Source organism: Notamacropus eugenii, chromosome 4 (assembly GCF_028372415.1).
Source record: "Notamacropus eugenii isolate mMacEug1 chromosome 4, mMacEug1.pri_v2, whole genome shotgun sequence".
NCBI lineage: Eukaryota > Metazoa > Chordata > Mammalia > Diprotodontia > Macropodidae > Notamacropus > Notamacropus eugenii.
Window position 1 is genome coordinate 70,610,472 of NC_092875.1, and position 72,089 is coordinate 70,682,560.

A 72,089-nucleotide genomic window follows, 5' to 3' on the forward strand; every position below is an offset into this window, starting at 1 on the left:
TGCTTAGAGAGGCTATACTTAGAAGATCCTAGGGAATGGACAAAAAAACTGAGTCAATTATTAGTTTCAGAAAAGTTATATAACACAACCACCACACAAAAATTATCAATAATATTTCTATTTAGTAGTAAAGGAATTTCAGAAGGAAGTCCAGTCCCAAGCATCATACAAACATGTGTGTGTGTTCGACCTTCGTTGCTGGAGAAGAAAACCATGCCATCAGAGAAATAATGACATGACTTGCACTTGACTTTTGGGGGGTTTTTTGAGTAAGGGAGGACTGTGCAGGTCACCAGTCTCACTTCTCCTCCAGAACCATCTGAATCCAGTGACCAGATATTTATCAGGATGACTGGAAATGACCCAGGATGAGGCAATTGGGGTTAAGTGACTTGCCCAAGGTCACAAAGCTAGTGAATGTCAAGTGTCTGAGGTGAAATCTGAACTCACGTCCTCCTGACTCCTGCACTGGTGCTCTGTCCACAGCACCACTTATCTGCCCCCTTCAGAAAGTTATTGTGAGAATCAAATGAGATCTCAAATGAGACTGAGGCAGCTAAATGTTACAGTGGACAGAGAGCTGGACCTGGCTCCAGGGAGACCTTAGTTCAGATCCGGTCCCAGACACTTCTGAGCTATGTGACCCTGGGCAAGTCATCTAACCTCTGTTTGCCTCAGTTTCCTCATCTGCAAAGTGGAGATAATAATAGTACCCACCTTTTGGTGTTGTTATGAGGATCAAGTGAGATAATATCTATAAAGTACACAGAACAGTGCTTGGCACATACTAAGCACTATATTAATATTACTCAATTGTTATTATCATCATACATATAAAGTGCTATATAAACAATGGCTCCACTTATCCCTCTTTCTTCAATGATTTTCATTCTTTAAGCCCTTGCAAATTAGCTTTTATTGTCTCTTCTAAAATTGTTCTCTCAAATGTCATTAATAACCTCCTAATTGCCTACATATCTGTCTGCTGGACTTCTTCAATGGGATATTATGACAGCACCTCAAACTCAATATATCCATAACCAAAATCCCCACCTCACCCCCAAACCTCTTTCCTCCTGCTGAATGATCTTACTTATGTTGGTGGCACCACCATTCCCCCAGTCCCTGTGACTCTGAGACTTTCTTTATGTCCTTCCCTCCACCTGGAATTCCTTCCCCCAATTTAAGTCCTCTGTATTCTGCAAGGATTACATCAAATTCCCACACAAACACAAAGTCTTATAACTTCAGCTACCTCCCTACTACCAAGCCAATAGAATCTGTTTCTCTTCTGAAACTTCAGAATATTCTATGTTCATGTGATACATATATACATATATGTATATATAAGATATAGATATGTATACCCACATATACATAATGTTTTGGTTTGTATTTATTTGGGCACTTATTTGACTTATCCCTGAATAAGACTATTAGGTTCTTGAGTTACAGGGACAATATGTTATATATCATCTGTCTCTACCAGTGCATTATAAGAAGCAGAAACTTAATAAATATTTATTGAATGAATGAAAGTATCTTGAGTTGGGCATTAGGAAATATTTTAAATATGGTATAAATTTTCATTCTTGTTTTTTCGCATAATAGGCCCTAAACTTTATTTTTTTGAACTCATCAGATCAAAAGCAAATATAATATAGTATACATTTAATATATGGCACCCAGAACAGAGTAGTCAGTACAAAAGAAACAACACATTTTGGTCAGAGATGAAAACATATGATGAAGGAATTCATAAGGATGGTAAAGTAGGACCAATGGTGGAAAAAAAGTAAAACGGAAATTCTAAGGTCAAAACTGGTTTCAAAATTCTGTTACAGGATACAAGCATATATATACACATTTGCATATATAAAAATTTATATATAGTAAAACATATACACGTTCTTAGAAAAAATACTGGAGTGGTTTTCCATTTCCTTCTCCATTTGATTTTACAAATGAAGCAATGAGGCAAACAGGGTTCAGTGGCTTGCCCTAGATCACACAGATAGTAAGTGTTTGAGAATAGATTTGAGCTCATGAAAATCAGCATTTCTGATCTGAGGCATGGCACACAATTCACTGTGCCAAGTAGCTACTGAATATATGTATATATACATAAATTTATATATATTTACATAAATATATAAATATGATATATACATATATATGATATATATAAATATAAATACATGCATAAAATACATATATAAATTAATGAAAACACACTGAATATCTGCATGAATTCAATAATAAAAGGAAGATCAACTTGGAAAGCTGCTAGAATATTCAGTGCTCATGGCTTAGCCATTCCAATACAATAGAGATAACAATATTCACAAAACAAATTTAATGTTTTTTACTATGCCAATCAAACTACTGGAGAGCAAAATTAAGAAATCAAAATGAATTCATAAAAAAATTCATTTAGAGTAACAAAAAATCTAGAATGTCAAAGGAAATCATGAAAAAAGTGTGAATGAAGAACAATGTTGCTTTTAAAGCAGCAGTCATCAAAACAACTTGGAACTGGTTAGCTAAAATAGAAAGCAACTTTTGAAGACTAGGCATGAAAGAGTAAGAAACAATTGAACTCAATGAACATCTTTGATAAATCCCAAAACATAAACTCCCAATCTTATAACAACTGTTGACAAAACTACAAAGTAATTTGGAAGGAATTGGGTTTACAGCAACATTTTACAAAACATATTCCACAATAAATTCAAAATGCAACTATGAATTCATTATTAAGTGTCATGCCACTAAAAAAAAAATAGACAAGAAAAGACTCAGTAGAGAATGAATTCCTAATGAAAAGAATGGGAAGATGCAGTTACAAGGGACAAAACAGATAATTTAGATTATTGAAATTGAAAAGATTTTTCCCGAACAAAATTAATGCACCAAAGCCATAAAGGAAAGCCATTGACTGAGAAGAAAGCTTTATATTACATATCTCTAATGAAGGTTTGCAATTCAAGGGTTTGGACAATTACAAGACTGATACAAAACCAAAAACTATTACCCAATTTCTAAAAGTAGTGAAAGGATATTAAAACTTTTTCGAAGGTGGAAACTATTAGTAGATAATTTTTCAAACCTATTTCAAACCACTATTAGTAAGAGAAACACATACTAAATCAAAATTAAATTCCACCTTGGACTCAAAATTGAGAAAGATAACAAAAGATAAGCGTACTCAACACTGAAGGACTGAAGGAAAGGTGGGCAATTCACTGCTGGTGCAAATGAGAATTGGTACAACCATTCTAAAATGCAATTGGGAATTGTGTGTAAATAGAATAACTAAAATATCCAGACCCTTTTGACCACAAAATTACATTGGTGAAGAGAGAAATCAAAGAGATCAAAGATAAAAAGAAAACCACGATACCCACGAAAAATGTTTATAACACTACATTTAATAGTAAAAAGCTAGAAATGAAATAGAGAAAACAATCATCACAAGTGGAAAATTGAGAAAGTATAAAGCATGAATCAGTTTCCAAAGAAGATGAATGTGAAGGAACTTTCATTGCTCCTTTGTTAAGGCTGGAATTCATTAAGGAGAACTTTACATACACTATACGCTTTATTAAAATGGTCGTCAGTTATGATGTATATTTTCTCTTCTTAGGCATATTGATAAGTTGGAGAATGCCCAGAGCTGAGCAACAAGGGCATGAAGGTCCTTCAATTTGAAGAGAGGTTCAAACAACTAAGCCTCTTTCGCCTGGAAAACAAAAAAAACAGAGGGGTGGGGACATGATAGCTATTTTCAAGTACTGTAAGGACTATCATTTGAAAGAGGGATCAAACTTAGGTTCTTTAGCCCCAGAAATCTAAATAAGAAAAGACAAAGGTTGCAAACCAACAAATTTAGAACTACTATCAAGAAAATCTTGTTATCAGCTCAGGTTTTCCCAGACCAGAATGAACTAACATGGTCAATAGCCAGTTCCATGTCACTGAGGGGTCTTCAAGCAGAGGCTGGAGAATCACTTGTTTAATTTGCTAGACCAGGAATTCCTTTAAATATATTAAATTTCATTTGAAAAAAAACAAGAAAGGCAAGAATATGAAGGGAAATAATGACAAAAACTGTAAAGGAAGGGAGTTTAGCAGGACCAGATCTTCAAGTGTATCATAAAGCAATAATAATCAAAACTACCTGGTACTTCCTAAGAAATAGAAAGGAAAATCAAGGGAATAGAGTAGATACAAAATTTACAGCAGCAAATAAAAATAATAACCTTGTATGTGACAAGTGTAAACACAAGATTTGGGGATAAGAATTCACTATTGGTTAAAATTTTTTAGGAAACTAGAAAGAAGCATAACAGAAACAGGGCATGGACTAATATCTCACACCATTTACCAAAATAAGGTCAAAATACATGACATAAATATAAAGAGAGTTTTGCAAGAAAATTAGAATATGGTACCTATTACTTATCAGATTTATGGATGGGTGAACAATTTATGAGTAAATAAGAGATAAAGAGCAAAGTTAAAAATAAAATGGATAATTTTGATAAGATTTAATTTAAAAGTTTTGTACGAACAAAATAAATAATAGCCAAGATTAGAAGGAAAACAGAAAATTGGGGAAGGGAGGGAATTTTATAGAGAGTTGATCACATAAAGGTCTCACATCTAAAATGTATAAAGAATTTTGTCAAATCTCTAAGAATATGAACCATTCCCCAACTGATAGATGCTCAAAGGGTATGATCAGGCAGTTTTCCAATGAAGACAAAACAATTCACAGTCATAAGAAATATACTCTAAATCAGGGTTGTTTGGAGAAATACAGATTAAAACAACCATGAGATATCATTTTACACCAACCAGATTGGCTAAGATGACAGAAGGAGGAAATCATAAATGATAGAAGAATGTGGGAAAATTGTGACACTAATTTTTTGTTGATGGAATTGTAAAATGATGCAACTATTTTGCAGAGCAATCTGAAATTGTGACCAAAGAGTTATTAAACTACCCTCGAACAGTACCATTACTTGGTCTATTTCCAAAGACGATTAGGTATAAAGAAAAAGAATCTAAATGTTTTAAAACGTTTACAGCAGCTTTCTTAGTGGTGGCAAAGAACTGGACATTGCAGAAATGGTCATCAAATAGGGAATGACTGAACAAGTTGTGGGATATGATTGTGATCGAATACTCTTGTGCTATAAGATATAATGAGCTGAAAGAAAATCATGAAAAGACTTGCACAAAATAATGAAGGCAAATTAGCAGAACTGAGAGAACATCATATACAGAAACAGTAATACTGTTTTAAGAGCAACTATGAGCAAATGAGCTATTTTCTCTACTATCTATAAATTATCTATAAAGGACAGATGAAGAAAGACAATATCTGCATCCACAGAAAGAACTGATAAATATAAGTATGTATAAAATAATTTTATATTTATCTACCGATTGCTGTCCAATGGTGGATATCTCTAGGATGCTAGTGGAGGGAAGGAAAAAGTTCCATTATAATTTTGTTGTATATCTAAACGGAATAACAAATTACACATAGTAGATTTATAGTTTCATGTAGAATCATCACCTTTCTTGTACTTCATTGTGTTGTTTTCTTCCATAAATTTTTAAAAATTTAATTAGCTCTTAAATTAGCATCAGAAGTCAATTCCAACTGAGGGAGTCTGTGATTAAGCATAAGACCCAGTTACCAACTACACACGTCTTAAACTTCTTTGTTTTGCCCTCTATAGAAACCTTATCTGGCTCTCCTAGTAACTAGGGAAAAGTATTCCTTCCATCTGCTCTGACCTGCCTTTAGGTTGAGGGAGGAAGAATTGTCATTAATTAACACAATGAATAATTATTTGCACCTGAGACAAAAGTTTGTTCTTCCTCAGAGACATCAATATCGTAAGATGCAGACAGAAACCTCTCTTCAACTTGATCATATAATCATGGTCCAGGAGGGAGATGAGCTCAGGGCATCCCATAGATATAACTAGAATAAGACCACCCTCCCTACCTTAACTCCACACATAAGCACTAGATCCTGCAGGCCTTGCCGCATCAACCCAGGCCACAGAGATGAATAAGGTAAGGGACTCTTCTTTTCTCAGTTGTAAAGACAGGGAAGGAAAGGGAATGTGTTTCCAGAAAAGGGAGCAAGAATCAAAGCAGACCATTCATCATATGATATCTTTCATCATATGAGGCCTTCAATTAATTATATGATTGAGGGGGAAGAGCAGCAACCCTGAAGAAGAGCAATGTTCATAGAAGACAACTGAGTTCATACATCAGCAGGTGGGCATTCAGAGTAATATGCTAACTAACCAAAGTGGAATGACTCCAGAATATTGGTAGAAAGAGATCAGTGAAATTGAACACTAAAGTAGTAAAGTAGTAAAGCATCTTGATGCTTCCTTAAGTTCCAGCCTAGTGATAAGGTTGTGTGTGGAATGGCTCAAACCAGACAGTAGCTATAGCCTAAGTCATGACAGGGGGTGGATATGGTAGGGGGAATGGGGTCAGAGGAATCTGAGGCCAGAAGCAGAACACAGAAGGAGGCAGGTAGCATAGACTAGGGCTGATGAAGAGAACAGGTAAAGAGAAAGGGACCAGGGAAGGAGTACTTATTAAACACCTTCTATATGCCAGCCATGGGCTATGTACTTCATCAATGTGATCTCATCTGATTCTCACAACTCTGTGACAAAAGTGCTGAGTGAAAGTGGCTGGAGGGGGCTGACCAGATGAGGGTTGGAGAAAAATAGAGGCAAGGGTGTGATTCATCTCTAAACAAGGTGACATTATGGACAAAATCACAGAAGCAGGACATAGAGTGCTAACTTCATGGAGGAGCAAGGCTGCCAGTTTGGCTAGAACACAGGATGTGTTAGGATGAGCAAGAAGCCTGGAGGGGTAGGCTGCAGCTGATGATGATGGACTTTCCATGTCATAGTAAGGAATATGGATTTTATGGAAGCAATAGAGAGCTAGAGAAGTTTGTTTCTCAGACAAATGATGCAATATCTGCCCCTTATTTAAGTGTATCTTAAGAACATTTTGGAGAGATTAGAAGTTTATTGTCCGCATAGAAGGTGACAATAGTCCAGGCTCTGGGTGATGAGGGCTTGAATTATGTCATAACTATGTGACTAGAAACAAGAGATTTTATGGATATAGAACCAACAAGACTTCAGTGAACTTTACAAGCATTAGCTATAACTCTTCCTTCTGCAAAGCACTGAGAATACAAGAAAAAGAAAGAGATGCTTCCTCAATAACCTTGCATTCTGAGACGTAGGAATATTCCTTTGACATAGATGGTAGAGCAGGAGGAGTCTGAGGTCCCTTCCAGCTCTCATGTTGTGTGATTCTGCTCCATGAAACCTAAGTTACATAAGGAGTTGTGGCTGGAAAAAAGAATTGCCTAGTTCCTCTTTTCTCTTTCCTGCTCCCTATTCAGACCACAATGGGGTATGCAGTGTTCAGTTCATTTTAGGAAGGACATTGAAAAAAGAAGCTCACCCAAGAGGGGATGAACAGAAGCATGAGTGAACACAGCTGGTCAAGTTAGTGACCATGCCAAGGGCACATTGTCACACAAAATGTGGATTTTAGGCCAGGAATAGAGAATATGATAAACATAATAAAAACAATTAATATTTGTGGAAATTCAAGATTTTCAAAGAGCCTGACCAACTCTTATCTCATTCCATTCTCATTAACAACTTGGGGTGTGAATACTGTTTAGCCTCTTGATTTAAAAGGTCAGAAAACTGAGACAAATTAAAGTGAAGTGTCTTGCCAAGAATCACAGAAGTGACAAAAGTAGGTTTTAAACTCAGATCATCCTTATAAGAAGTCCAGTATTCTATGCCAACCAGCTGTTGGATACGACAATTAATAGCTATATAAGTAAGTGAATAATTGTAATGTGGAAAAAGTATTATACTTTGCTAAGGTAACCACATTCAGGGAAACTAGAGGCAATGAGGACAAGATATAGATGGGCATATGGCCATCTATTATTTTTATAAAAAGATATCCTAATAGTTAAAGCTCTCTCAAAGTGGAATGGGAGGTCATGGATTCTCCAGCACTAGAAATCTTCAAATATAGGTTTGATGATACTGTAGAAGGGTTTTATGCACAGAAATGGTGTGAGACAACTGCCATCAGAGGTAGTATCCACCTTTGAGTTTCTAGGATTTGGGGAATGCGATGCCATAAAAGTGGATGTGGAAGACAATCCAGTACGGCACAAGTAGAGGAAGCAAAAGATAGATGCCAAAGGGACCGTATTCTCAGAACAGCCCCAAGATATAGTGTGATCATGTTTTATACTAGTTAATTCCGGTGAAATCAAAGGAAGATATCAGGCACTGAATCTGGGATTACCAAACAGGAAAAAGCTCAAACTTTGCTCTGATTCCCGTATAAGGAGTCTCCTATTATTAAAATACAAGATTCAGGAAGGAGAATATTTGCATTTTTATCCCTATCAGGATAAGGCCTTGGAACACAGTAAGTAAATTGTCATTGATTCCTTATTAATCTGTGAATTATAGAATCTCAGAATTAGAAGGGACTTCCGCAAACATCCTTAGTAACAATCTACAGCATACCAGACAAGTACTCATTTGTTGTTTAAAATTTTTGCTTGAAGATCTCTGGGGAGGAGAACTCCTTACTTTGAAAGAGTACATCTGATTTCAGGCTAGGTCTAATTTTTAGAAAGCTTTTTCCACTTTCCATTGAGGTTAAATCAATATCTCTATACCTTCCAACTATCCTGATGCTAACACTTGGAGCAAAACAACTCTTCCACCTGACAGCCATTCAAATACTTAAAGACAGCAAACATTCCCCACCCAGAAAGTCTTCTTTTCTACAAGTAACACAACTACAGTTCTTTGACGTGATATGCCTATGGCATGACATAGAGCCTGCTCACCATTCTTTATTCACACCTTTGAAGCCTCTCTACATTATTAAAAGTGTTTCTAAACCATAGGGAATAAAAACAAGAGGTACATATGAATAGAGAGAAGATGTGTTTGTTCTGAGGTGCAGGCATAATTGATCCAGATTTATGATTTGATTGGTGGAGGAAACTCAATGAGAAAACTCCTTTTATCAGTGTAAATCATCAACTGCTCTCAAACTTCTCAAGGCCAAGAAATGAGAATATAAGACCAAAAAAAACATACACCTCCCTTTCTCAAGAAACTTGCTTTCTGAGTTTTAGGAATATTCATTTCACCTACTCTGTGAAAATAAAAATCAGAATGGCTCATAAACAGTCATCTACCAAATAGGCCTCTATTCACAACAAGCAATAGGTCAGACTAATTACTCACATGTTCATTCAGGGCTTACTCTCAGTGACCCCATGGAACAGAGATCACAGGTTCTATCCTCCACTGTCTCTGGAAATATGTCCAAGTTCATGTTCATTGTTTTCATGACACTGTGTATCCATCTTCTTTCCCATCCCCTTTTCCTTTGACATTTCTCAACATGACACTCTTTTCCAATGAATCCCACCTTCTCATTACGTGGTCAAAGAAGTTAAGCTTCAGGTGCAGTATTTAGCCTTAAACTGAATGCCCTGAATTAATTGCTTTAAGTATCAACTGATTTGATCTCCTTGCTGTACAAGGGACTCTCAAAAGTCTTCTCCAGCACTACTACTCAAAAGTGATGATTCTACAATGCTCATCTTTCCTGACAGTCCAACACTTACAACAATCCATTACTAATGGAAGGAAATATATAGCTTTAACTATAAAGTGTTTGTGGGCAAGGTATATCTCTACTTTCTAGTATGCTATCCAGAATTACCATATCTTTGCTTTAAAGATGCAAGTGTCTTATAATTTCATGGGTACAGCCATCATCTGTGGTGATCTTTAAAACCAAGAATATAAAATCTGACACTACTTCCATTTCCTCTCCTTCTGTTTGCCAGGAAGTGATGGGACCAGTTGCCAAGATCTTAGGTTTTTTGATGTTAAACTTCAAGCCAGCTTTTACACTTTCATCTTTCGCCTTCATCAGGAGGTTTCTTAATTCCTCTTCATTTTCTGCCTTCAGAGTAATTTCATCTGCATATCTGAAATCTTTAATTTTTCTCCTGGAAACTTTGATTCAAGCTTTTGATTCATCCAGCCTGTCATTTTGCATGATGTACTCTGCATATCAGTTAAATAAATAAGGTGACAACATACAGTCGTATTTTGTGCCTTTCCAATCTTATGCCAATCAATTGTTTCATGTTCCATTCTAACTGTTGTTTCTTGACCCACATGCAGGTTTCTCAAGAGAGAAGTAAGATGGCAAGGTATTCCTATCTCTTTGAGGACATACCACATTTTCTTGTGATTCACAGTCAAAAGGTTTAGTGTAGCTAATGAAGCAGACCTGGATGCTTATCTAGAACTCCCTTACTTTCTCCATAATTCAGTATATGTTGGCAAGAATATGGTAGGAAAAATAGGGTGTCTGGCCTCAAGGAATTCATTTCTCAATGGATTAGACAACATGCAAAAAAACTACAGAGAAATCAGATTCTATGGAAAAGTAATCTCAGAAGGACGGCACTGGGAAAAGGGGGAGCCAGAAAAGGTTTCCTACAGAAAGAGGAATTTTATCTGAGTGAAGAAGATACTCAGTGTAGGTGAACAGGAATAAGATTCCAAGAATGGATACAATTACTTTAAAAGTGTGGAGTAAGGAGGTGGGGAGGAACGTGTGAGGAAAAAGCAATGAAGCAGCTTGTCTGTAGACCTTAAGGAAACATTGTAAGAAGAGTGGAAAAGAAAGAAAGGGCAACCCTGTAAAAGGCTTTAAAAGCCAAAATGAACAAGATTTTATACTTAATCATGGAAGAAACAGGGAACCACTGGAGATTACTTAGAAGAAAGTTAACATGCCCAATATTCAGTTCAGTGCTTAGGAAAGATCCATTTTATGACCAAGTACAGAATGGATTCAAATGAGGAGAGACTTGAGGGATATACACATACACACACATACAATAGAAAAGTAGAGATGCTAAGACTTAGCACCAGATGGATTATGTGAAATGATTAAAAGAAACATATCAAAGATGACACCTAAGTTGCAAGGCTGGGTGATTTGGAAGATGGTAGTACCCTCAATAGGAATAAAGAAGTTCAGAAGAGGGAAGAGTTTGAGAGGGAAAATAGTGAGTTCTGTTTAGATATGATGAGTTTAAGATGTCTGTGAATCATCCAGTTTCAGATTTCCAAATGTAAGTTGATGATGTGAGAATGGAGCGAAGGAGAGAGGTTGGGCTTTGCTAACTACTGGCCTACACCAACGTAGTAGGTGAGAAGAACAGTGAGCAAGATGATATAGTTGAAGAAGAGAAGAAAGTCCAGAAAAGCACTTTGGGAAAGCCCTACAATTGGGAATTACCTGAACGAAGAGAGAAAAATCTATAGGAGAAGAAAAGAAAAAACCATACAAGAGAAAATATAAAGGAAGAAAGAGTGATCGCTAGGGTCAAAAGCTAGAGAGCTAAAGAAGACTAGAGTCTGAGAGAAGTCCATAAAATATGGAAATTAAGGGATCATTGGTGACTTTGGAGAGGTCACTTGAATCCACTTGAAACTACTCCACATATTATGACTCTCATATATTCGTATCATATCACATCCTCATATGGTCTTAGAATGTATTGGTCACATACTATATGCGATAATGTGATCATGTCTGATCCTGGCCAAGTCATTTAACCTCAGTAACCCAAAGTACTCTCTAATACTGAACAAATACTAGTCTGCACCAATAACAAAGGTGCCTCAAGAGAATTTTCCTCAGTCAAAGAAAGTATCACTTTGTACCCAAATATATACATACATGCCTGTATCTGTTCACACATATACACACATGCACATGTGTATATATATTTCTATATTATGAAATACATTATTTCATAATATTAACATATTATGAAATATATGCACACATGTATCAAGAGAGAAGGAAAAAAGGGAGTAGATTTTAGGGAGAGAGAGAGAGAGAGAGAAGAGAGAGAGAGAGAGAGAGAGAGAGAGAGAGAGAGAGAGAGAGATTAAAAGAAGCTTTAATTATAACATCCAGACCACTTCAGGTTGTTTTATAGCCATTATCTAATCATTGTTAACCTTTTGGTCTGTGACCTGTAGTTTACTCACTCCTGGCCTACATCAGTGAAGTCACATTCAGACCCAAATATATGTATGCATGTAAGTGTGTGTATATAAATTTGTGTGTGTATATATATAATCATATATACACATTATGTATAATCATATATACATATAAAATACATGGGAGAGAGTATTTTATTAGCTCCAAGGTGCTTCACTTAAAAATATGCTTATAAAGTAACTGTTATTCCCATAGTACAAATAGAAATACTCAGCCTCAGACATATTAAGCAAGTTATCCAAGATTTTAATTTAGGTCTCATGACATCAAGTTTAGATATTTTCTCATTAAATCGCATTGCTCTCTTCAATGTTCATTGCCCCTGAGTTACAAACGAACTTGTAAGGCCTCAACTAGTGTGCTTCCTTTTTTTCCTTTGAGAGGGAAACTTACTTTACAAAGCTCATTACTTTTATTAGGACTTAAGTCTGGGGAAGCCCCAGGAAAAATCATGAGGGTCTAATATCTAGACAATGCCTTTCTGTTTCATCAAGAAGAATTACCAGGTCTATTGTATATGCAGTGCTCTGCTACACCATGTGAGACTATGAGGCAGAATCTGTTTTCATGGGACTCCCAGCACAGTTGAAGTCTCAGGATACCACAGTCATTAGGTACTTAGATGGCAGAATGGAGAGAGTGTTAATAACCAGATGAATTAGCTGAAGTAGAATTTTACACCCTGTTTTACTAGCTTCTCACAAAATGAAGTCTATATTCCAGCAACTCTTCAATTGATCCTTTCTATATATTCTAAAACCAAGCCTTCATTGACTGGTCAAGTAAAGAGACCACAGGAATGGGAGTCTGAAAGATCTGAATTCAAAATGTGCCTTGTGAGCCATGTGATGATGTGCAAGTCACTTAATCTCTCTGCATGTCAGTTTCCTCCTGCATAAAAGGGGCATAAGAATAGTCCATATCCTAGGGTTTTTCTCAGGATGAAATGAGTGAGAACATTTTTATTTACCTTCCCTTGAAGTGAAATATGTAAACTTTTAGAGGCTCCTTATTGCTAAATGAAATACACTCTCATCAGTGCTATTCAAGGTACATTTTAATTTTTGATTCATATACCTTCCTATCTCTTAATTTTAACTATTTATTTGTTTTAAACTTTTTAAAAATTTTGAATTCCAAACTTTGTCTTTCCCCCAACCTGTATTAAGATAAGTAATACATTATTATACATGTGAAATCATGCAAAACATATTCCCATATTGGCCATGTTGCAAAAAAAACAGCAAGAAAAAATAACATGAAAAATTATACTTCAATTTTTACTCAGAATTCATCAGTTCTCTCTCTCTCTCTGGAGAACGGATAGTATTTTTCATCATGAGCCCTTTGAAACTGGCACGAATCATTGTCTTTACCAGAGTAGCTAAGTCTTTCTCACTTGATCATCATAGCAATAATGTTTTTATTCATACAATGATCTCTTCCTTTGACTAACTTCACCTTGACCAGTTCATATAGGTCTTCTTAGATTTTGCAAAAACCATCCCATTCATCATTTCCTAGCACAATAGCGTTCTGTCAAAATCATATGCCACAACTTGTTTCAGCTATTCTTTAATTGATGGGAAAACCTTCAATTTCCAATTCTTTGCCACCACAAAAAGAGCTTCTATAGATATTTTTTGTACACATACATTTTTGGGGGGGTTTTTTAGTCTCTTTAGGATACAGAACTGGTAGCAATATTACTAGACTAATGACAAAGCCCAGGGCTATAGCCCTTGGTGGACGGCTCCAAAATATTCTTCAGAATAGTTACACCAGCTCATAATTCCACGCAGAGTTCATTAGTGTACCTATTTTCCCACATTGCCTCCCCTCCCCCAGGATTTATCTTTTTTGATCAGTATGAGGTAGTACCTCAGAGTTTTTTAATTTGCTTGTCTCTCATCAATACCAACTTAGAGAATTTTTTCATTTCACTAAAGATATCTTTGATTCATTTTTCTGGATAATGTGAGCTCATATCCTCTAATTGTATATCAACTCAGGAATGGCTCCCACTTTTATAATTCTCACTCAATTTCTTATAGATTTCTGATAGAATAAGATGTCTATCAGAGAAACTTGCTGAAGGAAAAATATGATATTAGTTACAGTACCTTTTGATAAAAAATAAACTTTCCCTAACTATCTTTTGTAATTCGATCTATTTTTACTTTTGCTTGGTCTGAGATCAAAATTGCTACCTCTGCTTCTTTTAGTCAGTTGAAACATAATAGTTTCTCTTCCAACCCTTTATTTTATCACTGGTATGTCTTTCCATTTCAGATGTGTTTCTTATAAACAATATAGTGTTAGATTCTGGTTTCTAATTCATTCTACTATCCACTTTCATTTTTTTTTTAATTTTTTTAAATTTATCTTCAGTGTTGCACAATCACTACCATACAACCTAGATTTTTTTCTTTCCCTCCCTCTCCTTCTCTCCCCAAGACAGCATACAATTTTATATAGGTTCTACACATTCATTCCTATTAAATACATTTTCACCTTAGTCATGTTGTATAGAAGAATTAAAATAAATGGGGGAAATTATATAACAAACCCAAATGTAATACAAAAGAAAATGATCTGCTACAATCTGCGATTGAATACTATTGTTCTTTCTCTGGATGTGGAAGGCATTTTGCCTTAAAAGAACATTGGGAATTTTTTAAGTCCTTGAATTGCAATGAAGTTCTAAGTCCACGAGAAAAAATCCTCGCACACTGTGGTTGTTTCAGTGTACAAAGTTCTCCTGGTTCTACTCGTTTTGCCCAGCATCAGATCATATAAGTCTTTCCAGGCCTCTCTGAAGTCTTCCTGTTCATCATTTCTTATAACACAATAGTATTCCACTACATTCATATACCACAATTTATTCAGCCATTCTCTAATTAATGGACATCCCCTTGATTTCCAGTTTTGGGCCACCACAAAAATTGCTGCTATAAATATTTTTGTACATGTGGCACCCTTTCTCATTTTTATGATCTCTTGGGGATACAGTCCTAGAAGCAATATTGCTGGGTCAAAGGATATGCACATTTTTCTGGCCCTTTGGGCGTAGTTCCAAATTGCTCTCCAGAATGCTTGGATCAGCTCACAGCTCCACCAACAATGAATTAGTGTTCCAACTCTCACACATCTTCTGCAACATTTATCATCTTCCTGAACTATCATGTTAGCCAATCTGATATGTGTAATGTGGTACCTCAGAGTTGTTTTGATTTGCATCTCTCTAATCAAGAGTGATTTAGAGCATTTTTTCATATGACTATAGATAGCTTTAATTTCTTCCTCTGAAAAATGCCTGTTTATATGCTTTGGCCAGTTATCAATTGGGGAATGATTTGTATTCTTGTACATTTGACTCAATTCTCTATATATTTTAGAAATGAGGCCTTTATCACAGACACTAGTTGCAAAAATTCTTTCCCAGTTTTCTGCTTCCCTCCTAATCTTGGTTGCATTGGATATGGTTGTGCAAAAACTTTTCAGTCTAATGTAATCAAAATTATCCATCTTGCACTTCATAATGCTTTCTATCTCTTCTTTAGTCAAAAATTTTTCCCTTCTCCATAAATCTGATAAACACACTATTCCTTGCTCCACTAATTTGTTTATAGTATCAGTCTTCATACCTAGATCATGTACCCATTTGGACTTTATTCTTGTGTATGGTGTCAGGCATTGGTCTATGCCTAGTTTCCACCACATTTTTATCTAGTTTTCCCAGCAATTTTTGTCGAACAATGAGTTCTTATCCCAGAGCTAGGACCTTTGGATTTTTCAAACAGTAGACTGGTATATTCATTACTTACCATGTCTTGAGTACCTAGCATATTCCACTTGTCTATGCTTCTGTTTCTTAGCCAATACCAAGTGATTTTGATAATTGCTGCTTTATAGTACAATTTGAGATCTGGTAGAGCTAGGCCACCTTCCCTAGCATTTCTTTTCATTACTTCCCTTGCTATTCTGGACCTTTTGTTATTCCAGATGAATTTTGATATTATTTTTTCCAGCTCTAAAAAATAATTATCTGATGGTTTGGTATGGCACTAAAAAAAATTAATTAATTTAGATAGAATTGTCATTTTTATTATATGGGCTAAGCCTACCCACAAGCAACTTTTCCACTTACTTAGATCTGACTTTATTTGTGCAAAAAGTGTCTTGTAATTGTGCTCAAACAGTCACTGGATTTGTTTTGGCAGGTAGACTCCCAAATATTTTATACTGTCTACCCTAGTTTTAAATGGGATTTCTCTATCTCTTATTATTGGGTTTTGTTAGTAATATATAGAAATGCCGAAGATTTGTGTGGGTTTATTTTGTAACCTGCAACTTTGCCAAAGTTGTTTATTATTTCAGGCAGTTTTTTTTTTTCCTTGACTCTCTGGGGTTCTCTAAGTATATCATCATGTCATCTGCAAAAAGTGATAACAGTTTCTTCTTTGCCTATTCTAATTCCTTCAGTTTCTTTATCTTCTCTAATTGCTACAGCTAACATTTCTAGTACCATATTGAGGAATAGTGGTGATAATGGACATCCTTGTTTCACCCCTGATCTTATTGAAAATGCATCTAGCTTATCTCCTTTGCACATAATTCTTGCTAAGGTTTTAGGTAGACACTGATTATTATTTTATGGAAAGTTCCCTTTATTCCTTTGTTCTCCAGTGTTTTTAATTGGAATGTGTTCTATTTTATCAAAAGCTTTTTCTGCATCTATTGAGATAATCATGTAGTTTCTGTTAGGTTTGTTGTTGATATGATCAATAATGCTAATAGTTTTCCTAATACTGAAGCACAATATATTCTACTCCAAACATTTACCCTTATCCTGTGTGTATCCCCCCATTTCAAATGTTTTTCTTGTAAACAACATATTATTGGATTATGGCTTTTAATCCATTCTGCTATGCATCTCCCTTTTATGGGAGAGTTCATTCCATTCACATTCACAGTTATAATTACAATCTGTGTCTTTCCCTCCATCCTCTTTCCCATCATTTGTGCTTTTAGTTCTCCTATCTCCCTTCCCCTCCTCAATAGAGTTTTCACTTTTGATCCCCACCTCGTGCAGTCTTCCCTTCCTTCTTTCTGCCCCCCTCCCTTTTACTCCCCTTTACCCTTACTACTTCTTCCCTCCTTTTTAGCTTCCCCTACCCTTTCTTCCCCCTTCCCCTCCTATTGCCTATATAGCTAATTCGATTTACATTCTTATTTAAGTTTATTGTTCCCTTCTTGAACCAAATCAGATGAGAGTACCTCTCAAACAATTCTCATCTCCCTCCCCTCTTTCCCTCTACTATAATATAATTTTGTATTTCTTCCTGTGATGTAATTTATCATTTTCTGCTTCCTCCTTTTCACATCTCCTGTTACAATCCCTTCACATGCTTAAATCACATTTTTATCATCACATAATTTACTTTATAGATGTTCCCTCTATCTATGGATATCCCTTTTATATTTCATAATAGATATACAATTCTCAAGATTAACAAGTATCATCTTCCCTTATAGGGAGGTAAAGAGTTTGCCCAAATTGAGTAACAAGTTTTCTTTTCCCCTGTTTACGTTTTTATGCCTCTCTTGAGATCTCAATTTGAAGATCGAATTTCCTTGAATTCTGATCTTTTTATCAAGAAGGTCTGGAAATCCTGTATTTCACTGAATGTCCATCTCCTTGCCTGAAACGTTATGCTGAACTTTGCTGGGTAACTCATCCTTGGTTGTAGTCCCAGCTCCTTTGCCTTGTGGAATATCATATTCCATTTTCTTTGATCTTTTAATGTAGAAGCTGCAAGGTCCTGTGTGATCCTGACTGTAGTTCTTCAATATTTGAATGGTTTCTTTCTAGCTGCCTGTAGTATTTCCTCCTTCACTTGATAGTTCTAGAATTTGGCAACAATATTTCTTAGTGTTTTTAGTTTGGAATTCCTTTCAGGAGGTGAATGGTGGATTCTTTCAATGACTATTTTGCCTTCTGGATGTAGTACTTCTGGGCAGTTTTTCTTGATGATTTCTTGGAAGATATTATCCAGACTCTTTTTTTCATTGTGGTTTTCTGGTAGGCCAATAATTCTTAAATTTTCTCTCCTGGATCTGTTTTCCAGGTCAGTTGCTTTTCCAATTAGATATTTTACATTTTCTTCTATCTTTTCATTTTTTAGATTTTGTTTGACTGATTCTTGATGTCTCATAGAGTCATTAGCTTCTACTTGCCTAGTTCTAATTTTTAACAAGTTATTTTCTTCAGTTAACTTCTGCATCTCCTTTTCCATCTGTCCAATTATTCTTTTTAAGGAATTACTTTCTCTATTTAGTTTTGGTACTTCCTTTGCCATTTGTCCAGTTTTCCCAGTTAGGTTTTGTGCTTCGTTTTCCATATGTTTAATTTTCCCAGTTAGGTTTTGTGCTTCCTTTTCCATTTGTTCAATTTTCCTTTTTAAAGAGCTGTTCCCTTCAGTGAATTCTTTTTTCATACTTTTAAAATCATTGACCAGTTTTTCTTCTATTTCCTTCTCCAGCTCTTCCAAGAGTGCTCTTTGTGCATGTGAGCGGTTCATAGTTCCTTCTGAAGTTTCAGATAGGAGTACAGTCTCAATTCTGACTTCTCTGGTATTCGTGTTTTGATCCTTGTCCCCACAGAAAGATTCTATGGTCTTTTCCTTCCTCCTTTGATTCTTATTCATGATGGTGAGGCTTTGTGTGTTGTGGCCTCTGGTTCTTTCAGCTAGAAGCTAAAGAACCTGGTGCTGAGCTGGCTGGGTTAATTCTGTTTGTGTTTCCCCAGGTTTCCCCTGAAGTTAGTTTGTTAAGTGTGGGGGAGGGGTGGTTTGATCACTGGAGATCTCCTCAGCTAAGCTAGAGAAAAGACAAGCTCAGTGCTTGGTAATCCCAGCTGCAGTAGTGTCTTCCCATTTACCCTGGAGTGCTTAGGCACACCTGGTCCTGGTGGGAGGCTCCACCCCCCTGGGCTCAGGATCTCCTCTAAGTTGGTTTGCTGAGGTAGGGTTGTCTGGTACAGCTCTGGTCCTCTGCCACAGTAAAAGGTATCCTCCTTAGCAATTTTCCTAGCCTCACGTGCTACAAGACTGATTGACCCTTCTACTGATCCCACTGATTCAGGATTTTTCTGGGGAAATATTTTATGCTTCTTTCAAGGTCAGTAGAAGGAGGGAGAGAGAGCATTTACTGATCACGCCACCATTTTGGCACCCAGAAGTTCAAGTAGATGACTTACAGACATTTAATCTATGGGCTGAAAGTCTCAGGTTCAGCTGCTGCTGATACCTAGGCCTCCTTCTGTGACTCCCACACTGAGCTACTATCCTGCCATGTTGCCACTTCCTTAGGCCACCCCAGGGCTTTCTGGCTTGGCCCTGACCTGGCTAGGATTCGGACTACCTTGCAATCTCCTGGTTGATAGCTCCCAAAAATGTTGCTGTTGCTGTCAGGGATGACTCCAAAGCCAATTGCTGATATTCCCGGGGCCCCCATCACAGTATGGCAATCTTCCCCTACTATATCTTGGACTGAAAAAAAATGTCTTATGTTTATTTTTTGTTCATTCTGATGCTCCAAAATTTGGCTTGAGATGTTATTTTAAAGTCATGTAGAGGATGATTCTGGGCTGGGTTCCTATCTCTCCTCTTTCATCTTGGCTCTGCATGCTTATCTCTTTCTATTTCATTCCATATTCTTCACATTACAACCAAAACTGACTACTCTCCATAGCAAGATCATCAATCTGAATCTGGAAGAGGTCTCTGAGGTCTCCCAACACAATTATACAGATGAGGAAACAAGGTTACACAGAAATTTAAAAAGGAGAATCATGGCTACTAAATCTATAATCCATGCTCTTCTCACTATGCCAGTCTCCCTTTATTCTTCCATCATCATCCTACCTTTTCACATCACTATGCCTTTGCTAAAGCTGTCACCTATACTTGGAAGACATTATCATCCCCTCTCCATACTATTTCTATCAAATATCCTACGGCACACTAGAGATCTTCTAACATACCTCAGAGATCTGCCTCTAGCTTGCATTTGTGTGGGTTTTTCTTTGTGTATGTACATGCATGCACATATTTTTCTTATTTGAGACATAAGGTCTTCAATTAACAACAGTAATAATAATATGAAAATCCTTCCTCTACTAATTCTTAAAGCATTTTTTAAAAAAAAGAAATTTTGAACATAAATTATCAACTGAATTGTCTAACTAAACTTCAGATAAGAAAATTTTTCTCTCCCAATTTATCAGAGTATGGAGTCTTATAAATACCAATTACTTACTATATCTCCACTTTTTTGCCCACTCTCTATAATAAAATATTCACACAGCATATAATCAAAATTATTTTTCTCAGGAGACCAAATTCAACATTAAAATACAAATAAAAAGCAAACAAAACTTTTAAAAAGTAAGATACCTAAGGTCAGCAATGTCAGTTTGCTAGGAAGCAATACAGAAGGGAAAAAAACATATAAGGTGAAAAAAAATCACCTGTTATCAATAGTGCCTTGAGAGGTTCAAAATCATTCATTTTCTTTCTAAGAAGATCAATACTGAGGTGGAATCATGAGGATAAAAATGCTCCATCTGCAGTCAAAACCATATATTTTGTTCTTTGGTAATTGTCCTGATCTCTAACTGGCTTAAGAATTAATCAGTTATTCACAGTTAAGAAGAGGATATAATTTGTTTCTCTTCTCATTTTTATTTTAGGATCTAGATTATTTTCCCTTTTTCTAAATCTTCTTGGACAATAGACAATTATTTCCTAGATAATTTCTGTTTTCAATTTTACTAAACACTGAGTTAATGCACCAAATTATTTCTGATTCTGTTATATAATCTGTTCTTTGGGTTCAACTTTCCATTTTTAATTAAATTTTATTTTATTTTCAGTCTGACTTCTCTTATTCTTTCCTCTACCTTTCCTACCCAATGAGAAGGAAGGAAAAACAAAATCCATTACAAATATACATAGTAATGCAAAACAAATTCCCACATTTGGCATGTTCAAAAAGAGAGGGAAGAAGGAAGGAAGGAGGAAAAAAGAAAGGAAGGAAGGGAGGGAGGAAGAGAAGACAGGAGGGAGGGAGGGAGGGAAAGCTACATATCTTTATTTTAAATTCTGAGTCCATTTGCTCTCTATCAGGAGGTGGATGACAAGTTTCCTCATGAGTCCTTTGGAATTCAAGCTTGATGATTCTGTCAATCAGAACTACTAAGTCTTTCAAAGTTCATAAATTGATTATTTTTTCCAATATTTGCTGTTACATTACAATTTATTCTCCTGGATCAGCTAATTTCACTTTGCATCCATTCATACAAGTCTTCCCAGATATTCATAAAAATATCCCCTTTATCATTTATCAAAGCACAATAATATTTCATCCCATTGATTCACCATTACTTTTTTAGCTTTAACCCATAAGATGGACAGCCCATCAGTTTCCAATTTTTGTCATCACAAAAAACCTGCTATATTTTTGTACACATGGGTCATTTATCTCTCTTATTGATCACTTTGGGGTATAAACCAAGTAACAGTCTTGCTGGATCAAAGATTATGCACAGTTTAACACTTTTGCAGAATAGTTCCAAACTGTTTTCCAGAATGGTTGGACTAGTTCGCAATTTTGCCAAGAGTACATTAGTACCTGTTTGCCCACAGCTCCACCATTATGTGTCATGTTTTTTGAAATGACTTTGGATTACTTGAATTTTTTCCCCCAAAATGAGTTTATTGGAGTAAGAAGGTGGTCCAGTGGATAGAGCTCTGGATTCAGGAGAACCTGAATTCACATCCACCCTCAGACACTTACTAGTTGTGTAACCCTGGGCAAGTCACTTAACCCAAAGTGTTTCCCATAAATAAATGAAAAAATAAAGCCAATTCACAGCTTTTAGCAATTTATGAATTGTGCACTAGTCAATTTTTCTTTCAAATTTGACACAGTTCACCATATGTGTTAAAAATTAGACTTCTATCAATGAAAATTGCAGCAGTGATTTTCCCTTTTTTAATTTTTCTTCTAATTTAAATGAATTGCTTTGTTTGGGCACAAACTTTGGTCTGTAATTTTTTATGTAATCTTACATAAACTTATTTCATATATGCATAATTATCCATTTTATTGACTGGGAAACTCTATATCAGTGCTTTGCTCACAAATTCTTCTCCGTCTTGAGACTCTTGGGGATCATGAACAACATTGATGATAAATCACAACTCTTCAGCTACCCTTAGGATCTCAAAGGAAGAACTAACCAGTAAACTTCTAAGTATACCAAGCCAAGAGTGAAAATTGAAACTGAGGGAGTAGTCCAGAGTAGAACAGATTACACAGGGACTATCTCAATTTAATTTCTAAGCAATGCAATTAAAAATTGTTAAGTGCACATTACGCCCAGAGTACTCTTCTAAGGGCTGAAGGACATAAAATAGCAAGTGTAAACAAAAGTCATGGTTAAAGTAACAGTTGAACTAGAACAGAGATGTAAAATTTGTTCCCCACAGGGCCCATGCAGCCATCAAAATTTTCAAATGTGGCCTGAAACCAATTGATATGTAATTCAGAAATGTTTAACAAAAAGAATTTTTAAAAATAATACAACATGGATATTGCAGATTTGTGAAATATGCACAGGTCAATATGCAATTGGCATGGATCCATTTCTATTTGAATTTTAATATCACTGAATTAAAAGACCACTAAGATCCTTCTTACCAATATTCCGTAATTCAAAGATAAAGAACATATGGTAACATAAGCACCTTTGACTTACACTTCTTTTCCCTTTTTTTCTTATTCTGCTCACACAACAGGACTACACAAAGATCGTTGGCTTGTGTATTGGACTTATTTGATCCTTCAATGCAGAACTCAATGAAGGAGAATCTATGGTGCAAATTGCAGAATGTCAATTTCTATCTTAGAGACTACTATTTTGAGAAGTTGTAAATAGAAAAATTCTAGTCCTATAAGAAATCCTCACTCTCCATAATTGTCCTCAGCTCTATCTTTTGCTCCTGAAATTGGCCAGAGACGGAAGAATTGTTGAATAATGATTTGAGCAAGAAAAAAGACTGTGTATCTTTCCTAAAACACTCATATCTATCAGGATAGATATAAGAATGAGGCAAGTTTAGTGTTTTGAGCCTCTCTTATGGACTGGAAAACCAAAGCATGATACACAACTTTTCTATATCTACTCTGATATTTTTTTGACCTGAAGTGTTGTGGTGGTTTTTAAGACACATAGAATGTTTTCAAAAACCTTCTGTCTTGGGTTTGCTTTCCTTGCTGCAACCACAGTAGGCACTATAGCAAATTTCCTCCTCCTTACCTCTTATATGTTAAATGTCCTTGCTGGCCAAAAGATGAGTTCTTTGATATTTATTTTCACCCAGTTGACCTTTGTGAACTCCACAATGCTTGGTAGCAAGGGAATCCCACAAATATTACTGGGACTGGGATGGAATGATTTCCTGGATGATGTTGGCTGTAAAGTTGTATTTTACCTTCGCAAAGTGAGTGAGGGCCTTTCAGTTTCTTTGACTTGCCTCTTGTGTGCCTTGCAGGCCATCGCCATCAGCCCCAGTAGTTCCAGGTGGACAGAGTTCAAAGATAGATCTACAAAACAGACCACTGCCTCCTATCTCTTCTGTTGGATTTTCAATCTACTGACAGAAATTCCTGTAGCAATATTTGCACGAGGTCCCAGAAGTGGCAGTAACATTACAAATACATTTGATAGTGTGTTTTGTACTTCAAAACATACTTTAGGTGCTTATTTGATAATAACCACTTTTAGAAATGTGTTTTGTTTAGGGCTCATGGTATTAGCCAGTGGCTACATGGTGCTCCTCCTACACAAACACCACCAGAACATCCAGAAAATTCGGAGTACTAATCTCTCACCCAGAAGGCACCCTGAGATCCAAGCCACTCAAACCATCCTTTTACTCATGAGTACATTTGTCAGCTTTTACGCACTCACCTCCATTTTTACTCTTTTTCTCGGTTATTTTGAACAAAAGTCTCCCTGGATGTTGCCTACTGCTATCTTCCTGTCACTGTGTTACCCAACCATCAGCCCCTTTGTATTGTTCCCTATAGCCCTCAGGAATCTCTCAACAGTCTGGGTCAAAAAAAAATCCTCACTCTCACACTAGTCTCAAATGTAACCATGGAGACATCAATAGAACTTCTCTCCCTCCTAGCACTACCTGCCTCCTCATAGTTCTTGAAACTTGGAATAAGACCCAAAGAGGCTTCTAATCTAGAAAGGTCAAATAAGACCAGAATCTCATTATGATATCATTAAAGTCACAGCAGAGCTGAAACACACCTCATTGACCCTACAGCAAAATCTGAATGGAAAGAAAGATGCCTGTGGGGTAAGCAGATTATGTTTAATTCTTCTTCCATATGTTATCCCTTCAAATATATTAAGATGGCTTTCATTTTCCCACTTAATCTTCTCTCTTCCAGGCTTAATATCTCCATTCCCTTCAAGTGATCTTAATATGACCAGGAGGACACTCACCTACCCTTCTGGTTGCCTTCTTCCTGATACTCTCCAGTCTGTCAGGAGCCTAATACAGTACTCCATATGTGGTTTGACCAGTACAAATTATAATAGCCTTATCACATGTTACCATGCTTCTCTTACTGTATGATAAGATTGAATCACCTTTTCTGGCTACCACACCATGCTCTTTTTGATCTTTTAAGCAATGAAAAATCTCCAGCTTTTATTTGCATAAACTACTGTCTAGCCATGTGAACTTCATCTTGTGATGATGATGATAACTTCTGAACTCGTTAGGAAAACTTTATTTGTGTTTCTATTACATTTTACATTATTGTGTCATACTAAGGAAATTCCCCACAAGTGGATCACCAGAAAATCCTCTCCAAATTCAAGGTGCTTTCTGAGTGAACATCCCATCAAATCTACCGTGGATGAGCACTAACTAAAATGTTTACTTTTATCAGTCAGCCAGATAAAACATTACTTCATACTCAATAACATGAATATGCAATATAACATGATGTAAACAGAAAAGATGACCCTCAAGCACAAATGTAATAATTTCAGAGAAATTGAGATATCATCTTTCAAGAAAATGTAGAAATGATAAAAGCATGTAACCAGTAAACATGTATGGAGGACACATTTAGTATCAGAAGTATGGGCCCCACATGTGTGAAGAGGGACCCACATGTGGTGAGGACATTGTTAGTGCATGCAAATGTCTCAAAGAGAGGCAGATTAGACATCTCTAGTCTCTTTTCCCCCATCCTTCTACAAGAAAGACTTTTATTCCTGCCAGGATGGCAAGCAGAAGGTTAGGACAGAAATCATTCTTTTTCTCCCCAAAGGGAGAGGCAGGTATCAGATTATAATTATGTTAATCTGCCCCTTTAAGTGTTATTTGGCTAGGGGATATGTTAAAGTCCCATCTAACTTGTGATCATTTTGACATATTATGGTAAGGATGGCCACAAGCTCTACATCCATGGTTTGACCCTTTCCCCACCTATTACCAGTACCACAATGAGTACATAGCAAAGAGCCACAAAACCATTTATCCAAATTAGAGAAAAGTCAGAGAAGCTATGTATTTCAGACATTATATACCAAATGAAAGCGCGTGGAAGAACTTTTCCCACTGGGAGAAAGATAACTCAGGTCAACTAAGGGAGGAGCTCCTGGATCTCAATCAAGAGAAAACTCTCCAAAGTTCCTAGAGTAGCAAATTGGGAACAAGGACATGATGAAGACTGTCTGTACCTCCTATGTCGTCCCACAGTCTTTTTCATCAGCAACCTAAAGTGGGGTGGGCCTATTCCATCTTCTCTCTCAAAACTGGAAGTCAATTCAATGCTGTGCTTGAAGATTCACATTTTGACAATTCCCAGAGGAACTCTCAGTCCCAAAGTGAGGACTGGTTGAGATCTGAAGTTCTAGCCTCTCATCCTTGTTCTATGAGAGTTTACATTAATTCAGTCGGACACCTCTTCCTTGTCCTTTTGATGGACATAATAGTGTGCTGATCAGAATTCTGTGGAAAGAACTAACTCCTTATTTACTTTCTTTTTACTTAGGCCACCAGGAACCTATGTCTGTGGTGTTATCCTTACTTCACTGGGATAATTAAGTCTCAAGAAGGATTTTATAGCCTTGTGCAGCAAAATTAGCCTAACCTGTATAGGGAATGGGATGGGGCTATAGTGTGGGTAGAAACCAGAGGATATTTATTGATTCTACACCATGTGTCTTTGGTCCCAGACAAATTTTTGAAGACATGAGACTAGAAAATTCCTTCTAATTCCATATTAAATCATTAATTATTATGAGTCTGTATCTCCCAAACTTTATTACATTTTTCTCACTGCCTAAAAATACTAATAGGTAGCTGTGTGGAGACTGAAATTCCAAGGATTGAATCTCTCCCACGACCTTAAAAGATTGACATACCCATAAAGTTAGGGTGAGAAACAACAACTTTCCAAAGTGGACAAGGCCAATGCTCTACTTCACTGGGAGAATGAATGGCAAGTTGTATGATCTGAATAGCAGAAATGATTAGCAGAATAGAGACACAGTCATTATCATAGCAAATCTCTGAAGAACTGAAAAAGAAAACAAAATATTGGGAAATAGACAAAATGAAGTGAAGAACTCTGGAAGAAAAGAAGAAAAAAGCAATGATATTCAAAAAGAAAAATAAAATATAATCTTTACACTGTAAAATACATTGCTATCAATGTGCCAGTTTGGGGATCATAAGGTTCACAGGAGGTCATAAAGGTCATAAAACAATTTTCATGTGAAGAAACTCTCCTGACTACCAGTCAGCTTCAATCAATGATCCTAGAGCCTCTCAAAAACACAACACACCTCAAAAATTATCTTTACACACTTACTTAGAAATACAAAATAAAAAACCTACAAGTTTACTCAGTTGAATCCTCTCATCTAGTTGCCATGTGACTACAGTTGCTAAGGAGCAGCCTTCTCTACCTCTAGGGAGAAGCCCTATAGTTACATAATGCCACCTGGAGGGTCAAAGGAAGAGAGGGGGAAGAGTGGAATCATTCCTTTTACATGCTCCATAGAGTCATTGGATCTTCCTGTTTAGTGGCCATTAGTCAGGTATTAAATATTCACTAAGTGCCTACTATGCGCTGAGAACTGTGATAAGCACTGGCGATATAAATAAGAAAAAGAAAAACACTTCCTTCCTACAAAGAGTTTATGATCTAATGAATGGCTACAAGTTATGAAGTAAGCTATGAAGCAGGAAGAGGATCAGGGAGTGCTGAGAACAGCGATGAAATCTAAGTACCAAGGTTGATGCAGTCTTGCAAGATGATAAGAGTCCTGGGCTGGGGTGAGAGGGGGGGAGGGGTTTGGGAGGGAGACTATGATAGAGAAATCCAGAGGAATTTTGCTTGGTTTGCATCAACATCTCAAAGCACAAGCCATTAGCACCAAAGAGTTAGAAAAAAATTTCTCAATGTGGCAGGAAATAGCAAGTTTTGTGGTCCAGGCTCAAGGATATGCCAACCACCAAAATGGGAGGAAACAGAAATTAACTAAGAGCTGAATGTAAGGGGCAAAGACTAAAACTACTCAAGATTTCAAGAGGAAGAAAAGTTGATTAAAAACCAAGAGCACAAGCAAATAAATCAAGCAAGTGATACCAAAAAATTTTTCAAGTGGGTGAATACTAAAATACCAAAAAATTGTAACTGTCTCTAAATAAATATTATAAGGATCCACTGAGGGGTGGAGCCAAGATAGAAGAGTAAAAGCAAGGACTTGCTAGAGCTCTCCCCCCAAACCCAGCCAAATACATATCATAAATGACTCTAAACAAATTCTGGAACTGGAAAATCCACAGAATGAGGGAGTGAAGCAAATCTACAGCCCAAGAGAGCCTGGAAGGTCCATGGGAAGCATCTGTCACACAGGGCTGGGAGCAGAGTACAGTACAGCATGGACTGTCTGTTCTGGACAGGACCTGAGTAGACCGGGGAGGGGGGGGAATTGAATCACTGGCACCTGCAGCAGTTTCCAGATTTCCCCACCACAAAACATGGGGGAAGAATTGTAAGGTCAGTAGAAAAAAGAGACTGTGACTTTCTGGAGCTCTAGGCCCACAGATTGGGGGGGGTGGGGAATCAAGAAGGTGATAGCACATCCTTTAACCTCTACTGGAAGCACAGAGCTACCTTGACAATGAGCTCAAAAGTTAAGTAATTGGCTGGGAAAATGAGCAAAAACAGGAAAAAATCAGACTATAGAATCTTACTTTAGTGACAAGGAAGATCAAAATATAAAACCAGAAGGAGACAACAAAGTCAAAACCCCTACATCCAAAGGCTCCAGGAAAAATATGAATTGGTCTCAGGCCATGGAAGAGCTCAAAAGGAATTTTGATAAGCAAATACAAGAAAGAGAGGAAAAATTGGAAAGAGAAATAAGAATAATGCAAGAAAAGTCATGAAAAGTGAGTCAACTGCTTGATAAAGGGGACCCAAAAAATGCTGAAGAAAATAACAACTTAAAAAGTAGACTAACCCAAATGGCAAGAAACCCAAAAAGCCAATGAGGAGAAGAATCCCTGAAAAAGTAGAATTAGCCAAATGGAAAAGGAGGTCCAAAACCTCACTAAAGAAAATAATTCCTTTGCATGTAGTATTGTAAACAGTTCAGCTTTAGAGAGTCTTTTATGATTTTTCTTTCCTGTTTATCTTTACATGCTTCTTTTGATTCTTGTCTTGGGAAGGCAAATTTTTCTATACAGATCTGGTCTTTTCCTCAACAAGAATGATTGAAAGTTATATATATCATTGAATGACCATTTTCTCCCTTGAGGTATTATACTCAGATTTGTTGGGTAGGTGATTCTTGGTTTCAATTTCAGTTCCTTTGACTACTGAAATATCTCATTCCAAGTCCTTCTATCCCTTAATGTTGAAGCTGCAAGATCCTGTGCTATCCTGATTGTATTTCCACAGTACTCAAATTATTTCTTTCTAGCTGCTTGCAGTATTTTCTCCTTGATCTGGGAACTCTGAAATTTGGCCACAATGTTCCCAGGAGTTTCTCTTTTTGGGTCTTTTCCGGGAGGTGATTGGTGAACTCCTTCAATATTTATTTTGCCTTCTCATTCTATAACATCAGGGCAGTTTTTCTTAATAATTTCATGGAAGATAATGTCTAGGCTCTTTTTTTGATCATGGCTTTCAGGTAGTCCTATAATTTTTAAATTATTTCTCCTGAATCTATTTTCCAGGTCAGTTGTTTTTCCAATGAGTTGTTTCACATTATCTTCTATTTTTTTCAAATTTTTGGCTTTGTTTACCAACTGCTTGGTTTAACTCAAAGTCATTCATTTTCCTGAACTCAGTTCTCTCTTTCAACGAATTATTTTGTTCAGTGAGCTTTTGAACCTTCTCCTCCATTTGGCTAATTCTGCTTTTTAAAGCCTCCTTCTCCTCATTGGCTTTTTGGACTTCTTTTTTCAATTGAGTTAGCCTCTTTTTAAAGCTATTATTTTCCTCAACATTTTTTTGGTTCTCCTTTAGTAAGCTGCTAACTTATTTTTTAAGGACTTCTATTTCCTGAGACCAGTTTAAGTTCCCTTTGGAGGCAGGGGTCTTAACTTCCTCTGACAGTATGCCTTGTTCTTCCTCATCCGAAAGGATGGGGGGAAACACCTCTTCCCCAAGAAAGTAACCTTCTATGGTCTTATTTTTTTCCCTTTTTTGGGCATTTTCCCGGCCAGTTACTTGACTTCTGAGTTCCCTCTCCACAACCACCTTGTCTCCAGTTCTGCAAACCAGCACTGGGGGCTGAGATTCAAATGAACTACTCCCAAGCCTCAGGTGTTTTCAGCGGGTGCGGGGACTGCTATTCAGTGTGAGATTAAGTTCAGCTGCTCAGGTGGGGGCAGGACCACCACACAGGGCTCAGTTCCCTCAGAGGCTTTTTGATGAGACCTTCAGCAATGGATGCTGGCTACTGCCTACTTTGGGAGCTCTGTCTGCTGCTGCCTCTACTGCTGCCTCCTGAGGGGACCTGAGTTATGGGGACACCCCACTCCCCTCTCGGCCAGCCAAAAAGACCCTCTCACTGACCTTTGGCACCTGTGGGTTGAGAGATCTGTACTGCCACGGGAGACTCCGTCCCTGAAGCCTGCTCGGATCTGCTCCTCTCAGTGCCGCATGGCCAAGGCAGGGCTGGGCTCTGCTCCATGTCCGGTGCATGATAGACCTTTTCCATTGGTCTTTCAGGTCTCTCTGGGACAGAAATCTCCTCCCCTCCATTGTTCTGTGGCTTCTGCTGCTGTAGAATTTGTTGAGAGTTCTTCTTTACAGGTATTTTATGGACTGTGGGGTAAGAGCTAAGTGTATGTGCTTCTTTCTACTCCACCATCTTGACTTCTCCTCCCCCCCACCATCTTGGCTCCTCCCCCAAAAATAATTCCTTAAAAAATTGAATGGAGAGATGGAAATGAATAACTTTATGAAGAATTAAGAAATTATAAAACAAAACCAAAAGAATGAAAAATGGTGAGCAATGTGAAATATCTCATTGGAAAAACAACCAACCTGGAAAACAGACCCAGGAGAGACAATTTTAAAATTATTGGACTATCTGAAAGCTGTAATCAAAAAGTATCCTAGACATCATCTTTCAAGAAATTATCAATAAAAACTGCCCTAATATTCTAGAACCAAGGGTTCTAGATATTGAAATTGATATTGAAAACTGGAATTGAAAATAGGTATCGAAAGAATCCACCAGCCACCTCCTGAACAATATACCAAAAGGAAAACTCCTAGGAATATTGTAGCCAAATTCCAGAGTTCCTAGGTCAAGGAGAAAATATTGCAAGCAGACATAAAGAAACAATTCAAGTATTGTGGAAACACAATCAGGATAACACAGGATTTTGCATCTTCTGCACTAAGGGACTAAAGGGCTTGGAATATGATATTCCAGAAGTCAAAGGAGCTAGGATTGTATACCCAAGACAATATTGATAGCACTGGTGGTGACTATGAATATGCCAGCATAGTTCTCAATCACAAAGTAAAAAAACTCTCCATATAGAAGAGAGAAGAGAAACATTTATATAGACACCAGAAAGCCAAATTACAGAACCAGAAAGCTAAATCTGTCGTGGTGACCAAGAAGTTAATAAACATGATCACTGCAGTGGGCAGTCATTCCCAAGTCTCTCTCTTCCCTGCCAGGGCCTCCTCATAAGCAAATACTTACAGGCCTGAGCCTTGCTTTGCCTGCCTGCCTTCGACCTCTCTTCTCCACCTCAATCATGCTCATACTTCCTCTCAGTTCTGTTCAACCCTTTCTATTCCACTGTTCAGCAAGCTCCTCCCACCACATGTATCTTAGACTTCCAGATGATTTAAGTAGTTCACATGGGCCTATTAATAAAAGAGAAAGATATTTCCATTAAAATTGCTATTAAATTCGGCCCCAAGATCTTTCATATTCATTATACAGGTTGGTGGGGCAACAGGTATCAACAGAATTTTAATAGAGATAACAGAAAATAAACATTTAAAACAATACCTTAGGCAACTGATGTCCATAGAATTTTTACAACAGTATAACAGGTATCACACAAAATGAGCACATAAAACAATATCTTACGGTGAGACTTGATCACAAGCACCCCATCATTCCCCCTTGAATGAATGGGGCCTTAAATCTTGGTGTAAGGGGCAAGGGTCTCTTCTTCCATAGCTACTTCCTGCTGAAATTGGATGTAGAACTGTCCCTGCCCCAAGAGTTCCCATTTGAGAGATCAGTTCTTCAGCTGGCAACTGGAGTTTGGTCAACATCAGTTCCAGAGATGACACATCACCATCATGGATAGAGGGTGACATATAGTTTAAGTGATCAGACATCTGCAGGTGGAGGGTACTAATCTGATAGGAAACAAATATAGCAAGCAAGTTTAATAGACAAAAAGAAACAAAGAGACAATAACCAGAAGCAGGGTAGATATAGGGTCAGTCGTGCTTCTGGAGTCCATGAACCCATTATCATAACCTGATTCACAGTAGAATCTATGAGTTAAAGGTACAATTTGATAATCATCCTCTCCTGAATAAACAACAGGAACAGTATTATCTTTCCCGTGTGCTCTAATTTCCACAGCCTTAGGAACTTCATCTGGTTTCCATTTTACCCATACTTTAGCTCCCAATTTTATTCTATCAGTAGAACCCAATCCTTCATTTCCTCTGCTAGTTATTTCAGAAGGAGGATCAGTTTTCCCAAGAGGTAACAAAGAATAATAATCACTTGAACTCTTCTCTCATTTCTACAAAACTGTATGGGTCTATCATCTAAATTTTGGAATGTCACAAAAATTTCTCCTTGATAATTAGAATCTATCACTCTAGACAATACATGTATTCCTCAAGCAGCTAATCCTGATTTAGGTAATATTCATCCAAAATGATTCTTAGGGATTCTCATACATATTCCAGTAGAGATTTTTCTTATTTCTTTCCTATCCAACCAAAAGTATTCTAAACAATGTAAATCATATCCTGCTGTATCAGTTAGCACCCCAACATACACAAGGGGGCCTGCTATCACAGATTCTTTGACCTACATTCATAAAAGAAAAGGCAACTTTTGAGGGGTTAACAATCACTTTAATCAAACACATGTATCATTCCATTAACCAAACACATATATCATTCACCTAGTTCAAGGGAGTCATCACCCTGAACTTCAAAAAAAATACAGAGAAATCAAAAGTCAACAGACATGCTTCCAAAATATCTGACCATTAACATATATACATCTTTACCAGAGAGGGAACATCTGGGTTTTCAAAGCTGGAGGGGGAGGGTGCTCCTTAGCAGCTTCTAGAGTCCTTGTCTGGTCAAACGCTTCCACTCAGTAAGCCCCAAAATAAAACTGCACCTCAGAGTCTTCATACACTTTGTAGAACCAGAGGGCATCACATCCCTTCAGAACCAGTCCCTCATTAACAAAAGGTTTGAAACTTCTTACAAATCTTCCCAGACCCAATAATGGATGGGAAAGATCCTCCTCATCACATTCAAATAGAGGCATTATAGTTCTTGATTATACTAAAATGAAAACAGCAAAAGATCCTATTTTACTTGCTATTATACCTGACAAACCAGGTGTCCCTGGATAAGGTGCTGGGACATCTGGCCTCATAGTCCAATAATCAACATTTGGGATCTTATGTGTTTGTTGTTTTCTAATTTGCAGATCTGCAGTCATCATTCTGGCTAGAGGTGTACTTCCTCCTAATAGTTTATTATTCAAATTATGTAAAACAATGAACAAATTATATTTCTAATGTTGATAAGAACTATTAGAACTTAACTTCCTTAACTATTCTTTCAATAATCCATTCATTCTTTCAATTAATCCAGATGCTTGTAGATAATATGGAATATGATATATCCATTCTATGTTGTTTAATACACAGTATCTCTTCATTTCAATACCTTTGAAATGTGACCCATTGTCACTTTGAATCTCCATTGGGGTTCCATAACATAGACTTATGATTTCTAAAGTTTTAAAGGTGTTTTTCTGGGTCGCATTCTTACAGGGACAAGCCACTAGCATACCTGAATAGGTGTCAACACAAGTACATATAAATTTGCATTCTTTACCTTGGGGTAGGGGTCCAATATAATCTATTTGCCAAATTTGGACTGATACTTTTCCCCTTGCTATCTCTCCAGTCACTATCTGAGAAATAGTTTGTTGCTTTTCCAACTAACATATATAACATTCCTCTGCTACTTGTTTTAACTATGAATGAGAGATGCTAATACTTGGGTCATGTGCCCACTGGTGTGTGGCCTGGATCCCTAAATGGCCAGCCATTTGATGGACCAATTTTGCTAGTACCAGACCATCAGTTGGTGTCAGAGTAGCGGCAATATGTTGAGTAGCAATCTTTCCTAGTCGATCAGGATGTGCATTGTACTCACATTCTGACATGGTGAGGGCCATGTGAGCATCTACATGAAAAACTGACAAATTAGTAAGTAAAGACATGTCCCATATATCTTTCCATAATTCTTTCCCTGACTTGTTTGCCATGAATATCCCAATTTTGATTTTTCCTCATGGGCATCCATGTAGCTAACCAATTAACTACCACCCATGAATCAATGAATATGTAACACTGTCCTCTGTGTTCTGTTTTGATAGCTTGGTGTACTGCCATAAGTTCAGCATAATGACTATTTTAACCTATCTCCAAAGTCCACCTATCACATGGGTTATAGGTTACCACTTTCTAATGTCTTTTGTGTCCCAAATAGTTTGCTGTCCAATCAGTAAACCAAGTATGCCTCTTTTGTTCTTCAGTTAATCCATCATATCCCTCATTCCATTTTACCAAGGACTGTAACAACTGTTGCTTTGGTTCAGAGTGTGTATCATTTCCCTCAGCATCTATGTTTGCTATAGATTCATATAAAGCAGAAACTCCACTTTTGGCTGTTTTAGATCCATTTTGAAAATACCATTTCCATTTAGTTATGCTAGTTTCCTGTTCATGTCCATTTCTATGAGAAGCTGGGGTATTTATTACTCAGGTTATAATTGGGATTCCAGGCCTTAGTATTACCTCATGGCCTAAAGTCAACTGTTCACTCTCTACCAAAGCCCAATAAGCAGCCAAATATACCCAATATACCCAAAAGCGTTATATGGAGTTCTAGAGGAAGGGAGTTTCCAAGACCAAAATCTGAGGAGTACATTTCTGCTTTGTTGTTTTTGTCATAGGGTTGGCATATTCATCCTGTACAGTCACTTCTAATTCCACTGGGCCTCTTTGCCTGTCTGCCTGAATCCTCTTTCCTCTGCCTTGACCTTGCTCACTCCCTCCCAGTTCTGTTCCACTCTACCTGTTCTGCCTGTTGAGCAAGCTCCTCCCAGCACATGTATCTTAGGCCTCCAGGTGATTCAAGCAGGTCACATGGGTCTATTAATGAAAGACAAAGATCTTTACACTTAAATTGCTATTACACACTGTCATGATGGAATAGCAATATTCCATCATGTGACTGTAGGGAGTAACCCTCCTGCCTCAACATATTCCTTTATAGTATTGAGAATTCCATCTTGCCCATCTGGCACACAATACTACTTAAAGTAAAATTATAACTACCTCTAAATAAATTTATAAGGATCCTGGGGGTAAAGTCAAGATGACAGAGTAAAACTAGGGACTTCCTAGAGAACTCCCCCCACCCCCAAACACAGCCAAATACCTGTAAAAAAATGAATCTAGAAAAATTCTGGAGCTGCAGAACCCACAGAATGAGGGAGTAAAGCAAATCTCCAGCCCAAGACAGCTGGGAAGGCCCAGGGGAAGCATCTATCATGCAGAGCTGGGAGCAAAGAACAGCCCAGCATGAACCATGCCAGTACAGATAGGACCTGAGCAGGCCTGGGGCAGGGGGGAAGAAACTGAATCACTGGCATCTGTGGCAGTTTCCAGAGTTCACCACACCAAAACACCAAGGACAAATTAGAAGGTCAGTGGAAAAAACCTGTTGGACCTGTGTGAAAGAGTAGAATGGTCAGAGCACAGCCTCAAGAAGGTGGACAGTGGTAGAGGACCCCATAGGCAGTGGTTCTTTCTGGAGCTCCTAGGTCACAGATTGTGGGGGAATAGAGAAGGTGACAGTACAACTCCTAATTCCCAGTAGAACCAAAGAACTACTTTGACAAAGAACTCAAAAGTAAAGAAACTGACTGGGGAAATGAGTAAAAAGAGAGAAAATAACCAGACTATGGAATCTTATTTTGTGACAAGGAAGATCAAAGTATACAACCAGAAGGAGATTACAAAGTCAAAACACCTATATCCAAAGGCTCCAAGAAAAAATATGAATTATTCTCAGGCCATAGAAGAGCTCAAAAAGGATTTTGAAAACAAAGTAAGAGAAGTAGAGGAAAATTTAGAAAGAAAAATAAGAGTAATACAAAAACATCATGAAAAATGAGTCAACTGCTTGCTAAAGGGGACCCAAAAAAACTGAAGAAAAAATACCTTAAAAATAGACTAACCCAAATGGCAAAAGAGATCCAAAAAGTCAATGGGGAGAATGTCTTAAAAAGCAGAATTGGCCAAATAGAAAAGGAGTTCCAAAACCTCACTGAAGAAAATAATTCCTTTAAAATTAGAATGGAGCAGATGGAAACTAATAACTCTATGAAAAATCAAGAAATTATAAAACAGAACCAAAAGAATGAAAAAATAGCAGACAATGTGAAATATCTTATTAGAAAAACAACTGATCTGAAAAATAGACCCAGGAGAGATAATTTTAAAATGATTGGACTACCTGAAAACCATGATCAAAAAAAGAGCCTAGACTTCATCTTTCAAGAAATTATCAAGGAAAACTACCCTGATATTCTAGACCCAGAGGACAAAATAGATATTGAAAGAATTCACCAATCACCTCCTGAAAGAGATGCCAAAAGGAAAACTCCGAGAAATATTGTAGTCAAATTCCAGAGTTCCCAGGTCAAGGAGAAAATATTGCAAGCAGCCAGATAGAAACAATTCAAATATTGTGGAAACACAATCAGGATAACACAGGATTTTAGCAGCTTCTGCACTAATGAATTAAAGGGCTTGGAATATGATTTTCCAGAGGTCAAAGGAGCTAGGATTAAAACCAAAATTCACCTATTCAGAAAAACTGAGTATAGTACTTCAGGGGAAAATAATGGAAATTCAGTGAAATAGAGAGCTTCAAAGCATTCTTCTTGAAAAGAGCAGAGCTGAATAAAAAATTTGACTTTCAAATACAAGAATCAATACAAACATGAAAAAGTAAACAGGAAAAAGAAGCCATAAGGAACTCATTAAAGTTGAGCTGTTTACATTCCTACATGGAAATATGATATTTGTAGCTCATGAGACCTTTCTTCATTATTATGGAACTTAGAGAGAATAAAGAAATATATATATATGTATATATATATATATGTATGTATATACACACACACACACACAAACACGCACACATACACACATATATGTAGGTATGTATGTATATATGTGTGTATCTTTATATTATATGTGTGTATTTACATGTGTAGGCATGTATATGCATGTGTGAATGTGTTTATATATGTATATTATGCATGTTAAGTATGTGTGTGTAAATGTATATATCTAGACAGAGGGCACAGGATGAGCTGAATATGAGGGGAGAATTCCTAAAAAATAAAATTTACTGCTGAGAGGAATGTACTAGAAGAAAGAGAAAGGGAGAGGTAGAATGTAGCAAATCATCTCACACAAAAGAGGCAAGAAAGAGCTTTTACAGTGGAGGAGAAGAGGGGAAAGATGAAAGAGAATAAGTGAGCCTTACTCTTATGGGATTTGGCTTAAAGAAGGAATAATATACATTCATTTGGGTATGGAAATCTACTTTACCCTGAAGGAAGGCAGGCCAAAGAGAAGGAGAGGGAAGATAATAGAAGGAACAGCAAATTGGGGAAAAGGATAATGAGAAGCAAACACTATTGTGGGGGGACAGGGCAAAGGGGAGAATGGAATAAATGGAGGGCAGGACAGGACAGAGGGAAATGTGGTTATTCTTTCACAAGATGACTGCTATGGAAGTGTTCTGCATGACTACACATGCATATTTCTTGCTTTCTCAGTGGTGGGGAAGGGAGGAAGGGAGAGAAGTTAAAACTCAAAGTTTTAAAAGTGAATGTTAAAAGTTGTTTTTACATACAACTGGGAAATAAGACATACAGACAATGGGATATAGAAATCTCTCTTGCCCTACAAGAGAATAGAGGGGAATGGGATAAGAGAAGTGAGGGGAGTGAAAGAAGGGAGGACAGATTGGCAGATGGGGTAATCAGAAGGCACACTGTTTGGGGGTGGGTAGAGGGGAGAAAATGTGGAACCCAAAGTCTAGCAGAAGTGAATGTTGAAAACTAAAAGTAAATTAATTAATAAAAACATACCCAAAAAATAAATAAATATTTAGGGTAACCCTAACCCTAACCCTAATACAAAAGAAATTCAACCAGTAGCTGATAAAACACCGAATCTCTAGAATTCCCAAGAGAGCATGAACCTACATGATGTTCTAGAATGGTTCAAAAGAGACATGAAGGACTTAAGGAAAATAAAAGACAAATGTCAGGCTATATGGTCTACAATCAATCAATTAACAATTATTAAACATCTGCTAGGGGCCAGGCACTGTGTACTTCCCTAGAAAAAGAGTAATTATCAAAATAGAAAAACTTAAATCTGTGGTTGTGAGTTTCTCCAAAGAAGTAAAAAAAATACAAATAGATTTTGGATATAAATATGTTGAATAAAAGGCAATATGGAAAAAAGGAAAAAAAGAGGCAATAGTGCTTTAAAAACTGGTCTCTATACAAATATAAGTCATTGGTAGTCAAGGGTAGATTTGTAGAGACAACTTAAAGATCTGAAGTTTCTCAGAAGAACACAATAAAATGAAAAATCTGGATACCAAGAAGCCTTTGTTCCTCCTCTTTCAGTGAGATGTCCCAGACAATCTCTTAAAATAAGGAAGCATTCTCTTGAAAAGGAGAAACCCACAAAATTATGCAACTCAAGAATTCAAACCTCTGAGTGAACCTGAAAAATATCCACGAAACTATCTGAGTTTTCAAGGAAAGGCACATAAAAAGAGGTTCCCAGTAGCTACCAAGCTGTCAACAAAAAAACAATATCTTCCTTTCCAACAAAATAATGGTGGTGTTGGCAGATATGGTTAGGCACAAGGTAATTAGACAAAAAGGAACTCTTATTGATCGTACTCAAAAATGCAGAAAGCAATATATAGCTAAGGGGTTTAGATTTGGACTTTTTTGTCATTGAGCATGTCCAGATCAAAAGGCTCCCAAAACTTGCATGAATATTTATAAGATTCATGGGTGAATCAGCCTATACTTGATTTCCCTGTTCCTTGCTGATGGTGACTACTGAAAAGGAATAAATTGTTCCTAAGCTAAAATAATTGGTAACTCAAAATTTTAAATATATGTGTGTGTGTCTGTGCTTCTGAGTGTGTATCTGAAAGAAATTGAAGAAACAAAATTTATATGGCACAGTAGTAAATATGACATTGAAATACAAAGAGAAATGAAATTAAAACTTTCTAATATAGTCAAAATAAAATAAAAAGAAGAATCTGAACACCATATTGTAAAAAATTACAGAAGAAAATTGAACCAAACCTTGGAATATAAAAAGTAAATCACTGATTGAAAAATTCAGCTTCCTAGGGGAAAAACTCCTATGCATCAAACTCCAAGATATAGCCTGATAAAATATAAAAATTCTAATGACAAGTAAGAAATTATTATTTCTTTCTTATATTAGTAACTAATTACTGAATCAGAACCAAGATTTTTTCCCCTTTTCTACTTTTTCTTCCAGAAATCAACCAGTATGGGAAATGTCTCTAAAAGACATAACTAGCCAGTATGGCTGAGATCTCATCAAAAACAGTAAAAGAAATTATACGTTTGGGATAATGGATACATTTCTGTTCCTTGTGTTTGCTCAGACAGGTCTAGGAGAATGTGGATCTTCCCTTTGTCAGATATGTGATATAGAAATTGATAAGTCTTTATGGCCACGACTTGGGTGATCCAAGTCACGTACCCCAAAAACTCATTATAATATAACCCAGTCTTTCATTGTAGCATACATTTTCTCATTATTTGCCAACCAGTAAGAGTTGATTGCCATGCTCAGGAATACCTGATCTTCCAAGAGCATATAAACCATAAGCCTAGCATCGTTAGGGGTCTTTCGTCTAAAAGAGATGGCCAAATGACCATCTTTTTATTAACAAACACACTAACATTATTAATAAAATGATTAAATTACCCAGAAAATATGTCTTTGGAGTTTTTTAAATGCCACATACTAGGGTTTGCTAAAAATATACTTTTCTGCATATAATTCTTTACAACAAAACATTAATTCTGATAATGTGCACTTTTCCTAAAACAATAGCCATGAAATAATTTATAAAATGAAGCATACAGAATAAAATTGGTAACATGCAACACAAAAGATTTAGAATATTAAGGGGAAAATGAAAAAGGTGAGAATGAAGGGGAATAGCACTTCTAGAGGTCAAAATCGCTTATGAAGAAATTTTCATCAAAATGACTTGGTACTAATAAAATAAGAAAGCCATTTAATCTAAGTCTAGACATGGAAGAATCAGAAATAATTGAACTCAATAAACAGCTTTTAATAGACCCCAAAACATAAACTATATGGGAAAGAACTCCTTGTTTTATAAGAAATGTCAGGAAAACTAGACAGTAGCCTGGAAAAAAATATGTGTAGGTCATATGCAGCATTCCACAATGAAAATAATTTTTTTAATTTTTATTTTATTTTATATTTGCATAATAAACAATTTGTTTATTTAATAAAGATTAATTTACATTAAGTATTATTAATATAATAATATTAACATAATATACATATTATACCAATATAATATGATTATAATAATATAATAATAATTAATTTAATAATAACTGTTTTATTTTAATTTTAATTTAAAATGAAATGAAATGGAAATATGAATTTATTATTAGAGGGCAAGCCATGAAAAAATTAGAAAAGAAATTGTTATGGGTAGCTCATGTAGTCTTAATAAGGGAAGGAGGTAATTATGAGACAAATTTTATGAAACTGAAAAATATTTTCACAAAAAAATTAACATACTTAATCTTAAAAGAAAATCACTGATTAATGGGAAAAATAAGCTTTGAATCACATATTTCTGAATACAGTTTGCTATCCAAGGGCTACCTATATGGATAACTAAGAGAATGATATAAGACCAAAAGACATTACTCAATTCATAAAAGGAGTGAAAGGATATAAACTAATAGTTTTCAAAGGAAGAAACTATCACTAAGTAATAACTAAAACTATTAATAACCACATGCTTCAAATTACTAGCAACAAGAGAAATGCAAATTAAAAGAACCCTGAAGTTTCACTTCACACCTATAAAACTGAGAAAGATGACAAAAGATATGCATAGTCAATGTTGAAGGAATTGTGGAAAGATAGGCACACTAATTCATAATTGGTGGAGATGTGAGTTGGGACAACCATTCTGGAAAGCAATTAGGAATTATGTAAATGAAGTGATTAAAAAGTCTGGACCCTTAGGATGAAGAGAATCCAATGCTAGACACATAAACCAAGAAGATCAATGCAAAAAACAAGCCACATTACACACAAAGGGTTATTATAACTGCACATTTCATGTTAATAAAAACTGAAAACAAAATAGAAAGAACAACAATCACAAAAGAAATAAAAGAATAAACACAAAAGAATAAAAACTGAATATTCAGAAATTATATAGCACAAATCTGTCCCCAAAGAAGAATGGGAAGACACTTTCACTGATTTTTTGTAAAGAATGGGGTCCATTAATAAAAACATTCCATATAAGTTGTTTTGTATGTTCTTCAATTTTCTGTTTCCTTCTAATCTTGGATACATTTGTTTTGTATATACAAAAACTTTTTATTGAATGTAATCAAAATTATATAATTTATACCTCACACTGCTCTCTGTCTCTTTATTATAAATTATTTGCCTATCTCTAAATCTGATAGGAAATAAGTGCCATTTTCCTTAAATTTTCTTGTAATATCTCTCTTTATATCTAGCTCATGTATTAATTTTTACCTTGTCTTGGTAAGCAGTGTAATATATTGGTCTATTTCCAACTTCTGCCATCCTGTTTTCCAGTTTTTCCAACAATTTTTACTGAATAATGAATCCTTATCCCAATTATTTTAGTCTTTAAACTTGTAAAATACAAATGTTACTATACTTATTTGCCACTGTAAAATATATGTTTAGTCGTTCTGAAGATCTGCCCTTCTATTTCTTAGCCAGTACCAGATAATTTTGATAATTATTGCCTTATAATATGGTTTAAGACGTTAAACCTCCTTCCTTTACATTTTTTCATGAGTTCCTTTGATATTCTGACTTTCTGCTCTTCCAAATGAATTTTATTATTTTTTATTATTTTTCCTAATTCAGTAAATGAATTTTTGGCAATTTAATTGAGATGGCATTGAATACATAAATTAATTTATGTAAAATTGTTGTTTTTATCCTATTGGTTCTATGTACCCATGAACAAAGAATATTTCTCCAATTATTTAAATATTATTTTATTTTCATAAACAATTTTATAATTTTGTTCATATAGTTCCTGAGTTTGCTTTAGAAAATGTACTCTTAAGTATTTTATATGGTCAAGTTATTTTAAATGGCATATCTCTTACTATTTTTTCTTGCAAAGTTGTGATACATAGGAATGCTGATGATTTATGTGAATTTATCTTTTATCCTGGTCCCTTGATAAAATTATTGTTTCAACTAACTTTTTAATTGTGTCTTCAGGATTTTTCAAGCACATCATCATATCATTTGCAAAAAGAGTTTGTTCTCTCATTCTACTTTCTGATTCCTTCTATTTCTTTTATTTCTCTTATTGCTATTGCTAGGGTTTCCAATACAATATTGAATAATATTGATGACAACGGGCATCTTTCTTTCATACCCGATCTTATTTAGAAGGCTTCTAGCTTCTCCCCATTACAAATAATGTTTGCTGAAAATTTTAGGTAAATGCAACCTCACATCTATAATTTGGTTTCCTTTCCTTTATCTAATTGTTCCCATAACATTCAGAAAAATGTTCTATTTCAGGGATTTTATCTTTCACAAGATTATATCAGAGTACCCATTTATCCAATTAATTGGAAACACCAAGATTCCACTACTTGAATTGTGCTTCATCTTAAACTGTCTGCTTTGATTATAGAAACATACCATGAAGATGAAAAGCAAGAACCTGATTAGATATCATCTCCACTTTATAGTCAGACTCAGAAATAGTCAAGGGGGGAAACATCCCTTTTCAAAGGAACACAATGGGGAAACTGAGCCAGAAACATTACATCCTAGGCTGAGGACAGGATTGTCCCCTGAGGCAAACTTCTGCCTGTAACAGTCACATTCCTTTCTGAAAATGGCCCCAGAGGCTTTTACCAAATGGCAGGTTTCACAAACCAAAAATTTTACCAGAACTCACATCTTAAATTTTAAATTTGTCCTAAAAATCAATGACTTGAGATTATTTATCACTAACACAAATTCCTTTTTTAGGAACTACATATACAAACAGTTTACACTTTACGTAAGAGATTGCAGCTTTAACAAAGCAAGGGGTCATACCACTTGGGTGATCATTTTAGATTCTTCAAGTCTTAGGGGCCCTTAGGGGCTGACGCCACTCCTCTCCTTCAACAATAGGAAATAGTTAACATCTCTTCTCTGAGCATCTCCAGTTCAGATTAGAACTTATGGAATCCTTCAGTAATGATTGGACTTCAAAAGAAAAGGGGGATGGGGTCAGGAGGCTTTTTGTCTTAAAATTATCACAGAGCTTCCTTGAGTCATAAAATTCCTGATCTCCCTTATTTTGTCCCTTATCTTCCAACCCTCCCATAAAACCTGAAGTTATAACAAATTAACTTACAAATATAAAGTTGGTAGGAAGACTTTTCCAAAATCATACAAAAGATTTTACAAAACATTTCTTCATATAACAAATATCTTCCTCTTTTAAGAACAGTTTACAACTTATCACAAAATCCTCATGAACCTAACTGACAAAAATTACAAGATCCAAAACCAAGGCCTTTTCATATTTGCCTATAAGCTTCCTTTTACAAATATACTTTTGTAGATGCTTGATTCATAGCAAAAACAATTTTAGTTACAAATATTATATTTCCATGTAGGAATGTAAACAGTTCAACTTTAGTAAGTGCCTTATGATTTCTTTTTCCTGTTTACCTTTTCATACTTCTCTTGATTCTTGTGTTTGAAAGTCAAATTTTCTATTCAATTCTGGTCTTTTCATCCAGAATGCTTGAAAATCCTCTGTTTCACTGAATGACCATTTTTCCCCTGAAGCATTATACTCAGTTTTTCAGGGTAGGTGATTCTTGATTTTACTCCTAGTTCCTTTGACATCTGGAATATCACATTCCAAGCCCTTTGATCCCTTAATGTAGAAGCTGCTAGATCTTGTGTTATCCTGATTGTTTTTCCACAATACTCGAATTGTTTCTTTCTAGCTGCTTGGAATATTTTCTCCTTGACCTAGTAACTCTCTAAGTACTGGAGCCTGTTTTTGACTCCTTAGTGACATCTCATCCTCTGATGTGGGAAATGAAGAGTGAATTAATGGAAAATGGAAAAACTGGGTTCTAATGTGAATTTCTTAAACATGACAATTGACCAAAGTTCCAATTTTGATTTTGTAAGAGGGATAAGAGTATAAAGCTTAGGAATAATCACCTAAAATTGTATCAAGGTCAGTTTTGTAGGAGAGTGGACATCTGGATTTCTACAAGAAGACAAAGGGAAGAAGATGCTGAGATGCTATGCTGAGGATGACTTCAAGGAGCATCCAGACCAGAAAACTGCATCAGATGATGTTCCTCCCCAGACTGCTGTATGAGATGGAACCTCTGAATGGACAATTCATTGATTTACATTTTGTTTTGAATCTCTGTATCTGTACTTATGAAAGGGGACTGCCCCTTTGTAATTTGTCAGTGCGTCAGCCAACTTTGCTCCCTACTCATATTCATATAAACAGGGGATAGATGAAGGGAAGAATTCATATGAGAAAGAATGTGAGGAGGTATTTATTGGACTTAGGTGTGCAAACAGAAATTTTAATAAAGAAAAAGGGAGGATATTGTGGGAAGGAAGAAAGTTCTGTTTTCCACATTCCTAGTTGATAAAAGTTGTGACTTAGCATGGACAGGTTAGAGGTCAGAAACTAATGCTCAGGTCCAAGGAGCTGTGTGAAGAAGGGTCTATGAGAGAAAAGAATGTGGAGTTATACGGCCAGAGGACAGTATGGAGGAAGATCCAAAGTTCAGAAAACAGTATAAGAAGCCCCATCTTTCTGAACGTATTGTAGTCATCTTGTAACCTTACTGGGGAGACTACCCATCCATTCAGGGGGAATGGACATAAAGATTAATAAAGCCTTCCCAACACTTTGCCATCTATGCCCAACTTCTCCATTTTCCTTTTTGTTGCCAATCTAGAATTCCTGACTCTCCCATACAACTCTAAGGCTGCAAGGGTGAGAAGTTCAGGATGGCAAGGGTCTATGGTTGTGGGGGAGAGAAAGGGGATTTTCCTGCCTTCTCCTCCCTCCTTAGTGCCTGACTTTCCCAAAAGGGAAAGAGTATCTCGCCAAGAGCCAGAAGACCTGAGCCCTGGCACTGCCCCTGATTCAATGTGTAACCTTGGGTGAATCCATTCCCTACTTGGCTGTTTTCCCATCTATAAATCAATGAGGAAATTGGGAGAATTGGACTCAAATCCCTTCTAGCTTTGACAATCTGTGTGGTATAACGGGAAGAACAGTAGAGTTCAAATTAGAACCTGAGTTCTCTGCCAGTTGAAGATCTGCCCAATTCTGACATACTAGGGCCTCCTTCCCAAGGTTTCTCCAGAGTCAACCCCCTGACAGTCATGTTGTCACTCAGACATACATACCTGACTTTACTGGGAAGGCAGCATGAACACAGGGTGCCCCCATTCCCCTCCCATTTAGCAAGAAGAGAAGGAGAGGAACCAGTGAATGGCCAATACTTCCATTGTCCCCAATCACCCATCCACCCCATCCCCCACGAACCAGGGATGATCTGATGGAGGTGACTTCATTGACCCTAATCACTTACTAAATTTTCAGGGTGCATCTTCACACTTTGTTGATGAGCAAACCCTACAAATGAGGTTTGATTTATTGTTTTGTTGATTGTCTAGCCTTAGGAAAGTAAGGGAGAAAATATGAATGATTCAGATCAAATTTAAAAGGATTCAGTGAATATTTCTTTTTGTCTTTAGAGAGCTGGTTATTAAACATTTACCAGCCCACCCCTGGCTTCTTAGATTCTGGCCCTACTACTTTCTAGTTGTGTCTCCTTTGCCAAGTTGCTTGAGCTTTCTGGTTCTCAGCTGATCCATCTTTAACATGGTCAAAGCCCTTGTCAACAGTTGTTCACGGGGCCTGGCCCCTGTTGGGCATCCCTGCAGGGCTTCAAAAGTGGGTAGGGGAAGGAGGGAAGAGCACAGCAGAGGATCCTGAATGAGCCCAGCTGTCCTTGGTGAAGTCTAAGGCAAGGAAGGGGCAGCAGGGACAGGGTCAGAGAGGCTGCCACGTCCTATCAAGAATCTGGACATGCTCCTCGGCCCGAAAACAAAGAGAGACAATGCTGGAGCTTCGAGTGTGGGAATCCCCAGCTTCTGCCAGGGGACCAAAGGCCTCTCCAAAAGGAGGGGGTCCTGAGGATGTGTGGAGGAAGGAATGAGGCCCATAGGTGGGTTGTAGACCAGGCCTTGGTCCCAGGAAGCCTGGCAGGGCATGCATTGTTGGGGGAGCTGAGGTCAGCCAAGGGTCCAAGGGGAGTGAGGCAGTTGGGGGAGGTCGAGCAAAGGCCAGCATGGGGGCCTCTGGAAGCTTAGTGGCTGCTGCTGCTGCTACTGCTGTGGAGCTGGCCTCCTGCTTCTCCTGACGTCGCCATTTGGCCCGGCGGTTCTGAAACCAGACCTAGAAGGATGGTAGACACAGAAGATAGGAGTGTTGATCCCTGAGATCTTTGGACCTGTTTTCTAGCATTTCAGTGGGACTTTCTATGGCCTATCCCATATTGTCCAGGCTCAGACCAGGAAATGAAGCTCCTTTCTGCCTCAGGTACATTTTCCAAGGTTCTCCCCATCAGAAAATTTCTGCTTAGCATCTAACTTAACTTGTCCACTAGAGTTCTAACTCCCTAAGGGATATTGGCAAACACAATAGCCTTTTCAGGGGAGCAGGGCAGATAATGTCACGTTCATCTTTGGGCCCTTAACTCTTGACTTTGGATCAGATCAACCCAAATAAGAAACCTCCCAGCCTCCCAATCCCTATAAGCTTCTCTCTTCCTCTTAGAAGGCTTGGAGTGGGATTGGAAATGAGGCAGAGTGGATAAACTTGATGAGAGAATCTAGAAGAGCCCAGATTTATTTTCTATTACTCTTCACATCAGTTACCACAACATCCAATAACAGCTCCACCACTGACAACCTAGGGGAAGTTCTTTGGCTTTTCTGGGCCTCAATTTCTCCACTTCATCATCTGCCTTCTCACCCTGAAGAAACCTCCACCCTGAGGCCCACTCTCCTGATGGGTGATTCCCTACCCTGGTTCACTGTTTCTTGAAGGGCCCCAGCCATTCTCATTTTAGTTCTGGCTTGACTCATTCCCCAAACTTCTCTATTTGTCAGTTACCTTATTCCTGACCCCCTACTTTCCAGCACTCCTATGTATGGTATCTTGAAAAGATCAGGAGTGTATAGAAAATTTGACTTTCAAACACAAGAATCAAGAGAAGCTTGAAAAGTAAACAGGAAAGAGAAATCATAAAAGACTTTCTAACCTTGAACTGTTTACATTCCCACATGGAAAGAAAATATTTATAACTCTTGAGACTTTTCTCAGTATTTGGGTAGGTGGAGGGATTGTACACACACACATACACACACACACACACACACACACATATAGACAGAGAGTACAGGCTGTGTTGAATCAGAAGAGATAATATCCACAAAAAAGAAAAAAATATATATATAAAATAAAAATTAAGGGGTGAGGGAGGAAAATACTGAGATGAGAAATGGAGAAATGGAATGGGGCAGGCTATAACTCATAAAAGAGATAAAGAAAAATCTTGTTCAATGGAGGAGAAAAGGGAGAAGAGGAAAGGGGAAAAGTGAAGCTACTCTCTCCACATATGGCTTAAGAAGGGAATAACATGCTCACTAAATTTGGTATGAAAATCTATCTTATACTACAGGAAAGTAGGGGAGGAGGTGACAAGTGAGGTGAGGGGAATGATAGAAGGGAGGGCAAAGGGGAGAAGGGAGTAACTAGAAATAAACACTTTTGGGGAGGGACAAGATCAAATGAGGGAATAAAAAAATAAGAGGGAATAGCATAAGATAGAGGACAACATAGTTAGTACTACACAACATGATTATTACGGAAGTCTTCTGCAAGACATATATTTAGTCTATATTGAATTGCTTACCTTCTCAGTGGGGATGGGGAGGGAGGGAGGAAAAGAAGGTGGAATTCAAAGTATTAGAAATGAATGTTGAGAATTGTTATTGCATATAACAGGGAAATAAGAAACACAGTTAATGGGGTATAGAAACTTGCCCTACATGAAAAGAGAGAAGATGGGGAAAGGGAACAGTCGGGTGTGATAGAAGGGAGGGCTCATTGAGGGAAGGGGTAATTAGAATGCAAGGAATTAGGGGGTAGGGGGAGGGGAGAGATGGAGAGAAAAATTAGACATGTTACAAAGTGATGTAAAAGCAATTAGTATTAAAACAATTGACTGAATTAATTACTGAGACTAAATCAGAGACATCTTTAGATTGCAGAAATGAATTTTGGTCTAAATCTAGAGGCACGTAACTTCGAGTAAAATTTGGCATTGATGGAAAAGTTAAGATTTTAGTGGTAAATTTGATTTTATGATTGTTATTTAAGCAGGAAGTAGAACAGGTATAGAAAGGCATGTAAGCCACTTAAGACTTGCCTCAAAAGATATTCCTTAGTCAATGTGAAATTATAGTCATATCTGAAACCTGGTTATTGGAATTTGCTATTTTCAGATGTTATGGGACTATTAAGTGACTGTTCTAAGTATAACTCCAGGGATGGATAGCAACAAAGGCAGTCTGAGCCTCCAATCCATGATGCCAGTAAGCCTGTGAGATGCTGGTATGAGCTGAAAAAGATGATCTCATGGGAAGGGTGAGAGAGCAGCTGTTCAGCCTAGGCTGAGGTAGGATTCTCCTGACTCAATTTTCCCACTGACACCTGGCAGACTCTAGCCCTCACTGAATGCAAGTTGATAATCTGCTCCTGCCTGGAACTGACATGAAGTTGGGGAGATATTTTTTTCCCTGCAATGTCCCTACTCTTGGTGGCAATTTCCTATAGTCAAAAGGTTTGTAAGCTTAATACCAGATCAATTAAATTATAGATTGTTGGTAGAGGAACATCTGAGGTCAAGTCTAAAATTAAGCTATTAGGCGTAGGACTTTAGACCAACAACAATAAATTAGGGTACTCTAATTCTTAGTAATAGTGTGGAGACAATTAGGTCAACGGCTTATGAAGCTAGCATACATAGTTATTATTTGTGTTTTTAAAAAATTCTTTTGTGGTCTATATGGCAAATGCTTTAAAAGAAATATCACCTGACCAAAGGCTGGAATTGTTTTATGTGATATGAACTGTGTTAAAAATGAAAAATAAAAAATAAAATAAAAAAAAGAAAAGAAGGTATCTCCTAATATCCTGACAGCTTTTTATTTAGACAATGGAGTAGAAGACACAGAGCCATAGAAAGTTTAAGTGACTTCTAACATTCCTAGGTTGTAGAACTGGAAGGAACCTATCAAGTCCTGAAATAAATCAAAGCCATGAGTTGAGGAATAAAGAGTCTTTAATTGAGATAAGAGGGTAGCATACCCACCCCTCTGAGGAATATTCAGTGGATTTCCCAACCAAAAAGACCCATGAAAAAGATTTTATAGTTTTAGGAGTGTGAGAAATGAGCCCAACCAACAAATCCCTAACTGTGAGAAACATGCTCACCTTAAACAAAGACCAATATTTGTTGTGAAATCATGAAAGTTTTTATTAATTTCTATGATCATTCCCCCTGAACGAACAGGTAGCTCACAAGTAATGCCACAGGAAGACTACAGTTTGTTCAGACAAACACAAGCCCATTATACTGTTCCAAAATTTGGACTTCCCACCACACCATCTATTGGTCATGTGACTTCATGTTCTCCTCTCTGACAGGCTTTCCCTCAAACAGCTCGTCAAGCCTGAGCACAAGTTTCTGACCTTTTACCTGACCGTGCTAGGTCACAACTCTGATCACTTAAAGTTGGGAGTTTTAACCCTGTGGAAATATAACACCTTCCTTTGTTTCCCACAGGAAAAGAGGAAGAGGAGATCGTATGAGGTAGCAAGATCATGAGACCACAGAGGCCCTTGGCAATCTGGGTAAGAAAAGCCACTTTATTCTAAATGTTTTGCCCTTCACACCATGAATCCCAAAGGAAGGGGGCAAAAACACTAGAAGCTGAGATGTAGATTGAGCTGGGCTCCCCACACGGCATCATCCCTGTGTGGGGGGACCTAGGGTGCGGTTTATCTCAATCTAATCTCAGTATATTAAGGGTAGGAATGTAAGGATATTAATGAAATTTTGACATAGTCATGATGTACAAGTGAATTTGTACTTGAGCTCCCTAATTTTCCAGGTAGCTAAGAAGGGCTGTATGAGGACTGGCTGTATTACCTATCATACAGAGTGGCTTGTCATACCAACAATCCTTAAGAGTGACCAAGAGTAAACCCAGCTGGATGTGCAGAAAATGCCCATTCAGATTAAGGTTAAGTAAGAAACAAGACACAGTTCCCTATGTATTTCTCCTCTCAATATATGTCCTCTGACCACAAGGGTTTTCTTACATATATGTATTCTATGTGACTGTATGTTGGTCATGAATGTGGGAAAGAAGTATTAGGGAGTTTTCCTGTAAACCCACAACAAGGTATAGAAAAAGTTCCTTAAATTCAGAGGATTATGTAGCATTGGCCATTGGATAGAGGTAACTGATATCTTACAGAAAATGTCTAGTGTTAACTAAATCAGTCACATCTAATTTATAATTTGCATTCTATTATATTGTATCATACAATATCACATTATATTGCCATATATTGTTATGTCATATCATTATATTGTATTATATAATGATACATTATATTACATCATATTGTATTGTATTATATCATATTATGTTATGTTGTATTACATTACTATATGATATGTTGCATTATATAATATTGTATTATGCGTCCCAAAAGTCTTAATACAGTTTTCAGCTTTAATAGCTAGTTATTTAATAGTTACATATTAACCTTTTACAGCTTAAACTTGCACTGACTTTTGGAACAGCTAGTATTATATCATTATGTTATGATTGCCTCCTGGGTCATCTCCAGTTGTCCTGATGAATATCCGTCCACTGGACCCAGATGGCTCAGGAGAAGAAAGTGAGGTTGGTGACCCTGCACAGCCCTCCCTCACTCAAATCAAAGTCAACTGCAAGTCATGTCATCATCTTGATGGCATGGTCCTCTTTGAGAACAAAGGACAAACACAACAACAACCCATGATGCTATGCTATGCTTACTTAGCACAATGTCTGATTAATAGTAGACACTTAATAAAAATTTTATTGACTGACTATGCTATGCAGCGCAGTGATGTGATATGAAGTGATGTGGTGTATATGTAACAGATAATTAATATAATAATTACATGTAACATTATCTGTACATATATATTAAGGCAAACCATCTAGCAACTCAAAGAGGCTGAATGAGGCTAAATTACTTGCTCAGTCACAGAGCTAATAAGTATCTCAAGCAAATTGGAACTCAGATCTTCCCAACTTCAAATTCAGCACCCAATTCCAGTGGGGAGCTAAGAGGCACAATAGAAGTCAGAAAAACTCATCTTCCTGAGTTCAAATCTGGCCTCAGACAACTTACTAGCTATGTGACCCAGGGTAAGTCACTTAACCCTGTTTGCCTGAGTTTCCTCATCTATAAAATGAGCTGTAGAAGGAAACCACTCCACTATATGTGCCAAGAAAATGCCGAAAAAGAGTCACAAAGAGTCAGACACAACTGAAATGATTCAACAATAACAAAACCCCAATGCCACCTAGCTGCCTCTAGTCTCCAATCAATCACCAAGTATTTATTAAGCATGTGATATGTTCCAGAAACTGCACTAAGTGCTAAGAATACAAAGAATGAAATAATACTTACCCACAAGGATCTTACATTTGATGGGAGGAGACAAGAATATAGATATACATATAGATATACATACATACACACATATATATACATACATATATATTCAATATTAGATGAATTAGTACAAATATGTCTAAAGTCATTAAATACAAGGTAGTTTGGCAATGAGGTCATTAGCAGATAGGGGTGGAAGGGAAGAAAGTTTTCATGCAGAGGATGATGCACCAGCACCATCTTACACTTACATTACCAAAAGAGATAGCCTTTATGAAGTAGAGATAAGGAAGGAATAGATTCCAGCATATGGGAGTGCCAGTGCAAAGATACAAGAGGCAGTAGATGGAGTGTCATGGTGGAGGAACACAGATATTTTCAAAGACATGACCTACATTCTTCCTGTCTTCTCTTCCCAACTGCTGAGCACAGGAAAAGTCTTCAAGACTCTCCCTGGAATGGTGAAATGTAATACTGTGAACACAATTGAAGCATGGTATGGGCTTAACAATTCTGAGCCTCTACTTTAGGCTGTTGGTTGTCACATCTGTTTCATTTGTTTCCTAATATAGGTAATACAACAGTAAACTGGAGATAAATGTGCCAAGTCTTAAAGACAAGAGATCCTGGGTCCCTTAGTCAAAGCTGATTGATGTTAGAAGGACTTACTGCGTTGGAGAAGATAATCATCAAATAAGGGATGAATCTGACCCCTGACCAAACTTGACAGAAAACATAGACATGGAGGGAATTATTTAGACAGTTCAGAGCTGAGGTGAATTCAATAGTCCTGTAAATCACAATATTCTTAATGTTTTAAGCATTAATCATTGATAACAATATAACAATAGTCCTTAATTATGGAATCTGTTTCAAATCTTTTAAGAATGTGTGTTTGTGAGTCTTTGTGTTTAGCATTTCTGTTGTTTAGAGGAAAGACATTGATGTTCCATTCCTGATTCATGCTATACATTGTGTATCTTTGTACACTCCCTCCCCCCCACCCCCAGTTTTTGAGAAAAAAAGCTTTCAGTAATCTCCATAAGACTGAGGTGCAAAAATGTAAAAAGGCAAAGAGTTGGGGAAGATGAGCCTAACACTTCTGATGAGAAGAAAGCAAGACTCTTCCAAAGATTGAACCCAGGCACTGTGTATATGGATCTGGATGAGAGCGGGGTCCTTCAAGGAAGAGAGAGACAGAGATACAGAGAGAGAGAAGAGAAAGAGAGAGAAAAACCCTTCTTTGAATCTAGGAGTGATTCTAATTGATAGATGATCATATATGTTGAGAAGCAAAAATTCCGGGAATGGGAATGGCAGAAACTATCTGCTGCTCTTGTCACTCCTCAGGTGGAGAACTATGTTCAATTCCAGGCACCAGGTTTAAGAAAGACATTGACAGACTGGGAGGAGGGGTGGGCCTAGAGTAGGGTAATCAAGAAGGTGAAGAGTCTTGAGTCCATGACATATGCTTATCAATTAAATAATGAACTACTCACATTAAGCCTGGAGAAGATTCAAGGAGGACATATTAGTTGTTTTGAAATATCAGAAGGGTTCATATGGAAAAGGGTTAGACTTGTTCTGTTTGACCCCAGAGGTCAGAACCAGGATTAATAGTTAGAGATTACAAAGAGGTCACTTTAGTCTTACTGTCAGAACTTCCTTGGGCTGGAAGATATTAGGTGTTTGCTTCTAACCTCTTCTCCACAGAAAGGTCAGAGGCAGCCCCATCACAGGGCAGCAATGGGGGGAAACCCAGAACAATCCATGGGCCTAGGGTGTAGGACCAACACCAACCTGACCTCAGATTTACCTTTTTCACCTTCCTTGTATGATCTCATCTGATCCTCTCAGGAATTACAAAAGTTTTCCTTCCAGCTGCTCCCCTTTACTTTGCTGGGAATTCTTATTCATCACTGATAATTGCTAATTGCACCTGTGAAAGAGTTGGCATGATAGTGATTCCCCATACAGACTATGTCACTATAGAAGATATAATCGCACATCTCTGGGGGCCATGAGTTCTGGGAATGTGATCCCTGTAATTGTGGTTAGGCCTCTTCCCCCACCTGCCCCCTCCTATTTTCTATAGGCAATTATTCTGATTGCTGACAACCCAGCTTCTCCCACCAGGTACCCAGAGACCAACCTGGGGAGTGACTCTTTATGTAAGACATAGCACATACCTTGCTATACAGTAAACTCCTAATAAATGTTTATTCAACACAATTCACTTTAATTTCTTCTTGCCAGGACCATGATTATATCCCCCTCATTTTCATCCTGGCTCTAGCCAAGTCTTCTAGCCCCAAGCCAATCCATCCTGAGCACATCTCCAAAAATACTCCTCCTAAGACTCGTCTTACTTGTCACCACCCTGTCAAAAAATCTTTTGCTCTGTGCTGTCCCTATTACATATGAGCAAGTATGTGTTACATCCTCAATTACCATTAGACTATAAGCCCCTTGAGGGAGCACATGACTGCTTTATCTTCATCCTAGTACCTGAAGTATTTAGTACAGTGCCTTGCACATAAGAAAAGTTGTTGAATTGAATTGATTAAAGGTAGTTGTGATGGGCTGCTTGGGTGCATGTGCTTGGGCCCCAATTCTAAAATCATATTTCCCTTTTAAAGTCACATTTCTCCCTAGTCTCAAAATACTATCCCAGGCAGTTTCTCCCCAGCCCAAGGACACAACCTGCCCCAGCAACAACCGTTATCTCCCTTCCTGCTACAGCAGCCAGATGCACCTATAGAACTTATTAGTCTGAACCAGCTGTGTACTGGCTGAACTGGTTGTGCATTAGGTCATAACAACATTTACTACTCACTGACCAATCACATGTATCCTAGACTTAGACATACGTATACTCCTTTACATTTATCTTGCCTAACAAGACATTGATGAGAGCAACCTGTTATTCCTGAGTCAATGCTGACCACTGGTTGACTTGGGATGTTTCAGGCCTAAAACCACACCTCCAGGTAGCCCCTCCTTGGGCTATTTCTCAATGAATTTTGGGTAAAATACCTGAGCAGTAGATACCAAAAGTGCATGTTCCTTTAAGAACTGACCACTACTTAACCACTACCTAATCCCACCTCAAAACACCTAGTTAGCAAATGTGGCACATTCTTTACAGTAGAGTATCCTATATAAACTTTACCTATATCCGTCTAAGTTTGCAGGTTTCCTAAGAACTCTTGCCCACTGCAAAGTGTAATAAATCTTTACCTTGACCTCAGCAATGCTTGAGTCCGTGAATTCTTCTCTAGGTGACCTGTCCCTGGTACTTCTGTCTTTGTGGAGATCTCACTCCCTCCCCCTTCCAGTCCTCATCAGTTGGACTAAGATGATCTGTAACAAGTCTTTATGAATCTCATTTATAGAGTGGGTGTCAGGCAAGTGTGTTGTGAAGACTCAAATGAGATAATGGACATAAAGCACTTTGCAAACTACATAAAAGCCAGTTGCTAATATTGTTGTTTTCAATTATTCTATGGTCACCAAGTCTGGTGATGACCTCATTTCCGGAGTCTTCTATTGCATGGCAACTGAGTTCAAGCAACGATTTTACTTACTATACACACTTACCAGTTATGGAGACTTTGGGTTAGTCACATAACCTATCTTCCTCAGTATCCTCATCTCTAAAATAGGGATAATAATGGCATTTACCTCACTTGGTTGTTTTGGGGATCAGATGATATTATATTTGTAATGTGCTTAGCACAGTGTCTGGCACACAGTAAGCACTACACAAATGCTGGTTATTATAATCATTATTAACAACAACAAAAATAATTATAGAAACATATAGGAGTGTACCAGTAAACCAGCCTCTGCTGAGGAGGAAGAATGTATAGCTCATATACTTTTAAGTTTAATCTACATTAACACTTTACCTCTTTCTTAAATCTAGATAATCAGCAAACAATAAATCAAGGTCTGATGTGTAGGAATTGCCAACTTCTGTTGTTGTTCATGTTCACACTGATGTTCACACTGATAATTTAACAATGGACTCTTGGTCTAGCTAGCTTTAGCACACTCCTGGTCTTAGACCATAGTTGTCTCCTTCAACTGTTCCTTCCCATGCAGTTTCCTTCAAATAAGAAAACAATGGAGATTCTCAACTTTACAACAATTCAATTCAACCAAAATATATTAAATGCCTACCATGTGTGGGAAATACAAAAACAATTACAGAATGTATACAATAACAGCTACACCAAGACATTGTATACCCTGTATTTACTAAAAGATGCAACTTCTTCCTCTTCCCCTTTCTCTTCTTCCCTTCCTTCCACCTTTTTTCCTTCTTCTACTCTTTCTTCTTCTTCTTCATCATCATCAGACTGTCCCATCTCTGATGTTGGCCAATTCCACCATGCTTGTTGACAAAGGAGTCCCACAAACATGGCTGGCTTTGAGGTTAAACAACTTTCTGAATGATATTGAATTTGAATTTTTCTTTCTTACAGAATGAGCTTTCAATTTTCTTCATCTGCTTCCTATGTGCCTTTCAGGCCAACACCATTAGTCTTCCTGCCTTCAAATGGACAGAGTTCAAAGCTAGAGTGCAAAACTCCCCTTCTTGTCTCTTCTGCTGGACCCTCAATCTGCTCCAGGAAAGGGTTATACCAATATCTATGAAAGGCCCAAGGAGCAGAATTTACGCTTGGGTGTTTGGTTTTGTACTCCAGAAAGCAATATCTGATCATTACCACCCATAGAAATGTGTTTTATGTGTGACTCACAGTCAGGGTCAATGGCTACATGGTCTGCATCAGGGGTGGGGAACTTGCAGCTTTGAGCCCACATGTAGTCTTCTAGGTCCTCAAGCACAGCCCTTTGACTGAGTCCAAGTTTTGCAGAACAAATCCCTGTGACAAAAGGATTTGTTCTGTGAAGTTTGGATTCCATCAAAGGCCATATCTGAGGACCTAGAGGGCCACATATGACCTTGAGGTCTCAGGTTTCCTCTACACCACCACCCCCCCCCCACCCTTGGTCTACAGAAACACCACCAGAAGGACAAAAGAACCTCAGCACTAGCCTCGCACCCAGGGCCTCTTCTAAGGTCAGAGCTACCCAAATCATCCTGCTGATAATGAGCGCCTTTGTTTGCTTTTCTTCATTCAACTTGATGGTTAAAAAACCTCTCCTAGTAATGTCCATCTCTGCCTTTTTGTCTCCATACTATCCAAACTTCAACCCATTTGTGTTCATCCCTGGGCTCAGCTGGTCTTAGACCCAGCTGTGTTCTCTGTGCAAGGAAGTATCCCCATTTCCACACTTGCCTCAAAGGCAACCTTTAAGACATCAGTGCAGCATCTCTTCCTCCTAACACCTCTCTCTACTCCATGACTTCTTGTCACAGACAGAAAAATGAAAGCTTTTAATCTGAAAAGACCCAAATCCACTTCTAGTAGTATCAGCAATAGTATCATGGAATTTCAGAGTTGAAAGTGGCCTCAAAGACCACATAACCCATATCTGAATAAGAACCTCCTCAGCAGCATATTCTTGACTTTTGTTTGAAGACCAATGACACCCATTAAACATTTAGAAAATTCTTACCACTAGAAATGATTTCCTTACATAATGCTTAACAGAAAAACTAGGTGGCATAGTGGATAGAGCACTGGGCCTAGAGTAGGGAAAATTCATCTTCATGAGTTTAAATCCAACCTCAAACACTTACTAACCGTGTGACCCTGGCAAGTCACTTAAACCTGTTTGCCTAAACCACTCCAATATCTCCACCAAGAAAACCCCAAATAGAGTCAAACAGAGTTGGACACAACTGAACAACATAATATCTATATGAGAAATGATTCAGTCAGACACCTATTCTAGTCTAATCAATATTAATCAATCTGATATGATTCCATAGGGGTAGTGATTGTTAAGTTCTGTATATTAAACCCTAGAGCTATGAGCTGCAGATTATAAGTTCACTTGCTTAATCATAGGAAGCTAACTAGAGGCCCTCCACCCTTGTTTTCTTTGTCATGGTAACCAAATCCATCACGATAGAGGTGACTCAATGCCATGGAAAGTCTTCCAATTTATTTTTGTATCTCCAGACCATTCTCTCTTGTCCTTCATGAACAAATGACTATCCTATGACCACTTAGTCATTGGAGATACCCCATGCTTAACCCAACCCTGATATACCATACAACCAACTGCTGATATACCATATCTAACTGATGCATTATTTTTTGGCCCACAAAGCAAAATCTATCAACCAATGGGATTCTGTACTTGGTACAGCCTCTTTAGAATGTTCAGGTATTAAATCTGGTATTAAACCTTATAAAAATAATACTTGGGAAGAAGAGGGCATCTCAGATGATGAAGAAGATCTGAGGTCCACTTCATTAGAGGGGACCATGAACTCTTTAATAAAATGCCATTGGCTCAGAGTTTTACCCAAGTCTCTTTTACTATAGGTCAGACAATTAAAATCCCCAAACCTAAATCTCCATTGATACAACTTATACCTATAGTTTTTATTTGTGCCATCTGGGGACAAGTAGAGTAAGTGTAATATCTCTTCCACATGATAACCCTTTGAGTACTTGAAGATGAATATCCCAAAAGGATCAGCAACATGGTAGTTGGCAAGGAAATATGCTGAGTTAATCTGGGGAGTAGAATCAGTGTTGACATGGGTAACAATAGTATTGACATGAAATAAAAAGGATATTCAAATGAAACCAAGACAGTAATGTGTGAGGCTGTGCAATTACATTGTTGCTTCAAAACCAATCCTCACCAGAAAGAAAATTCCCATTATTTATAGTCTTATGAAGAAAGCCAAAGTTGGCTTCCTCTGCTCTTTGCACAGAGCACAGAATTAGGTTACCGACCTTTCTAGCAGCTGGTATTCACTATGGAACATGCCATTGAAGATCTAAGGCTTCCCAGAAACAAAACTCAGCCTTTCATTAAGCTAAGACATGGATTCTCTTTGGTAGAGAATTCTTCACTATTAATTTCCAAAACTGGTCCCCAACAGAAGAATCTGTGTGGTGGAATGGAAACCAGCCTCTCATCACAAAGGATTCTACTATCTCTGAAGTGACCTGATAGCCTGCATGATATGCTTTGATTAGAAAGCCTTTTATCTGAAGGAAGAGCCATGGATCAATTAGCCAGTTATTTCACCTACCTCTACCATCTACTAGGAGTGGATAGGAGCCCCTAAAGTCCCTTAGGGAGTCATAGAGTCAATAAGACTCTCACCTGCATTGAGACATTCTGTTCTTTCGGTCTCTTATGATCCTGAGTTGAGATATCTTTAAGGTCACATGCTAGTCTGTCCTCCATCTACCAGAGGTGCTATAATCAGTAAGCCTGTCACAGAGAAGGACTTTCCCTCAGCTAAGGTGCCCCAGAAAGTTACAGAGGTCTGGCTAAGATGAGGTGTGCTCTTATAATGTGTTCTAAACTGTGAAAATTGTAAAAGTTCAAATAAAAACTCAGCTTCTCCATTTTCTATCTCTCCTTGAGTCTCTTAGTTCTATCCATTTAAGTACTTCATTGAAAGAAATTTTCGGGGGCAGAGCCAAGATGGCGGAGTAGAAAGATGCACATACACATAGCTCCGAACCCACAACCCATAGAACAACTACAAAGAAGTAACTCACGGCGAATTTTGCACCCAGAGGCCACAGAACATTGGAGCGAGGGAGATTTCTGTTCCGGAGAGACCTGCAAACCTCTCGTAAAAGGTCCTTCGTGCTGCAGACTGGGCGCCGGGACTGGGAGCTGAGTACAGCCCTGCCGTGGCCACGGCACCGAGAGGAACAGATCCCAGCGGGCTTCAGGGACGGGATCTCCAGCGGCCGCACAAGTACCTCCACCCACAGGTGACGGGGGTCGGTGAGAGAGTCCCTTTGGCGGGTCGAGCGGGGAGTGGGGTGCCCCCATGGCTCGGGCCCCCTCGGGAGACAGAAGCTGAGGGGCAGTGGCAGACCAGGGCTCCCCAAGCAGGCAGGAGCCTGGATCCATTGTTGAAGGTCTGTGCATAAACTCCCTGAGGGAACTGAGCCTGAGAGGCAGCCCTGCCCTCACCTGAGCATCTGAATTTAATCTCACACTGAATAGCAGCCCTGCCCCTGCCCAAAGCCCTGAGGCTGAAAGCAGCATTTGAATCTCAGACCCCAAACACTGGCTGGGAGGATCAGGAGGTAAGGTGGGTGTGAGGAAAATATTCAGAGGTCAAGTCACTGGCTGGGAAAATGCCCAGAAAAGGGAAAAGAAATAAGACTATAGAAGGCTACTTTCTTGGTGAACAGGCATTTCCTCCCTTCCTTTCTGATGAGGAAGAACAATGCTTACCATCAGGCAAAGACACAGAAATCAAGGGTTCTGTGTCTCAGCCCACTCAATGGGCTCAGGCCATGGAAGAGCTCAAAAAGAATTTTGAAAATCAAGTTAGAGAGGTGGAGTAAAAGCTGGGAAGAGAAATGAGAGACATGAAGTCAAAGCATGAACAGCAAATCAGCTCCCTGCTAAAGGAGACCCAAAAAAATGTGGAAGAAAATAACACCTTGAAAACTAGCCTAACTCAATTGGCAAAAGAGGTTCAAAAAGCCAATGAGGAGAAGAATGCTTTCAAAAGCAGAATTAGCCAAATGGAAAAGGAGATTCAAAAGCTCACTGAAGAAAATAGTTCTTTCAAAATTAGAATGGCACAGATGGAGGCTAAGGACTGTATGAGAAAGCAAGAAATCGCAGAACAAAGCCAGAGGAATGGAAAAATGGAAGATAATGTGAAATATCTCATTGGAAAAACAACTGACCTTCAAAATAGATCCAGGAGAGACAATTTAAAAATTTTGGGACTACCTGAAAGTCATGATCAAAAGAAGAGCCTAGACATCATCTTTCATGAAATTATCAATGAAAACTGCCCTGAGATTCTAGAACCAGAGGGCAAAATAAATATTCAAGGAATCCACAGAACACCGCATGAAAGAGATCCAAAAAGAGAAACTCCTAGGAACATTGTGGCCAAATTCCAGAACTCCCAGGTGAAAGAGAAAATATTGCAAGCAGCTAGAAAGAAACAATTCAAGTATTGTGGAAATACAATCAGGATAACACAAGATCTAGCAGCTTCTACATTAAGGGATCGAAGGGCATGGAATAGGATATTCCAGAAGTCAAAGGAACTAGGACTAAAACCAAGAATCACCTACCCAGCAAAACTGAGTATAATACTTCAGGAGAAAAATTGGTCTTTCAATGAAATAGAGGATTTTCAAGCATTCTTGATGAAAAGGCCAGAGCTGAAAAGAAAATTTGACTTCCAAACACAAGAATGAAGAGAACCATGAAAAGGTGAACAGCAAAGAGAAGTCATAAGGGACTTACTAAAGTTGAACTGTTTACATTCCTACATGGAAAGACAATATTTGTAACTCTTGAAACATTTCAGTATCTGGGTACTGGGTGGGATTACACACACACACATGCACACACGCACACACACATAGAGACAGAGTGCACAGAGTGAATTGAAGAGGACGGGACCATATCTTAAAAAAAATGAAATCAAGCAGTGAGAGAGAAAGATATTGGGAGGAGAAAGGGAGAATTGAATGGGGCAAATTATCTCTCATAAAAGAGGCAAGCAAAAGACTCATTAGTGGAGGGATAAAGAGGGGAGGTGAGAGAAAAACATGAAGTCTACTCTCATCACATTCCACTAAAGGAAAGAATAAAATGCCTACTCATTTTGGTATGAAAACCTATCTTACAACACAGGAAAGTGGAGGATAAGGGGATAAGCAGAGTGGGGGGGGGGATGATAGAAGGGAGGGCATGGGGAGGAGAGTGCAATTTGAGGTCAACACTCATGGGGAGGGATAGGATCAAAAGAGAATAGAAGTAATGGGGGACAGGATAGGATGGAGGGAAATATAGTTAGTCCTATACAACACAACTATTATGGAAGTCATTTGCAAAACTACACAGATTTGGCCTATATTGAATTGCTTGCCTTCCAAAGGGAAGGGGTGGAGAGGGAGGGAGCTTAAGAAGTGGGAACTCAAAGTGTTAGGATCAACTGTAATGTTCTTACCACTAGGAAATAAGAAATACAGGTAAAGGGGTATAGAAAGCTATCTGGCCCTACAGGACAAAAGAGAAGACAGAGACAAAGGCAGAGAGGGATGATAGAAGAGAGAGCAGATTGGTCATAGGGGCAATTAGAATGCTTGGCGTTTGGGGGGGGAGGGGAGAAAAGGGGAGAAAATTTGTAACCCAAAATTTTGTGAAAATGAATGTTAAAAGCTAAATAAATTAAAAAAAAAAAAAAAGAAATTTTCATAAGATGTCTGGCTAAGAGGATAACCTAAATCAAGGCAGGAAGCCCAGGACTCATATATCTATTCCAGAAAAAAAATGACAAAAAATAAAACCAGGTCAAATAGTTTTCAAGAACTTTAACATGAAACTACATTAAATGACTTCATATACACCATAACTTTCACACGCATCCATACACACACACACACACACACACACACACACACACCAGAGATTCACAGACAATAGGAAAGGAAACTCACCAGAAAAAAAAAAAACAAATCTAACAAAGGTAAACAAGTCTCCCAAAGCAACCAGACACAAGCTTGAACCTGGAAGGTTCTATATCTAGAAGCAAAAAGAATGGAAGGCTCCTATGAGAATGCCCCAAGATGGTGAGAAATCTACATCATGAACCTGGAAGTAGCCAAAAAGGATTACCCAGATTGGGACAACCCAGGCCCAGGTGCTTTGAGGTCCAGAGGCCTCTATCCTATTCTCTTGCACTTTTGTTTCTCTTTTTCCCCCATCCCCTCTGTCTTTACAAAAAAAAAATATGGTGGGGAAGGGAGAAAAGTGTGGTCAGCACTTGTGCCCTAGGAGTTGTTTCCCTGTCTCTCTTCTCTTTTTCTCTCCAAACTCAGAGTCCAGTCACAGGGATTTATCCTCTCTATCTCTCCTTTTAAATCTTTCTTTGAAATCTACCCTTCCTGATCATTTCTGGTTCCGGAAGCCAAGGTGTCAGAGTGATTGGTAACTGCTATCTCCCTCCCCTTATTGACCTTGACAAGCCCAGAGATTATCTCCTCAGAAAAGACCCTGGAACGGAACAGCAGAAGGGGTAAACAGACTCTCAGCCTGTGAGGCTAGAAAGATTGCTAAGGAGGGTTCCTCTTGCTGTGGCCAAAGGCAACCAGTGCAGGATCAGAGCTGTCCCAGACAGTCCCACCTCAACAAACTGGGAGAAAATCTTGAACCCCAGCAGGGTGAAGCCAGCAACTGCCAACACCAGGACCCCAGGTGTGCCTCAGCACCCCAGTGGAATTGGGAAGACACTAGCTCAGAAAGCTGAGCTTGCCTATGCTCTAGTTCAGCAGAAGAACCTCCAGTGACCAGACCACCCCTTCCCCAAACTTAATGAGCTACCTCCAGGGTAACTGTGGGGAAAACCCAAAAAGACCTAACCAGCCTCTTCTTTCAAACACCAGCCTGCTCAGCACCAGGTAAGCTGCAGCATTTAATTTCTAGCTGAAAGAATCAGAGGCCACAACACACAAAGCCTCAAGTTTTAGGCACAAGAATTGTGGGACAGAGCTCCCTGTGCCACAGACGCAGAGATCTACCTTAAAAGCTAGAAAAAGGATTATTATCATGAGTAAAAAGCAAAGCAGAAAAGAAAAAACTATAGAATATATCTATGGGAACAAGAACCAAAACACAAATACCAAAGAGGTCAGCATTAAGACTGTACTCTCATCTGAAACTTCAGAAGGGAATATGAACTGGTTGGAAGCACAAAGAGTCTTCTTGGAAGAGCTCTGGAAGGATTTTTAAACCCAAATTAGAGAAATAGAAGAAAAACTGCTCAATGATTTTTAAAATATGAAAAAAGAATTCACTAAAGAGAACAGCTCCTTAAAAAGGAAAACTGGACAAATGGAAAAGGAAGTACAAAACCTAACTGGTGAAAATAACTCCTTAAAAGGAACAATTGGGCATATGGAAAAGGAGATGCAAAAGTTAACTGAAAAAATTTGATAAAAAATAGAATCAAGCAAGTAGAAGCTAATGAATCTATGAGACATCAAGAATCAACCAAAAAGAATCGAAAGAATGAAAAGATAGAAGAAAATGTAAAATATCTAATTGGAAAAGCAACTGACCTGGAAAACTGACCTGGAATCCAAGAGAGAAAATCTAAGGATTATTGGTCTATGAGAAAGTCATGATGAAAAAAAGAGCCTGCACAATATCATCCAAGAAATCTTCAAGGAAAATTGCCTAGAAGTCCTAGATCCAGAAGGCAAAATAGTCATCGAAAGAATCCACCGTTCACCTCCTGAAAGGGATCCCAAACTAAAAACACCAAGGAATATAATTGTCAAATTCCACAACTATCAAGTGAAGGAGAAAATACTGCAGGCAGCCAGAAAGAAACAATTCAAATATCAAGGAGCTACAGTCAGGATCACACAGGACCTTGCAGCTTCTACATTAAAAGATCAAAGGAATTGGAATACAATATTCTATAAGGCAAAGGAGCTGGGATTACAACCAAGGATTAATTACCCAGCAAAGATGAGCATAATATTTCAGGCAAGGAGATGGACATTCAATGAAATAAGGGATTTCCAGCCCTTCCTGATGAAAAGGCCCAAACTCTTCAGACACAGGTCTTAAGAGAGGCATAAAAAAGTAAACATGAAAAAAAAGAAAACTTGTTACACAATATGGACAAACTGTTTACATCCCTATAAGGGAAGATGATACTTATTAATCTAGAGAATTATATATCTATTATGAAATATAAAAGAGATATACATAGAGAGAGTGAATATAAATTAACTGATGTGATGATAATAAATGTGATTTAAGCATGTGAAGGGATTCTAATGGGAGATGTGAAAAGGAGGAGGCAGAAAAACATAAATTCTATCACAGGAAGAGACACAAAAATATATTACAGTAGAGGAAAAGAAGGGAGGGAGATAAGCATTGTTTGACAGGCACTCTCATCTGATCGGATTCAAGGAGGGTACAACAAACTCAGTTAAGTATAGAAATACAACTAACTCTACAGGCAATAGGAGGGGAAAGGGGAAACAAAGGGGAGGAGAGGCTAAAAGGGAGGGAAGAAGCAATAAGGGAAAGAGGGATTAAAAGGGAGGAGGATAAAAGAAGGGAGGGAAGACTAAGGGAGGCAGTGGTCAAAAATTAAAACTATTGAGGAGGGGAAGGGAGAAGGGAGAACTAAAAGTATAAACAAGGGGAAAGAGGATGGAGGGAAAGACGCAAATAGTAATCATAATTGTGAATGTCAATGGGATGAACTCTCCCATAAGATGGAGATGGATAGCAGTATAGATTAAAAACCATAATCCAACAATATGTTGTTTACAGGAAACACATTTGAAAAGGGGAGATACACACAGAGTAAAGTAAAAAGGTTGGAGCAGAATTTATTGTGCTTCAGCTGATGTAAAAAAAGCAGGGGTACCAATCCTAATCTCAGACAAAACAAAAGCAGAAATAGATCTAATCAAAAGAGATAAGGAAGGAAATTGTATCCTGCTAACAGGCACCATAGACAACCAAGCAATTTCATTACTAAACATATGCTCCAAGTGGTATAGCATCCAAATTTTTAGAGAAGAAGTTAAGGGAGTTACAGGAAGAGACAGACAGCAAAACTATACTAGTGGGGGACCTCAACCTACCCCTCTCTGAACTTGATAAATCTAAAGTCAAAATTAACAAGAAAGAAGTTAAGGAAGTGAATAGAACTCTGGATAAGGGAGATATGATAGATCTCTGGAGAAAATTGAATGAGGATAGAAAGGAATACACCCTTTTCTCAGCGGTACATGGCACATATACAAAAATTGACCATGTACTAGGCCATAAAAACCTCACAATTCAGTGCAGAAAGGCAAAGATAGTCACTGCATCCTTCTCAGATCATAAAGCAATAAAACTTATATGTAATCAAAGACCATGGAAACATAAACCAAAAACTAATTGAAAACTAAACAATCTAATACTAAAGAATGAGTGGGTTAAACAACAAATTATAGAAACAATCGACAACTTCATTCAAGAGAATGACAATAATGAGACAACTACCAAATCTTATGGGATACTGCAAAAACAGTTCTTAGGGGAAGTTTTATATCTTTGAGTGCCGACATAAATAAAATAGAGGAAGAGGAGATCAATAAATTGGGCATGCAGCTGAAAAAACTCAAAAAAGAACAAATTGAAAATCCCCAAGTAAATACCAAATTAGAAATACTGAAAACCAAAGAAGAGATTAATAAAATTGAAATTAAGAAAATTATTGAACTAATAAATAAAACTAGGAGTTGGTTTTATGAAAAAACCAACAAAATTGATAAACCTCTGGTCAATCTGCTTTTAAAAAAGAAAGAAGAAAACCAATTTATCAATATCAAAAATGAACACGGTGAACTCACCTCAAATGAGGAGGAAATTAAAACAATAATAAGAAATTATTTTACCCAACTGTATGCCCATAAATTCGACAATCTAAATGAGATGGATGATTATTTTATTTTTTTTAATTTATTTATTTAACTTTTGACATTCATTAGATGATTGTTTTAAAAGATACAAATTACCCAGAATAACAGAAGAGGAAGTTGAATATTTAAATAACCCCATCTCAGAAAAAGAAATTGAACAAGCCATCAATGAACTCCCTAGGAAAAAATCTCCAGGGCTAGATGGATTCACAAGTGGATTCTATCAAATATTTAAAGAACAGTTAATTTCAATACCATAGCTCATTTAGATAGATAGATAGATAGATAGATAGATAGATAGATAGATAGATAGATAGATAGATAGATAGATAGATATAAAATTTGGAGATATATGTCCAAAGTCAACTTGCTTTATATAACAAAACCAAACTTTTTACCTTCCTAAACAATAATAAAAATCTAGGTGCAGGAGAAAAATATGAAAACATGGAGGAATGAGTAAGAGGGGTGGACTTCAGATAAACATCACTCTAAACTGGATAAAGGTTGGGTGAGGGAAAAGGAGAGGAGAATCAGAAAGAGGAAATAAGCATAACTAACTTCAACTCTGGAAAATGATTCTGAAGGATTAAGAGGAGAAAAAGAAAAGCAAGGACCTGGAAATTAATTGGGCAACCATTAATTGGGAGAATAATGGAACAAGTTATGGTATGTTAATACATTAATATATAAATACAATATAAATAAATTGATTTTTAACATTAATGCTTAAATTAATATAAATAAATTAAATATATAATAATGTTAAAATATAATATAGATATCATATGATATAAATATAATATATAAATCATAAATATACAAATATTGTACCATAAGTGACCAAAGACAGGATTTCAGAGAATACTACAAAAATACCTGTATGACTGCTGTAGAGTAAAATGTGCATAACTGGGGGAACAATTTAAACAACAAGAATAATATGGTTAAAAAAAAAATGACTTTGAAAGACCTGAACTTTGATCATTGCAGTGATTGCAATGACTCCAGAGGACATGTGACGAAATATGTTGACGTACAAATTGACAGAGAAACGATGGACTCAAGGTAGAGAAAGAGACAAATTTTGTCAGACAGGTCCACTACATCGATTTGTCTTGCTTAATTATGCTTATTTTTCACAAGGTTTTAGTTTTATTTTTTTAATGGGGTGAGAAGGAACTAACAATAGTGATAAAAAAAAACACTTGAACAAAAAAAGGCAAATGAAAACATTTTTTAATTCACAGAATACAAGGAAATTCAAGATAATTTTGAAACAATATATATTGTTGAATTTAATACTTTTTAAGTATTCTGAATGAAATCAAGATTAATTGCTTTGTATACAATCCTTTTTATAGTCTATTTCATACATGAAAATGCTCTTTTTATCTTGGCTAAGAGAATTTCTTTTATTATTTAAAAATCAAAAAAGAAAAAAATCATTTTCTCACTTCAAGTCAAACCGTAGGCGGAAATTAGGAGTAAAAGATAAGACTGGGAAGTGAAGAAGCTCAAAATCTAAGCCCAATTCCAGCCATTATCTGGATGAGGAGGGTTGTGTGACTGACCTCACAAAAACTGCCGAAATACTAGTCAAAGGTAATTTCTAAAAGCTTTGATTCAATTCACTAGGCTAAATAGCAACTGAAGTTCAACATACTACCACTAGATGGAAGCAGAGAGTAGCAAAACCCTGACCAACACCAAATTCAGTCCAAAGAACACCAGTTGAAAAGCTGCACATAATCCAAGAATATCACCACACCATCTGATGACAAGTGGAGTCAGAGGACATTAAGGTCCAGGAAGGAGGATTGAGCTAGACAGGAATGTGTGTGTGTGTGTGCGTGTGTGTGTGTGTGTGTGTGTTCGTCCTTCGTTGCCAAAGACCATGCCATCAGAGAACTAGTGACATGACCTGCACTTGACTTTGTTTTGAGCGAGGGAGGGCTGTGCAGGTCACCAGCCTCACTTCTCCTCCAGAGCCATCTGAATCCAATGACCAGATATTCATCAAGATGACTGAAGATGACCCAGCATGAGGCAGTTGGGGTTAAGTGACTTGCCCAAGGTCACAGAGCTAGTGAGTGTCAAGTGTCTGAGGTGAGATTTGAACTCAGGTCCTCCTGACTCCTGCAGTGGTGCTCTATCCACTGCACCACCTAGCTGCCCACATAGGAATAAGCGTTAGAAAAAGGAAACAGGAAAGTTTCATCTCAGCAAAAACTGCATTTGGTCATGGCAATAATAATTATTATTAATAACAGCATTAAAATAGCACTTTAAGGCTTGAAAATCACTTTGCATTTATTATCTCATTGGGTCCTCACAACAACCCTTTGGGAAGGTGCTATTGTTACCATCACTTTACAGATAAGGAAACTGAGTCACAGAGAGGTGGTCACTTGCCCAGGGTCACACAGCTAGGAAGTGTCGGAGGCAGGATTTTGAATTTAGTGCCTTCATCACTCCAAGTTTAGCACTATCCATCATGCCACCTAGATGTCCCAAGTTCATTTGATGGCTTTAAGGAATAGTCAAGAATGAATCCAATCCTAGGATTGGATCCTTAGAAGGCAGTGTGCCAGTGATAAGAACCCCAGGTCCTGGGTTCAAATTCAAGTTCTCGAGTAACGTTTGGCAAACCGTTTAGCCCTCCAGACCTTCTTTCCTCGTCTGCAACTTAAAGGGATCTGGGGCTGGAATAGGCAATCTTTAAAATCCTTTCCTGCACTAATCTATGATCCAGCCCCTTCATTTTACAGTTGGGGAAAGTAGAAACACAGACCAAGGTTCACAGCAAAGCTAAGCGAGTAAGCAGAAGAGTAGAGGCTCCAATTAGTTGTCATGGAATGTCAGAATTGACAGGGACCTTAAAGACTTTAATTAACTCCCACTGCCTTATTATGTAGATGAGAAAACTGGATCAAAGACCACACCATTGTTTCTGGCTTACAACCCAGGTGTTGTGTTTGACTCCTCACTCTCACTCACCCTCCCCCCAGTTATAGTCTATGTTAAGATTTATCTATTCTACCTTTGTGACATCTCATATATGCCCCCTCCCCTCATCTAGCATTGTTACCTCTCTGATATAGGATCTTCATCCCTCACACCTGGATTGTGGTAACAGCTTCCTAGTTGGTCTCCCCATCACTCCAGTCTATCTGACTCTGCTGTCAAAGTGATCTTTCCACCTAAAGTGCATGTCTGACCATGTCACATCCCTCCTCCAGTAGCTCCCTATTAGCTCCAGGATCAATTATAGGACTTTTAAAACTTCCCAACCTGAATCATTCCTACTTTTCTAGTTTACTTTTCTTCATCTAATCTGCAAACCGTCTACACTGGTTTTATTGCTATTCTGCACTCCTTCCAATTCTGTGTTCTTTCACTGCCTTTCCCCCTTGCCTGAAAAGCCCTCCCTCCTTGCTTTGGAATCCTGGCTTCTCTGACTTCCTTTAAGTCTTAGCTTAGATTCCATCTTTCCCATTCTGCCTTAAATGCCGATGCCTTCTCTCTGAAATTACTCCCAGTTTATCCAGTTTACATCTTGTTTGTACATAGTTGATTACACGTTGTCTCCCTCATTCAAATGTGGGTTTCTTCAGGGCAAGGGCTGTGTTTGTCTTTCTTCCTACATACGTCGTGTTTAGCCTCGTGCCTGGCACCACAGGTGCTTAATAAATGCTTATTCTTGATGTTGTAAATACCAATAGTAGCAAACATTATTACATTGCAGAAACTCCTAAATGATATTCATAATCATACCAAGTTTTTGATGAAGGAAACAAGTAAAGGAAGAATTGTTGCTAGGTTGTTTTTCAGTTATGCCCAACTCCCATGACTCCATCCGGGATTTTCTAGAGGCAAACAGAATTAAGTGACTTGCCCAGTCACACAACTAGTAAGTGCCTGAGGCTAGATTTTAACTCAGAAAGATATCTTCCTGAATCCAGACCCTGTGCTCTGTCCACTGCACCATCTAGCTGCTCCAAGTGCAGAATATTTATTGTCTAAATCATTTATAGTCTAAATTACGTTCTATCCTATCTATTGTCTAAACAGTTGGATGGACTAGAGTTCATCCATCAATCTGTATATCTGGAATGGACAGAGTCTGTATTTAACAGTGCTAGACACTGTCCTAAACCCTAGGTATACAAATACAAGCAAACCAGACAGTTCCTACCCCCCAAGAAGCATTTTTCCCTACAAAATCCTAGAGAAGAATTATAGCGATACAGAAAAAAAAAAACCAAAGTATGGGAATTTTCAATAAAGCCTCTCTTTCTGAAAGAAAACATCAAAAAAGATATTATGACAGTCAATAGCTAATAAACATTTATTTAAGCTATGTTCCTATGCTTAGCGTACTAGAAGCTGTTGGTCGCTCCTAAATGAAAACTACTCAGGATCCATTGAATAGAAGGTTTAATCCATAATGAGAAGTCAACATTCTTATCTGAAGTCTTTACTTTCATTCTTATCAAAGACCTAATCTTTTCTTATTGTAAAAGACTCAGTAAAGTTTAGGAAAGAATCCGGATCCCAGGAATTCAAACCAAACTAAGAATGGGAATGAAATTCCTCTCTCCTAGGATTGAACAAGGAATCCTTTCAGGGATTAGCTAAAGGAGTAATAGGTTTTTTGGAAAGTATTTTCTCCTAGGGTGTAGCAATAGTAACACTTCATAGTTCTACTTAGTCAATCAAAAGCCTTGATGTAGGCTTTGTACTTTGTCTTATCTTGCTGTGAATTTTTGTCTTTTGGATGGTCACTATTAAATGAAAGAAGACATTGTTTAGATGAGAGAGAATTCCAATTAGCACAGGAAACTTTGCCGATTAGGATAGCCCTCAAAATAATAATGTTTGTATAATGATAAACTGTCTCTGAAAGAAATTTGCTAAAAAAAAATAAAACACAGTACAGAGTTTTCCTTTCACAATAGTAAGAGATTTCAAAACTCCCCTATTAGAATGTGACAAAATTTTAAAAACTAACATTCAAGAAATCCCTTAAGTTCAACTAACTATATAGTGAGAAAGCTAAATAGGAAATGCATATTC

The 72,089-nt window shown here is 37.6% G+C and overlaps 1 protein-coding gene and 1 long non-coding RNA gene across 2 annotated transcripts; both read left to right on the forward strand.

Moving 5' to 3' along the window:
• Positions 1-23,534: 23,534 nt before the first annotated feature.
• On the forward strand, positions 23,535-24,446 carry LOC140502243 (vomeronasal type-1 receptor 3-like). Its single transcript, XM_072606535.1, has one exon. It carries the CDS (start codon positions 23,535-23,537, stop codon positions 24,444-24,446), a length of 912 nt encoding a protein of 303 aa, XP_072462636.1.
• Positions 24,447-24,468: 22 nt separating this feature from the next.
• Positions 24,469-53,271, forward strand: LOC140498166 (uncharacterized). Its single transcript, XR_011965007.1, has 3 exons — positions 24,469-24,671; positions 50,519-50,586; positions 52,986-53,271. It is a non-coding gene; the product is annotated as an uncharacterized lncRNA (long non-coding RNA).
• Positions 53,272-72,089: the final 18,818 nt, after the last annotated feature.

Coding starts and splice junctions, on each gene's coding strand:
- LOC140502243 (XM_072606535.1), top strand. CDS start 23,535: ATGTTTTCAAAAACCTTCTGTCTTGGGTTTGCTTTCCTTGCTGCAACC.